We start from the raw sequence: 70,045 nt of genomic DNA on the forward strand, positions 1-70,045 counted from the left end.
GAGAAAACACAATTTTATGTAATGGTCTTTGATTTTAAGAAAAATAAAAATTAATAGCTTAGCTCTTGCTGGGATTTGCCTCAGGGACTGCCACGAGCACAAGCTACACAGCTCAGCACCCACTTGTCAGCTGATTCTTTGCAAAGCCATATGGCTCCTTGCAGGGATTTCTTTCAGCATTATGCATGGAAATGAAAACAGTGCCTTTGTAGATGTTAGGAATGTTGCTCGAGGCTCGTTTTGAAATGCTAATTCTAGACAGTACAGCAGTGCTAATTTTGCCAGCACTAACCTAATACAAAGCAGTTGTTCATGCACTTTCAACCCAATTAAGAAGAGAACCATAGGAGATACTGAAACACCAAACTGATCTGAGCTCTAAAGATGAGCTGTGCTATTGTGTGTGGCTTTCACATGGGAATTAATTTCACTGGATGGAAGGCAATGAGGGAAAGAATCATAGAATCATAGAATCAACCAGGTTAGAAGAGATCTCCAAGATCATCCAGTCCAACCTAGCACCCAGCCCTAACCAGTCAACTAGGCCATGGCACTAAGTGCCTCAGCCAGGCTTTGCTTGAACATCTCCAGGTACGTTCCAATGCCAATCACTCTCTCTGGCAAGAACTTCCTCCTAACATCCAGCCTGGCACAACTTGAGACTGTGTCCCCTTGTTCTGTTGCCTGGGAGAAGAGACCAATCCCACCTGGCTACAGCCTCCCTTCAGGTAGCTGTAGACAGCAATGAGGTCTGCCCTGAGCCTCCTCTTCTTTAGGCTCCACACCCCCAGCTCCCTCAGCCTCTCCTCACAGGGCTGTGCTCCAGATCTCTATCTGCCTGTCTTCTATCCAGCCACTCTGTCCTCAGCCTGTAGCACTGCTTGGGGTTGTTGTGGCCAAAGTGTAGAGCCCTGTACTTGGCCTTGTTAAATCCCATCCCATTGACCTCTGCCCACCCATCCAGCCTGGCAAAGCCCCTCTGCAGGGCTCTCCTACCCTCCAACAGATCCACACCTGCTCCTAGCTTGGTGTCATCTACAAACCTGCTGATGCTGAACTCAGTTCTCTCATCCAGATCATCAATAAAGATGTTGAACAGGACTGGGGCCAGCACTGGTCCCAGGGGTGGGGACACCACTAGTGCCAGCTTCCAACTGGATATGGCACCATTCACCACCACTTTCTGGGCCCAGCCCTCCAGCCAGTTCTTGACCCATATCAGAGTGCAGCTGTCCAAGCCACGAGCTGCCAGCTTGGCCAGGAGCTTGTTGTGGCAGGCAGTGTCAAAGGCTTTGCTGATGTCCAAGTAGACTTCATCCACAGCCTGCCCCACATTCACCAGGTGTGCACCCTGATCACAAAAGGAGAACACTGTTACCAAGCAAGATGTCACTGTTTTCACACATGGAATTAGAGACAGCAGAACCACCACAAAAGGTATGTATTCACTTACTGCAGTAGCCCTGTTTGAAAGGAGGAGTTCCTGGCAGAACCACCACAAAAGGTATGTATTCACTTACTGCAGTAGCTCTGTTTGAAAGGAGGAGTTCCTGGCTGGCCCAAAGAGTTCAGTGATGTCTCCCCTCATCACAGGAGCCAGCAGACAGCTGTGACACCAACCCACACACCTTCCTTCCAACACACACCCTAACTGGGGATTACTGGAATTACTCTGAGTATCTGACAACATTTTGAGATGCAAACAGATATTCTAACCCTCTCCTTTCTTTAGGATGTTCGGAGCAGGCACCTGCAAGGGCCGGATCTCTCCCAGTGGTTAATCTGCACTTCCAGGAGGGGCTGCACCCTCTTCTGAGCACCCCAGCCAGAAGCAGGTCAGGCACTGACAAAAGTGCACCCAAGGCAGCCACACCAGCTCTGCTGTGAGCAGAACCCAAAGCAGGACAAACCTTCCCATCTGTCTGTCACCAGAGCTGACTATGGGCAGCAGGTAACCACATGGCAGGGATGTGCCCTTAGAGCACAGCCAGAAAAAGTGCTAGATGCACCTGGGCATTAGTTTCACCACGCCATCCGAGCGAGGCAGAGGAGTGCTGTGCTGTAAGGCAGGTAACACCCCTTCCCTGGCTCACTGCCTCAGATCTCTCTCACTGTTCTCAGCCTCCATCAGTTTTTCCATGTGCTGAGAGGAAACGGACTCAGGTTGCACCAGGGGAAGTGTAGGCTGGACACGAGGAATAATTTCTTTCCCCAAAGGTTTGCCAAAGCCTGGCTTAGGCTGCCTAGGGCAGTGCTGGGATCCTCATCCCTGGAAGGGTTTCAAAGCCATTAAGCGTGTCCAGAGAAGGGCGATGAGGCTGGGGAGAGGCCTTGAGCACAGCCCTACGAGGAGAGGCTGAGGGAGCTGGGATTGGTTAGCCTGGAGAAGAGGAGGCTCAGGGGTGACCTTATTGATGTCTACAACTACCTGAGGGGTGGTTGTGGCCAGGAGGAGGTTGCTCTCTTCTCTCAGGTGGCCAGCACCAGAACAAGAGGACACAGCCTCAGGCTGCGCCAGGGGAGATTTAGGCTGGAGGTGAGGAGAAAGTTCTTCCCTGAGAGAGTCATTGGGCACTGGAATGGGCTGCCCGGGGAGGTGGTGGAGTCGCCGTCCCTGGGGCTGTTCAAGGCAGGATTGGACGTGGCACTTGGTGCCATGGTCTAGCCTTGAGCTCTGTGGTAAAGGGTTGGACTTGCTGACCTGTGAGGTCTCTTCCAACCTGTGTGAGATGTACTGAGGGTCTCGGTTTCATAGTGACCTGGCAGTGCTGACTATTGGACTCCGGGAGGTTAAAGGGTCTCTTCCAACCCAAACGGTCCTTGGGCCTACGCATTGCTTATACGTGGCGGGCTGTGGGTGTCCCCTCTGACCCGCGAAGGCTGTCGCCTCCCCACCCCGGTGTCACCCAGCCCGGGCTGCCCCGCGGCCGGACGCGGCTCCTTTAAGGCCTTTCCCGCCTTCCCCGGCCGCGCGGGCGTCGGGCACGCGTCACGCGTCACGTGGTGCGCGGGGCCCGACAGCGGCGTTGCGGAAGCTCCGCTCTTGGCCCAGCCGCCTGTGCCGGAGCCGAGCCCGGCCGCGGCCGGCCCGGCAGGCATGGACCAGCGGCTCGCCGAGCTGGTGGAGGAGCTCACCACCTCCGGGCAGCCGCGCCTGGAGCCGGGCAGGATGAAGGAGCTGAAGAAAATCTGCAGGTACGGTATCGCCGTCCCGCCCGCCCCGCTGTGGGAGCCGGGCCTGGCCTCCCTGGCAGCGGCGCGTCCCCCGGGCCCGGCTCTGTGGGAGCTGCCCTCCAGGGGCACTGCCGGGGCTGTGGCAGCTGGGACCGGCTCGCCCCTGGCAGCGGAGCAGCTGGTGTCAGATCCCATGGAGTCCGGGAAAGGTTTGGATTGGAAAGGACCCTAAAGATCATCTACTTCCAGCCCTCTGCTATAGGCAGGGACACCCCCGACTAGACCAGCTTGCTCAAGGCCCCATCCAGCCTGGCTTTGAACACCGCCAGCCTTGGAGCCCCCACGGTTTCTTTGGGCAACCTGTTTGAGTGCCACACTACCCTCACGGAGAAGAATTTCTTAATGTCTAAAACAGATATGTTTCTCTAAGTTGTACTTTTCTGTGCTAACTCTTCTTAAGTAACTTTACCACATAGTGAGGTTGGAGGATTTCTTTGGTCGTTGATGTCGTTGACATTGTGTTTTGCCTTCTCAGGTCTTCAGAAGAGCACCTCAGCCATGCCTATCACCTGCTGATGACACGGCTCAACGAGGAGCATGCTGAGATGCGCTTCTCAGCTTTCCAGATTGTGCAGGAGTTGTTCACCCGCTCCCACCAGTTCAGGACACTCATTATTTCCAACTTCCAAGAGTTGTTGGAGCTTACAGTGGGGATAGACCATGAGCAGCCTCTTCCACCTCCCAAGGAGGTGGCACAAAAACTGAGGCAAGCAGCCATTAAGTCGGTGCAAGAATGGCACGAGAAGTATGGAGAGGCCTACAAGAAGCTGTCTCTGGGGTATCACTTTCTCAAGCAGAATAAGAAGGTACTCTATGTTTTGACTGTGTATCTTTAGGTGATGGTCTCTGGGAAAGGTTTAAAGCATGGAAACCAATAGATACAAACGAAAAGCTGTTTGAGACAGCATCTTTTGGAGATCTGTTGAAAATGGTCTTTTGAAAAAAAGAAACTCCAATATTTTGTTCATTCTGCAGAGTTGTAAAACTTTTAAAATTTTAAATCAGAGCTGGGCTCAGCTGCTGCTTAAGGTGCAGAAAGGATTGCCTACCAATATGCTTTCATTTGTTTATTCTTACCTGAAGCCTTAGCCCTTTTTGGAAGGGCAAACTCCCCCATAGAATCAAAAATCATTCTGGTTTGAGAAGACCTTTAAGATTATCTAGTCCAACCATTTGCTGATTCTACCAACTCTGGTGCTAAAACATGTCTCTCAGCAGCTTTTCAACAGCTCCAGGGGTGGCTCTCCTTTAGAATGAGGATAACTGACTGTTCTTTCTCTGCTGGTTTGAAGTGGCCTAATTTTTGTGCTGAGCTGTCCACTTGCTTTTGGATCTCGCTTCTAGGCTTCAGGTCATGATATTTGGAACGTTTTTTTGCTTTAGTATCTCTGCAGGTGTGAACACTGCCATGGGGAGCACTATTTGAACATTTACACTGCAGTGATAATCTCAGGCTTTTGGGAGGCATGTTGATTCTGTTTCTCTGCAGAAAGGCAGATGTTTGGTGTTCTTTACAGCAAATCCAAGCCCTCTGTGACACCTGGTGTCTTTCTGTCCTGGTTCCACGCTAAGCTAATAGTGTACCCCACTTGTGTTCTTCATTGTGCTTTTTTCGTGTAGTTCTTGCATCTGTTCACAAAGGAAAATTGTCTTTGGATTCTCCTTTTGGTTTAATGATGAAAGCCACAGGAAAGTGACAAGGAGACCTGCAAGACTGGGAGGAAAGAGCTTGAACATGTAATGCAGTTTTGCCAGATGGAGTGTGGAACAAGACTGCTGAAACCTGGCCAGTCAGTGGCTGCTCCCCAGCTACAGCTGGGTGATCACTTCTTGCTCAGAGAAGCTGTTGAGGCTCCAAGCCTGGCAGTGTTCAAGGCTGGGCTGGTTTAGGCGTTGAGCAGCCTGGACTAGCAGGAGGCGTCTCTGCCCATGGCAGGAGGTTGGCACTGAGCTCCTTTAGTAACAGTGGACCTAACTGATGTTTTCATTCGACTTGGATACTTGCCCTGTGTAGTTTCTTCCTGCCTCTTCCCCTAACCCTGTATCCCTAGTGCTGTGACAAAAGTCTCCCAAAGCCTAGTTGATTCCTGCAGTATGGATGGGGAAATCTAAGCATTTTGTTTTCCTACCTTGTGATTCCTTTCTGAAAGCCATTGATTCTCAGCAGTCCCTTATTAGCAGAAGTGAAAACTCCGCTCAGAATTGCTGTAGTTATTGATTCCAGGAGGAGAGGAGATAAAAGGAAGGGCTGCTGAGCTTCTGGCTGATCGCTGCTGTTCAGGGATTTTTCACTACAGATAAGGATCTTGGGAAATAGATTTTCTATGTATTTCTTAGGAGGAACGATGCACTTTTTTTTTTTCTTCCTTTCCTCAGGTGGATTTTCAAGATGTGCATGCCAGGACTGTGGCTGAAAGGAGGAGGGAAGAGGAGAAGCAGAAACGACTAGATAACATCTACAAAGAAAAGGCCAAAAGAGCTGAAAAAGAAATGGAAGGTAAGTTGCTTTGTTTATTTGTGTGGAGGCACTGTTTGTTGCTAAAGCAACCATTTTAAGGTTATACAAAACAAATCCTAAGAGAGCAGCTATCCAAATAATAGCTGACCACGGATGGCAGGAATACTCTATTTGTTGGAGCTTGTCCCTCTGTCACTTAAAGAATAATAGGGGGAACAAGTGACAGTCTTGTGAACTCAAGTGGTATGAAGAGATTTAAAAAGAAAGTAAAACTTAACAAGTGAAGCTCTGGCATATAATTCAATGAAATATGAATGCATAACCTCAGGGAAGCCTGTTGTGAGACTTTTCAGAGCTGGTGGCTTAATGTCAGTGCCACTTCTCAGTATTGCTGGCTGATGGCCTTCACTCTGTTGTATATGCTATATGTATTATATATAGAGAGACAGGGAGAGGGGTGGTGGCTTTAAACTGGAAGAAGATGGATTGAGATGAGACATCAGGAAGAAATTGTTCCCCATGAAGGTAGTGAGGCACTGCTACAGATTGCCCAGAGAAGCTGTGGAGGCTCCAGGTCTCCACAGTGTTCATAGCCAGGTTGGATGGGACCTCGAGCAGCCAGCATTGAGCATACTGGAAATGTTTCCATGTATGAGAGAAGAATTTTAAAGGAATTCAACCTTATAGTCCCTGTTACCAGCACCAGGTGTTTATAGTTACCCCTACACCAGCTGCAACACTCATGGCTGTAGAATGAATACCTGGAACATCACTGTGAATATCATCACTCAGCCTGATTCTCCAAATTCTGTGAGGCACTGGTGTCATCTTTGCTAAATGAGATTTTAGAGAGGATAGGGAAGGGAGGAGCACTGACTCTAAATGTCTTGCTCAGGAAATTCTGAGTTTCCTGCTTAAGAACAGTGTTGTCCCTTGCATAAGGACAGTGGCTGCAGCGATCACTGATGCCTGGTTAAATGAATAACTCCTTTGGCAGTCCTGTTTGCTTTTTAAGTCTGTATCTCTACAATACTTAATATCCTACGCCATTGTGTCTTGATAGAAATGTCCCATGAGATTGTGAACATACTGACAGAGATGGAAAACTGTTTCCAGCTTCTGTTGCCAGATCCTTTCGACTTCACTGTGTATGACACAGGACTGGAACCCAGAAAACCAGCTAATGGAGACAGACCCAACTCTCAGTCCTTCCAGGTGGAAGCTGACCAGTCCTCTTTTGGAGGCATGGATGATGAGCAGCCATGCTGCAGCAAGGACCTTCCTGCTATTCCTCACTGTGTTAGAACTGATCAGCGCCAAGAGCTGGATGAGAAACATGAGAAGCCTGAGCCAAAGGAATTAGATGGAGGCAGCTGCTCTGAAGCTCAGTCCGGTGTTCATGCTCCCAGTGATGATGATTACCAGACTTTTGTCAGGAACCATGGTCTTGTGTCACATAAATACACACTAGACCTTGAAATCTCCACAGGTATCTGGCAAATGTTTTCACCTATAGCTGTAGACAGTCTTTTTCTGAAATGCCTTGTGATTGTGTTTGGGTCTGTTTTGATGACTTAAATGCTGAGGTTCCTGGACACCATTCTGATTTGGGATTCTTGGACAACACTTTAATTCATTTCAGTTCTTTTCTGGTTCATCATACAACCATTCTTAGATTTGAGTGTCCTTGTGTGTGATCATCAGAGCTATTAATTACTTTTGTGTTGTTTATTACAACCACATTACAACACTTCATAGTACCTGTGAGCTGAATCTCCTGTGTTCAAAAGGGAAAAAAAAAATCCCAATAAATCTATTTCCCCTGCAGAATTTTCTTATATGCTTCACTGCTTACCTTTTTCAAGATTCCAAGTCTTAACAACTGAGTGTTTCTTAAACTTCTTTTCACCCTTCCTTCTGACAGTTTGCCAGAAGCAGTAAGTGGTGTTGCTAGAAAGCCTTAAGAATTATGGTTCTAGCTTTTTTTATAGGACTTTGTTAGTGTGAGTTACCTCTAGAAAAACCAGGAGGGGTTGTGTTTTGGTGGCCCAAGCGAAGTTTCTGCCAATATTGTCCTAATGGTATTCCTTGTGCAAACAGCCAGTAAGGCAGGCAGCAGAACTGGAAATTTATCCCTGGGGCTTATAGGTGACCAAGGGATGAAAAGTACCATTTTAACTTGGATTAGGGGCGTTCTTGGCTGTTCTGGCCATTAAGTCCCTTTTGCCACTGGGGAAGAAATTATTTTCTTTTGAATATGTGGAAACTAATACAACAAAGTTCAGTTGAACCTAGGACAAGGTGTGAATATTAAGACTACACTTATGGTCTATTTGGGCGTTCCTGAGTAGTGATGGCATAACTCTGCCACCATTGGACTGAAAGTTCTTCATCTTTTCCTGGTTTTTAATGGAGAAACATTTTCAGGATCATAGCTGTCCCTGATGTGATCAAGTAGTTTTAGAGAGCCAAGTCTAATTGAGAGGTGTCCCTGCCCATGGCAGGGAGGTTGGAGTAGATGGTCTCTGAGGTCCCAGCCTAAGCCATTCTACGATTCTGCTTACTTTCTGTAGCTCCTGTAGTGAAAGGTACTATAAACATGCTGCACTAACTCTTTTTTTGCCCTCTTCTGAGCAGATATAAAAGTGCATGAGAATGAAGATAACACTGCCATAATAAACAATGTCATGGATGCTCACAAACTCCTCAGAAATAAGTTCTGGCCTTCTGTGCAGTCCTGGATTCAGGTGGGATAAAGAGAACTTTTTATTATAGATTTGTGGTTCAGTAGGGATTAGACAAACGGAGGTCGCAAGGACTGTGTGACTTTGGATGACTCTCAGCATTTGCTATTCAGGGGCCTGGTGCCTGGAATTTGGCCCCTAGGGGCACACTCTGAGATGTTTGCTCTTTGTCTTGAGTAGTTGCTGTTGGTGGATTTTGAAAAGGTGAGTCAGAAAGGTGCTTACAGCCCAGAGTCAGCCTGACCTGATCCCAAACAACATGGACAGTAGGTAGAGGGAGGGGTTCTGTCCTTCTACTCAGCTCTGCTGAGACCCCACCTGCAGTGCTGGGGTCAGTTCTGGTGACCCCAACACAAGAAGGACATGGAAGAGTTAAAGCCAGCCTGGAGGAGGCCACGAAGATGATCTAAGAGCTGAAGCACCTCTGCTGTGAGGCCAGGCTGAGAGAATTGAGTTTGCTCAGCCTGGAAAAAAGAAGGCTTTGGGAAGACCTTAGGGCAGCCTTCCAGGATTTGAAGTGGGCTAAAGGAAAGACAAGGAAGGACTCTTTATCAGAGAATGTAGTGAGAGAATGAGAGGTAAGAGTTTAAAACCGAAAGAGTAGATTTAGTTTAGACATGAGGAAGAAATTCCTCCCCACGAAGGTGGTGAGGCACTGAAACAGATTGCTTGGAGAAGTTGTGAAGGCTTCAAGCCTGGCAGTGCTCAAGGCCATGTTGGATGGGACCTTGAGCAAGCTGGTCTACTAGGAGGTGTCCCTGTCTATGACAGGAAGTTTGGAGTTGGATGATCTTGAAGGTCCCTTCCAACACAACCACTCTGTAGTTCTGTGAACTGTATAGTTCTGTTGACTTGTAGTCTAGGTAGGAAAAGAAGGGGTTTCACTAATTGTTCCTTGTAAATTGAAGTGATCTGTGACAGTATTATTTCATTAATGATAAGAGAAAACCAAGAATGCTTTTTGGTTTAGAAGACAGACTCAGGATGTTGATTTCTTGCTTTGCAGTTATTTACCAGAGCTGGGATAAATGACGATCGCCTAAGATGTGCCATTGATCTCAAGAATAAATTGGAGACTGCAATGAAGAAATACAACAAAATGAATATTTCCTCTAAAGAGAAAAGAAGAAAAGTGGTAAGTTTCTTCACATTCTGCATTGTTAGAGAGGATCATCAGTAATGCTGGTGGTAAATGCACTTCAGCTTAAGACTTAATCTTTTCAGTAGAAGTTTGACAAGTACATCACTAAGGTGTGCTTTGCTTGAGGGTGCTGCACTGAACCTCTGAGGAGTTTGCCAGGGGGGTGGTTATTAAGCAGCACTGTTGTTGTTTAGGATAGAGAAATGATTAATTGCAGACTTGGTTTATCCTTAGTTTTTCTATGTATGACACTGTTATGGCTCAGCTTCTCTTGTGCAGATTTCCCAGCAGTCACTGTGTCACTCACATTCTTTAACGACCTGCTGGTGTCTCAAAATTCTGGGGTACTTACTCTCTCTACTGAGTATGTCATATGATGGAGGAGATCTTAAGGGAATTAATGGTTAGATAAATCTTTACACTGTCAAGATATTTCACAAAGATCAGCTCCATATGACAGTTTTTGTGGAATAGGTAGAACTTGTGGAAAAAATGGAGGCTGAAAGATCTAATACTTTACTCAGATGCAAGGAGAAGTCTGTGGCTTAAATAGCTAAAAAGCAGAGATGGGTTATACTCGTTTTTGCTGGCAACCATCAAACAAAATAACTGTTGCTTGACATGAAAATAAGTGGAGTTTGGGTCAGTGTTCAAAGCAGAGTCTGGTTCATGGCTGGCTTGCACGAATTTAATGCAGACATTGTACTTTGGACTGAACTGTGGTAGCCTCATTTAGCTGTGACTGAGTGTTGCAGACTTGGCTTTCATTGTGCAAATGAGGCTTTACCAAGATTAATCTGGGTCATCATCTGAATACCTACTGACGTGCCACACCAGTCAAAAATGCCAACTCTGAATGAAAAGCACTGAAAGACTGCCTTGTCAGAGGGTTTTCTTCCTCCAGTGAAATATGGATGCTACCTTTATGCAACCAGCTATGAAGGAATCCAGACATCTGCTGTCATTCCTGCCATTTGCTTGACAGGATTTCATTTGCTGCAGCTCTGCATGGAATATTGGTTGCTATATTTCTTGCAAGATATAAAGGACATTCAGGCCTTGATTTTTTTTTTTCTCATGTGTGTGCTTAAAGTGGTATTGTTACCACTTCTGAAGGCTGATCAATACTATCTAAATAAGATTTGAATGCGAAGAGATTCCATCATTAGGAGGAGAGAGCTAAAAAAAGGAAAATGTGTAGCAGTGCTCACAAAGAATGCACTGAAAATGAAACAGTGCAGACTGAGGTGCTAATGGAAGCCCTGAAAACAATCTGTGATTATTCCTAGGGTTTTTCTCAAGTGGAAAATAGCTAAATTCAGTGTTAGTGCTGTGTTACTTTAAATTTACAACCTGAACATAGAGAGCTTTGTACTGCAGAAGAAAATGATGTAAATTATTTTTTATTCACTTGTCAAATGACTTTGTTGAAACATAAAACCACAGTAAAATGAGTGTCTAATAGGAAAAAAAAAACCAAACCAAACAGCATCTCTTAGGCTGTGATTATTAAATCTGCATCTGTCAAATATTTACATGTCAGCATGTGAAACACTGCACACAGCTCTTCTTCAGCTCAGCAGTGCTGCTTGGAGAGTAGTGTTGCTTCTGTCTGTACTCCTTGTGTCACCGGAGCTGTAGTTATCCTGAAATCCTAGTGTTACCCTGGAATCATGCTTTGTTTGGAGAAGACCTCTAAGGTCATGAAGTCTACCTCCAGCACATCAGAATTCAAGACATTTCTTCCTGAGCTGTGATTTTTTTCCAAAGGGATGAGAAATAGACAGAAGTGAAAGTCTGACTGTGTTGGCCAGAGGCAGATGACTGTGTGTGCTTACAGAGTTTGTTTGCTGTAGTTAAATGGTCACGTTGGATCTGAGTTGGTATTGGCTTATGATAGGAGATGCATTGGGAAAATATAAAGAAGCTTTGAAACCCATTTTTATGTGAACCTGTGTTTTAGCTAGGTCTGGGGAAAAGGAGAGAAACGGTAAAAGGGCTTTTATTTCCCCTTACCTGCATGCCAGGCGCAGTCCTTTGCTCTCCCTGGCTGCCTGCTCAGGACAGCCTCATGCCCAGTAGAGGGAGTGCACACTGCATGCTCCACGCCATCCAAAGCCAGCAGCATTCTAGCCTTCCAGGTTAAGACAGAGACACTTGGAGTTAACTCCTGACTCAGTTTGGGTGAATCATGATCTAATGCAGTTGTAACTGTTGTCTGAGATTGATCTTCAACAGTCCCTGTTTACAGAGATGACAGTATTTTGGAGGGTTAACTCGTTTGTAGCCAAAATGTTCCTTTTAAAATAATTTTTCCTGATTAGAAATAGTTTAATTCATTAAGGTCTTCTGATGTATTTACTTTTTGTCATTTGATGTCTAATTTCCAGCTGATTAGATGCAAATGATCTTGTATTTGTGAAAGTTATGAGAGGACGAGTGTGGATTGTGTTTTAAATCATTCACGCTGCCTTTGGCATTTCCATCAAGGATTATCTGTTAGAATCATAGAATCAACCAGGTTGGAAGAGACCTCCAAGGTCATCCAGTCCAACCTAAAGAACTGAAGTTCTTACATTAGTAGCAGAAATGTAGTTCATTAGCTATATTTTGTACACTGAGAGTTTATTTAGCTCTTATTTAATTACCCTTTTGGGAAGCTGTGAAAGGATTTACTACTTGGGCTGGCTAAAACCTGGACAAATAGGAATTAATAGACAGTGTGATGTGAGGAACATCCCCTTCAGAGTGGCTGTTTAACAGGCCCACTACTGTCTGAATTTTTAATTTCAAGTTATGTTAACAACCAAGGATATACAGGTTTTCATTAGCTGTCTTCATTACTTTTTACTTCACCTTTCCCTATCTGCTGTCAAATCTAAGCATGCACTTGGATCTTGATTTATTCATGTACTTAATTTTATCCATGTGAAACATCTGGTTGAATTCAATAATGCCATTAATAATTAGCTTTGGAGAAGGCTGTCCTTATGTTGCCCAGACCCCTAGTGTAATCTCCAAACCTTACTGAAAAGCTGAAGACTGTTACAAATTGTATTTACAAGTTAAATATTTTATGGTTATGATTTAGTCTTAAAATATTTTAATACTTACAAGGATTTAAATTTTAGTAAGTAATAAATGAAGCCAAGAGCTCTACCAATTACTTGGATGCAAGACTATTGCTGGTTATGGCTTTTTCCATATCTTCAACCACAGCTTGGCATTTTATCAATGCTAATGAGTTATTCCTACCTAATCATCTTGCATCTTTACAACCAGCTCTTTTTTAAGTCTGGCTTTTAGTTAAGTTAGTGCCTGTTTTAAACAAACAAAGTTGCACTTGAATTTTACATCAAAAGCAAAGGCTGCATTGTTTTCTTTCTGCTTCTTTCCATGGCTGTAGAGAATCCAGCCCAGCTAACTGCTTTCTGCAGCAGCTTCTTGTAGTCACATCCTCCTTTTTTTCCACTTTTCATTTTAGAGTGGTTGTTTCTGTGGAGTAAATAAGTGTCTTTAGTGTTCTTTCAGCGTACCTGAACCCACATCTGCTAACACACGCTCCAGGAACAAGAGGGACACCTCTGTGAGAGAATCATAGAATGTTGGGGTTGGAAGGGACCTTGAAAGATCATCTGGTCCAGCCCTCCTGCCAGAGAGGGATCACCCATGCAGGTCACGCAGGAACGCTTCCAGAAGAGTTTTGAGTGTCCCCAGAAAAGGAGACTTCATAGTCTCTGTGGGTAGCCTGCTCCAGTGTTCTGTCACCCTCACAGTGAAAAAGCTTTTCCTTATGTTCCTGTGGAATGTCCTCCACTCCAGCTTGCACATGTTGTGCATTGTTCTGTCACTGGACATCACTGAGCAGAGCCTGGCTCCATCCTTCTGACACTGTCCTTCACCTGAATGAGCTCACCTATCAGTCTTCTCTGAGCTAAAGAGACCAAGATCCCTCAACCTTTCCTCAAAAGGAAAATGTCCCATTCCCTTATAGACTCTTTTCCCCAGGTGATGCTTTTAAGCTGCACCCAAACAAAAAACCCTGGTTGTTAACAAAGTTACCCTTTGTCAACGAGAAGCATTTAATGTTAAGATGGGAACGGTAGCTTGATGTTGACTGTTAGTGTATTTTCTCAAGCCTAAGAGAAATATGGCAATATTGGGTAATTAAATCAGCATTATACCTAAAGATGCCCTTGATCAGATTGTCTACCTCCTGAGCATGGAATGTGTTCAGAATAAATAAAGTTTAATAACATTTGTATGGTTGAGGCAGTGGCCCTGGCAACAGTTTAGATTTATTTCTTTTCTTTTCCTAGCTAATATTTATTTTAAAAGCCAGTTCAACCATAACTGTGGGAGTACCCACAAAATATTAAATGTCATACAGATGCTTCTGCTCCCTCTTCCCTCCTCCCCCATCTTAACCATCACATGATAATTATTTCTGTCTGCAAAACATCTCTTTCATCATCACCTTTCAGCCAGAAGAGCTTTTCAGGTTTTTTAAGTCTTAGGAGGGTGTAGGACTGATATAAGCCAACACACTGTAGGATTAACCCTCAACACAGTACTCTGGTGTATAAGTGTCATGTTTTGGGGCTGATTTGTGGTTTTGGGTTTTTTGCTTTCCTAGAGCTGAGTGTAGCTGTTGTGCATTTTATGCTTGGCACTGACTGTACAGACTGCTGCTGTTACAGAGTTCAAAATATCTTGTCATGCAGATCCAGCCAGGAATTGTTGGGGTTGTCCCTGTGAGCAATAGTCCCTCTCTGATGCACAGTGCAATTTGGAGCTCTTCTAAAGCATAACAGGATGTCTCTATCACCAAGTTAACCCTTGTGTTAAGTATTCCAGTTTTTCAGGCTGGAGGGTCACCTCTCTTGATTCATCTCTGAGCAGTGTGTTCTCTGTGGGCAGCAGATGCAGATTTGCTTCCTGCTCTTTATCCACCTTACCTCACAAAGGGCAGGTCTGTATTAGCAGGTGGAGTTTTTATCCACGTTGCTCTTCTGTGCCACTTGTTGGTGTTGAACAGTGGAGCTGCTTCCGTATTTTAGCAGTGATTTTTATGGTTGACTTAAAGATGATACAAACATGAACAGAAATCCTGTCTCTGTTTCCCCTCCTCAGGGCTAGTTCTGGCTCTTTTCCATCCTCATGGTACTTTTTAGGGGAGCAATTTCTTACCACTTGTTCCACTTGTGAATGGTCTGCTTGCCCTGTGGCCATCACTCAGCACTACCATACAAAAAAGATGGGTAAATTGTTCAGCCTGGAGAAGAGAAGCCTCCAGGGAGACCTCCTTGTGGCCTTTCAATACTTAAAGGGGCTGACAAGAAGACTGGGGACAGACTTTTTGTCAAGGCCTGATGTGACAGGAAAAATGCTGATGGTTTGAAACTAAAAGAGAGATTCAGACTAGAGAAAAGGAAGACATTTTTTGGTACTTGGTGGTAAGATGCTGGCCCAGGTTGCTCAGAGAGGTGGTAGATGCCTCATCCTTGGGATCATTCCAGGTCAGCTTAGTTGGGGCTCTGTCCAATCTCCTCTAGTTGCAGATGTCCCTGCTGACTTCATGGTGGTTGGACTGAATGACCCTTAAAGGTCCTTTCCAAGCCAAAACATTCTGTGGTCCCAGTGTCTCCCTGGTACCAGCAACAGAAATCCTGTGGCAGCCAGAGCTGACCTGAGTGGAGCCTAACCAGAGAAGTTTTCTGTAACAGCATTAAGCTCAGCATTGTACTGTTGAGCTGGAGCCCTTTTAAGCAGTTTTGCTAACTTCTAGAAATGAGGAGATGTGGAAAGTGCATTCCTCAGTAGAAGCCAGCCTAGCCAAGTAGCCTCTATGCTGTTGAGCAAGTGCAGATGGAATGAATGGTGATACTTTTACTGGTGCCCATAAAATGTGATTTCCCTGGACCACAGATTTAATTTGCAGTCATCTAGATTTGAATTTATGCCCAAATCACAGAGCACAGGGGAGGGAGAGCAGGGAGAGCATGTGGGAGGTCCCTATAGATACAGCTGGTTTGGTAGTTGATGTTTTCCTTGCCTTGCATCCAGGAAAGCTGAAGTCTGTCAGAATGCCTGCGTTTGTTTCCACATGTTGTGCTGGATAAAGGGATAGGAAAGAGGAAGCCCAGAGAAGTTTAAGGTACACAGAGATATTAAGATACACTGCTTGACTATTCACTTTCTGCCACTGGCAGTGAAGAAATTATTTTTACCCAGGCAGTGTTTAGTTGCATAGAACACCTTCAAATTCCGCTGCAGGTGACCAAAGCCTCTTTTGCATTGCAGTTGAATAAGAAAAAAATTGCGTTTCCCAAAGATTGCCCCTTTAACTGGCTTCTTCAGCCATAAATATTTTGGTTCCCTAACCAAAATCTTCTCCCTCTAGAAAAATATTTAGCTGGCTCTGAGTTAGATGCACATGAGATATTGGCATGGTGGAATAATTTGCAAGATCTTCCCGTGAGGGTATTAGCATATAAATAGCAGATGCAATGACGACCATCACAGCTGAGTACATTTAATTTTTAGTTTATAAGATAGAATGGGTTTTTAAATGCATAGCCATCAAGCCTGCTGAAAGACAAATGAAGTTTAGAGTTCACTTCTCTGAGGATGCTTTACATCATTTTTTTTTAAGAAAAAGGGGGAAAGAGAGACACAGAAAACTGAAGAGAAGTGATTTCTTGGGTGAAAAGTAATTGAGATTGCAAACCAAGTTAATTAGACCATAGCAAAATTTATTTAATGGTCCCAGCTGTAGTTTGTGAGTGTTGTTGCAGTAAGTAGAGATGACTTCTTCGTGTGCTATCTTTTCTCTTCCTTCTTTTTCCAAACTAATTAGTAAAGGCTGTACATGGAGTCCTATAAATTTATGGCTTTGTGTGTTTCAGTCATTTTATTGCTTCAGTTATGATTGCAGAGGCTCAGGTTTTTAAATCCTCTTAACAGAGTGTAGCGAGCAGTCTGTATAAAACTGGGAAAAGGACCAAAAGCTTTCCTTACACTGAATCATTGAGTATTAGGGGTTGGAAGAGACCTCCAAAAATCATTGAGTTCACCCCTGCCGCCAGAGGAGGTCACAAAGGAACTCATGCCAGGTGGGTTTTGAAAGTCTCCAGAGAGGAAGACTTTCCATCTTTCCAAGCCCTGTGTAGTGTGTGGAGGGGTTTGGGAGGAGATTAATTATTAGTTGGGATAGATGAGCAAGACACTTGACTGGGGCTGTGCTTGCACTAAGCTACAACAGCTGGAGGCTGTGGGAGTGTTCTAAAAGGCAATTCCATTTCTGCTGCAATCCCGGTTTTGTTTTCAGTATTTTTACTAAGATGGAGACTGGTAAACAACCATCTGGTTTTTCCTTTTCTTTTTTTTTTTTTTTTTGAGTGAGGAGCCAGAGAATTGCACTTGCCCAGCTGTAAGAGTCAGCACTAAGCTCTAATGAGAACTGAGGAGTGACTGTTCTGACTGATTACAGTGAAAATAGTGCATGTGCATTTCCGATGGTTTTTCCTCTGTATTCTCATATATAAATAAGTTCAGCCCATGAGGGTGGGAATTATCTAGCTAAATCCTGTCTCTTCTCAGTGACATGCCTCCTCAGGAGTATTTCCACCTTAAAAATCCCCACAGGGTTTTTCAGAAGTGTGATTCACTTGGATAAATTCATAACTAAGTAAATGCCAGCACTATGGAGCAGGTTAACTGCAAGTGGAAGAACTTGTCTGTACCAGCGCTTGAGGAGCAGTGCTGGTGCGAGTAGCCCCCAAGGGGTGTTCGGTGGCCCATCTTGTAGTGACAGAAGGTAGCTCAGCCTTCCTCTCTGATAAGACTGCAGACTGCTTTAGTGACTTCCCTCGCATCACCTGATAATGAGAATGGATTTGAGGACAGGACCCTTTTTCCCACGTTCTTTGACAGGTTCTTGAGAAACAAGCAGTTGCGTGGCTACTTATCTCAGAGGTGTTTAATTCTGCACTCTACAAGGAAAGCTTTGCCTCGTAGAATTTATCACCTAGGCTTATACTTCCCTTCAGATACAGTAGGCTAGAAATGGCATATTGCTTGTTTTTATCATGCCCTAGTTTCTCTTGTCTGCAAGGACCTAACCACTCACCATTAAAGGAGTGTAAGTTACTAATTCTGCTGCTCAGTGTGTTGTCTTAACTATTTATTTCTTCTGATTTAACTGTGGAATTTTAGTTCTCTTTTTTTAACTGACTGAAAAAGTTTACCCATAGTGGAAACGTAGATGGGCAGTGGCTGAGCTTTCATCCTGCATCTGCAGAACTTGCTCTGGAGCTTTCTTTGTGTTTGAGAAGTGCAGTTAAACCAAAAGATTTGGAGAAGGTTGTCCTTGTGTTGTCCACAAGCTGCTTTCCTGGCTAATGATGTTGCCCATAGGCTCCCCTTCTTTCTGTAGAAAGGATGTGGAGCAAGGAGGGAGAAATGGGATAGTTCTTACAATGTGCCGCTGGGCTGATACAAATTGAGATAGAACTCCCCACTGCAGCCATCCAACTGTTTGAATGTCCACCAGTGATGACTCCTGAAATATTAAAGTAAAAAGATAACTTCCCTTATTAAAGGTGGTGTCAAAATAAAGCTTTTATGTTGAAGTGAAAAGGGGCCTTAATTCCCTACAGTTAGCTAAGCATGAATTTTTTTTTCTTCCACAGGAAATCTAAATTTAATAGAAGCCCCCAGGGAAATTCAAGGGTGTGAGCAATAAGCATAATATTTTATGAAAATGACCCCCATATTTAAAAGCTGGCATTATATGTTATGCATTGTAGCACCAAGTCCACATCTACCTTTTAGAAAATTAAAACACATAAATTCTGTTTAGTGTTTGATATGCACTGCACAGGCTGAAAGCCATCATGCCCCTAAAACCTTGGGTTGCTTTTCACCTTTCATAAATTCCTGGGTAGATTCTATACAAAAAATAATTTTCAGCTCCGTGGCTCATTGTTATTCAAACTTGATTGATTGTCATCATTTACCCTGTGAGCAAGTTAAGTGCTCCTGTCATTTCCAAAGAGTATAATTGGGACGTTTCACAGGTCAGCGGTGGTGACAGGTTTCCCTTTTGATTAGTGTTAGACTGATAACAAAAATTACAGTTTCCCATGATTAATGTTTTCTATAGTACTTGAATGCACAGTTCATGGATTGTACCTAAACAAAGTGCATTTGCATCTGATTATGCCTTTTCTCCATCAGGCTTTTCACATGCCTTCGAGTTCCAAACCATGCAGGTAATGCAGAAAGTTGCTTCTGGTGCAGTTTTCAAGTTGAGGATATATTAAACCCACCGAACTTTGGTATATTAATGGACAGAGAGCTCTGTGCCCCCAATGAAAGTGAACAAATCTGGAGAATTTTTAGTTAAAGATCATCTTCTTTAAAGCCCAGGGAGACCGTGGATGCTGCCACCCTGGAGGTGTTCAAGGCCAAGTTGGATGAGGCCTTGAGCAAGCTGGTCTAGTGAAGGTGTCCATGCCCGTGACAGAGGGGTTGCAACTAGATGACCTTCAAGGTCCCTTGCGACCCAAACCAATCTGTAATTCTTCTGAATTCACTCATGTTTTCTCAGATATGCTCTGCACCTCTGTGTGTTCTGCCTCCTGATAGTTTAGATATAATCTGGCAATTTCAGGAAATGAGCAGTGTGAACTGAGTTTCCTTCCTCAAACTATTTTGACATAATTTCTCAATTCCTCAAACCTAGATATCGGAGATTCTAAAGCAACCCTAGATAGTAGAAAGAAAAGCTACAAAACTAAATAGTAGAAAGAAATTCTTGACAGTGAGGGTGGTGAGACACTGGAATAGGTTCTCCAGGGAGGTTATGGATGCCTCCTTCCTGGAGATGTTCAAGGCCAGGTTGGATGAGGCCAAGGCCAGCAACCTGGGCTAGTGGAAGGTGTCCCTGCCCATAGCAGGGGGTTTGGAACTAGATGACCTGGAACGTGCCTTCCAACCCAAACCATCTGGTGATTCTGTGAATCTGTGTTGTGTTTGTTCCTGTCTTTGGCAGCAGGGTACTTTGCAGCATGATGATGCTGGGACTTGATTTTAAAATGAAGACTAATTGGGTGTTGGCTGAAGAGAGCACAGTAGTAAATCTGCTCTCTTTAGGCCAGTAAATATTGCTGTGTGGTTTTTTTTCTTGCACTGGAGCCGCAGCTTTCTTAGACATTCTCACAAGGGAAGATTTATGCTTTTAACTTTCCCCACCCATGATAAAGTATCAATATGGCTATTAACAGAAACTGGTGATCAGTTGGTGATTGAAGTCAGTTCAGTCTAGCCTGCAGAAAAGGGCTTGGGAGTGTTGATGGATCAGAAGTTGGACATGAGCCAGCAGTGGGCACTTGCAGCCCAGAAGACCAACAGCATTCTGGGCTTCATCAAAAGTGTGGTCAGCAGATGGAGAGAGGGCATTCTGCTGCTCTGCTCTGGTGAGACCTCACTTGGAGTGCTGTGTCCAGCTCTGGGGCCCCCAGCAAAAGAGAGACATGGACCTGCCAGAGTGGGTCCAGAGGAGGCCATGAAAACGATCAGAGGGCTGGAGCATCTCTACTATGGGGACAGGCTGGGAGGCTTGGGGCTGTTCAGCCTGGAGAAGAGAATGTTTCAGGGAGACCTTAGAGCAGCCTTCCAGTACCTGAAGGGGTCTACAGGAAGGCTGGGAAAGGACTGTTTAGAAGGGCCTATAGTGATAGGATGAGGGCCAGTGGTTTGAAACTGGATTTAGATTGGACATTAGGAGGAAGCTCCACAGTGAGAGTGGTGAAATACTGAAACAGGTTACCTGGACATACAGTTGAGGCCCCATCACTGGAGATATTCCACCTATGAAACCCTGCAGTAGTCAGGATCTGAGTGTTCTGACTTTGCAGTATCACAGTATCACCAAGGTTGGAAGAGACCTCATAGAACATCAAGTCCAACCCTTTACCACAGAGCTCAAGGCTAGACCATGGCACCAAGTGCCACGTCCAGTCCTGCCTTGAACAGCTCCAGGGACAGCGACTCCACCACTTCCCCGGGCAGCCCATTCCAGTGTCCAATGACTCTCTGAGTGAAGAACTTTCTCCTCACCTCCAGCCTAAATTTCCCCTGGTGCAGCCTGAGGCTGTGTCCTCTCGTTCTGGTGCTGGCCACCTGAGAGAAGAGAGCAACCTCCTCCTGGCCACAACCACCCTTCAGGTAGTTGTAGACATCAATAAGGTCACCCCTGAGCCTCCTCTTCTCCAGGCTAAACAATCCCAGCTCCCTCAGCCTCTCCTCGTAGGGCTGTGCTCGAGGCCTCTCCCCAGCCTCATCGCCCTTCTCTGGACACGCTCAAGCATCTCAGTGTCCCTCCTAAACTGGGGGGCCCAGAGCTGAACACAGTACTCAAGGTATGGTCTAACCAGTGCAGAGTACAGGGGCAGAATGACCTCCCTGCTCCTGCTGACCACACCATTCCTGATGCAGGCCAGGATGCCACTGGCTCTCTTGGCCACCTGGGCACACTGCTGGCTCATGTTCAGACAGGTATTAATCAGCACCCCCAGATCCCTCTCTGTCTGGCTGCTCTCCAGCCACTCCAACCCCAGCCTGTATCTCTGCATGGGGTTGTTGTGGCCAAAGTGCAGCACCCTGCACTTGGAGCTATTGAACGCCATCCCCTTGGCCTCTGCCCATCTGTCCAGGCGGTCAAGGTCCTGCTGCAGAGCCCTTCTGCCCTCCCACCCAGTCACATCTGCCCCCAGCTTACTGTCATCTGCAAACTTGCTGATGACTGACTCCATGCCCTCATCCAGGTCATCTATGAAGATGTTAAAGAGTATGGGGCCCAGCACTCATCCCTGAGGGGCACCACTAGTGACTGGCCGCCAGCTGGATGTGGCACCATTCACCACCACTCTCTGGGTCCGGCCCTCCAGCCAGTTCCTAACCCAGCACAGAGTGTTGCCATCCAAGCCATGGGCTGACAGCTTAGCCAGCAGTTTGCTGTGGGGGACAGTGTCAAAGGCCTTGCTGAAGTCCAGATAGACCACATCCACAGGCCTCCCCACATCCACCAAGCGGGTCACCTGATCATAGAAGGAGATCAGGTTAGAAAGGCAGGATCTGCCCTTCCTAAACCCATGCTGGCTGGACCTGAGCCCTTTGCCATCCCTCAGGTGCACTCTTATCACCCCCAAGAGAACCTGCTCCATCAGTTTCCCTGGCACTGAGGTCAGGCTGACAGGTCTGTAGTTCCCAGGTTCCTCCATCTGACCCTTCTTGTGGATGGGGACCACGTTGGCCATTTTCCAGTCTCCTGGGACCTCTCCGGTGAGCCAGGACTGCTGGAAAATGATGGAGAGTGGCTTGGCCAGCTCAGCTGCCAGCTCTCTCAGCACCCTGGGTTGGATCCCATCTGGTCCCATGGACTTGTGGGTGTCCAGATGACTCAGCAGGTCCTGAACTAATTCTTCATGAATTTCCAGGGGAACACACCGCTCCCCAATCCCATCCCCCAGTTCAAGAGGCCACTTGCCTCCTCCTTCCTCCTTGCTGTTGAAAACTGAGGTGAAGAAGGCATTCAGGACCTCAGCCTTTTCTTCATCATCAGTTACAGTGTTCCCCTCCTGGTCCAGTAAGCAGTGGAGGCTCTTCTTGCCCTTCCTTTTAGCATTGATAAATTTATAAAAGTGCTTTTTGTTACCTTTCACGGAAGTGGCAGCCTAAGCTCTAGCTGGGCCTTAGCCTCTCTAATTTTTCTCCTGCATAATCTGGCTATCTCCTTAAACACTTCAGGAGAAGCCTTCCCCTCCTTCCAGAGGTGATACACCCTCTTTTTTTCCCCCAATTCCTTCAGGAGCTCTTTGCTCATCCAGGCTGGTCGCCTTCCCCGCCGGCTCATCTTTCGGCACATGGGAACTGCCAGCTCCTGTGCCTTCAAAGCTCCTGTTTAAAGTAGGTCCAACCATCCTGGACCCCCTTGTTCTTAAGGACTGCTGCCCAGGGGACTTTGGAAATAAGTTTTTTAAGCAAATTAAAGCTTGCCCTCCGAAGTCCAAGGTGTGGGTTTTGTTGTAGTGCCTCCCTACCTCCCTGCATATTGAAAACTCCACTGACTTTGGTCAGTATTAGCTTGTAGGTGCATCAGCTTCTCCTGTTTGCCTGCTATGCTTTTGAGCTCTTAATCAGTTTGTGGTATTATTTAACATGGCACAGACTATTTGGATGTAGCTAAATGAGTAAAATCAACAAAAGGGGGAAAGAGAAAGCTGTAATTTGCTCATTAAGCCAAAATCTTGATGTTATTTTAAGATTTTAGTCTTATTTTATAGCTTCACACTTTCTCAGACTTCACCAACTGCAAGTGTTCTGATGGATAAAAGGAGCTTTAAAGAAGCCCTTAGGATAGGTTATAGCTTTACAGATGAAATGTTAAGCAAAGGCTTAAGGTCAGATAAAGATTAAATACATTATTAGGGAAATACTTTTGACACAGAGCAGTCTCAGTGGAGCTATCAGAATGTCTGCGAAATGTTGTCACTGGAAATCAAAAGCAGTTTTCACACTTGAAAAAAAAGGATTATAAACCCAAACTAACAAAAATCTCTCTGTAGATGAAAGCCAAGGATGAGGATGACGATGATGATGAGGATGAAGATGACTTTGTGGAGGTCCCTGAGAAGGAAGGTTATGAGCCCCACATTCCAGACCACCTGCGTAAGGAGTATGGTGAGTTTGCCCAGCTGTGCCAAGCTTTATCCCTGCATGTTCCTGCTGCACTGGGTAAATAAACAGCTGCTCTGTGAAGTAATGAAGTGAGCAGCAGTGTGGTAACCCCTGCGTGCTCCCAGGAAGTCATTGCAAAGATAGGGAGCAGCCAGTGACTCTAGACAAACAAACACCTTCCAGGAGGAGCAAGAGCAACACACACCAGGAGCTTACTTCACTCTACCATGCCCTCACTGCAGTTCAGATACAGAAGCAGCACTCTGCATGCTTACAAGTGTGTTAAACACATACTGGGAGGGAAGGGATTGCTGTAAATGAGCCTGAGTATCAGAAATGCTGGGAATGGGCTGTGGTGGGATGAAGTTTATGTTGTCTGTCCCAGCTACCTCAGTCTTGCAATAAGTACTGAGTACATTCTAATACTGCTAACAGGAGGACTTCCCAGAAAAGGAATACAAGGGAAGAGAGGAGTAGCAGCCTTTCAGACACCTGAGAAAAGCTTCTTACATACATGTGACTAATGAAAGAGTCCAAAATCATTGGGAGTGATAGTAAATGAGCAAATCAGTCATTAACATGCCTATGATTTCTCTTTGTGTGGCTTTTTTTTCCTTCCTTTGCCAGTATCACTTGTGCCCAAAGTAGTATTTTCTTAATTCTGGGCACTGGAACTTGGGTTTTGTATCTTTACCAGTAGCCTGATGAATCTTAACCTGTGAAAGTTCTGTTTATACTTGTCAGCTTCCACTGGGAATGAAATGTGCTCATCCCTTTCCCCTCTTCCTCATGGACACGTTTTTACAAGATAAAACATCTTACCACCCTTTGTATAACACTGACACAATCCTTTCTCTTGTTTGAATCCCTCCCCCTGGAAAAGGATAGAAGAACAATTGAAGGATGGTTTTAAAATCTCTGTAAAATGGATTGAGAAATTCCCATTTGTGTTTAAACTATCGCTGATAGGAAGGCACATTATAGTGAGGGAACCAATCAATCAGAAAACAAAGCCTCTCTCTCATTTTGTATACATGCAGGAGCTAATGATCACACCTGGCTGTGCTTTATCTGGTGGGTTTGTTAAGATTGGCATTTTAAAAGAAGTAAACCATTCTTGATGTTCCTGAAGTTGCTCAGCTTTTCTTGCTGCTATTCAAAGTTGTTGTCTAAGCTCCTAATTCAGGAAAGGGTCTGAGAAGAGTTCAGGATTCCTGAGGAGAGCTCAAGCTATCTTTTATGCACGTGCTTTCTTCTGCCTTTGTGAGCTTCAGTGCTTTCTTAGATCAATTAGTCAGTTACTAGTTCAAAATCTGTTTCAGAAGCTGATCTATAGCTGTTCCATAAATCAACTGACTTCTGTGTAATTGCTTCAGGCCAAATGAGAACTCTCTTTGCTCTGCTGGATTCTGTTCTGCATCTGTTTTCAGTAAGAAAAAGGAAAAAAAACCCTTTGGCATATCTGGAGAAGTGAATTATCCAATGAAAGTGTTCAGGAATCTCTTGATTGCAGGGAGTATGTGGTCGTCAAGAGTTGGCTGGGTTAGGCAGCCACCTCTCTAGTTCCATGTGATTCTTTGATCCATCTACAAGTGCAGCTATCATAGCAGTGGCTCTAGCTTCATCTTCATGTAATCCAGGTGGGGTTTGTGACATTTCTCTAAGTTTAGTTCGTGAGGACTCTGAACTAAGAAAATGGAAGCCAATGCAAGTGCAGTGCTCTAACTGGAACATTAAACCTTCAGTGTAAAGAAAAGAAGTATTATGCAGAAGGTGGCTCCAAGCTTGGAAATGTTCAGGGCCAGATGAGATCTTGAGCACTCTGGTCTAGTGGAAGGTGTCCCTGCCCGTGAAAGGGGATTGAAACTAGATGATCTTTAAAGACTCTTCTAACCTAAGCCATTCTGTGAATCTGTGAACAGTTTAAAGCTTTTTTCCAAGTTGTGTTCTTGCTTTTTCTCTACAAACCAGGAAAAGAGAACAACTTCTCAGGCTAACTTTTCATACTGAACAGGAAATCAAAGTTTAAAACATGAGTGTGGAAAAGGATTGAAAAGTGTCATTTAAATTATTAATTTGAAATCACTCTGTTCCCTTTCACTTCTCTTAGGAAAATGGAATTGTCCTCCCAACAAGGTAAATTTGAAGCTGAGAGGCTTCTGATGGTGCAGAGATGTGTTTGTGGTTCTCATGGGGTCTGAGCATCTTGTGAATAGTGAAAAGATCCTTAGAAACAGGGTAACCCTCCTGTGCATCAGTATCTATGTGCTGTTGCATTGTCTATGTCTGCATGTAGTTGATGATCTCCAAATTGATGCTGTATGATATCTGAGCTGAACCGAGCATGGGCACAGTTTGGATGGAAGGGAAATTAAACAAGTCAATCTGAATCTCCATGTGTAAGATGAAATGTAAATTTGCTAAAAGAATTTAGGTGATTAGATAAGTGAAGTGTGAAGATATAACCCATTAGGGGTGTCATGCCAAATTAGCATTACCAGACTTTTAACGACCTCCCATTTGTATAATCCTTATTTACACTTGCACCTGATGCCTACACCAGCCAAGAGCCCAGCCTTCCTCTTCTACCACAGAGCTATTTCAGACACTTGTGTTGCCAAGGAGAATGCTGGGATGTAAACCAGTGCTGTGAGAATCGTCTCCACAGAGTTGCTCTGCTTCTCAGCACTCTGCACCCATGTGGCTTATGTTGCTTACCCCTGGTATGGCTGATTTTGCTAATCTTAAAAATAGAGGCGTTCACTTAAAGCTCTAGGGAGAGAGAAGATCTTGTTTCAGAGGGAGATTTCCCCCGTGCAGCCTTTGCTGTCAGCTTGGTTCTGTGGTTAGGCCACACAGCACCTTGTGACTCTTGAGCATGCCAGAGGGAGGTGAGGAGGCTGCAATTGAACTGCTGGGTTTCCCTGACAGTCTCCTGGAGAGTGGCTGTGCTAATGCAGATCACACAGGTTCATAGAATCCCAGAATGGTTTGGGTTGGAAGGGCCCTTAGAGATCATGTAGTTCCAACCCCTTGCCAGAGGCAGGGACACCTTCCACTAGACCAGGTTACACACGTCTTCATCCAACCTGGCTGGAACACCTCCAGGGAGGGGGCATCCACAGTGTCCCTGGGCAATCTCAGCTTGACTGAGATTCAACAAATGGGAACCAGCAATGATTCTGATTTTCAGGGAGGTTGCAGTCCATGGCACTTGTTTATATTCTCTCTCTGTCTTTTCAATTAAAGTGAAGTGAATCTGAAGTAGCTAGATTTCTTCTAAATCCACACAGCTGAGGAAACCTGGTCTTGCTCTTTCTCTGAATTTGCACTGAGGGGCATTTATCTCCCCCTAATCCCACCGTTTCTGTCAGGACATAATCTCTTTCTCCAATTTACATTTTAATTACAAGGCCAGCTGAACTGGCTGGAATCAATAACGTCAGCCTGCGGCAGGCTGCCTCCAGCTGAAAGCCCAGCCTCTCTCTTTCCTCCCATCGATTTGTCCTCTCACCACAGCCTACTTCGGTGCTCCAGGCAAATGGGTGCCATTTGGTCAATTTAAACAACAACAACAACAACAAAAAGAAAGAAAAAATGGGAGGATTTGAACATTTTCATGATTCTTTCTGAAAGCTGTTGGTGGAACAGGCTGAGCCCAGCTACTGTGCTGGTGTTAGAGGAAATACACAGAGCAGCAGAATTCTTCAGAAGGGTTTTACTTTGGAAAGTGCACTTAATCCCTTCTATAGCTTAAAACACAACCCCAGCCTGGCAGTGGACTGTCTGTGGGGCACTCCTGGCTTTGTCTTGTTAGCAAAAGCTAATTCTCTGAACAAATGTGGTTTGCAGCAATCTGTGGCAGAAGTGCTGCTACTGGTGCTGCAGTGCATTTACCTTTAGCCATTTTCCTGTTAATGGTTTGAAATAAGAAATCAATGGGAGAATATTTTGCTCTTGTAACTCTTAAGAATTCCTGTATTGATCTCTTGGATGTGATTTTTATCTATCTAAATGTCACATTGTCCATTTATCTCCTGCCTTTTCTCTGTGCTGCTGACTGCTTGTCTCTGCTGTTCACATTGTGTCCCCCTCAGACAAAGTCAGGGTGGTGGATGAGCAGTTGTGCTTTCCATGGGCATCACAGGAGAAAGCTGGAATGTCACTGGGACTTCCTGAGAATTTTAAATGCATGTGCATATGTTCTCTGTAGAGAAACAAAAGTCAGACACATCCCTGCTCCCTCTTGGCTTCCAGTTTGTCAATAGTACACAAGCAAGTGCTCTTGAAACTGTTGCTTTAAACAGCGTTTTGCAGAATGATGTTCTTGTCCTTAAAAGAACCAACCAAACAAAAAAGGCAGTTTGAAATGCTATATTCAGCCTAAGCAGTTCTGTTACAGATCACAGAATGGTAGGGGTTGGAAGGGACCTCAGGAGATCGAGTCCAGCCTCCTGACATACTTCTCTCAGCTAACCTTGCTGATGCCCAAGAGCCTATTTGTAACTCTTTCCATCATAAAAGAAAGTTACTCTTCCAAATCCTCATAGTTCTACAGTGTGACTACAACAGAATCTCTTGGGTTAATTCTCTTTCAATGTGATTCCAAGCACCTGAGAAGAGCTTTTTCCTTCCTAGCCTGTGGCAGGAGCTGAGATGCAGTCCTATCCTGCCTTCTTTCCAGATACATAAGTCCAAGGATTCTCCTTTAATATCTCACTGAAGTGCTGTTTGAGAACCATATTTCTAGAGGCACCATTATCCCTCTTCAGTGGCAAGTCCACAGCCTCTCAAATCTCACAAGATCGTTTTGTTTGCTATTCAGCCTTGATACATCTCAGCTTAGTTTCATCCTATTACATTTAATTACTATTACTGATGATCCTGCTGCTAATTTTGAGACCCTAATAGATGGATCTAGAAGGGTATATATAGTTTATGTAGTGGCTGGATTTAGAAGGTTAGAGCTCAGCAACTTGATCTGTTGTCTGGGGTCAAGCAATGCCTTCTGTGTACTTAACACCCCACAGGTTACAGGTAATGTGTGGTACAAAGGAATCAAGGTCAGGATGAGTTACTGCAAGACATTATAAGGTGGGAAGAAGGGACCAGGGCAGGTTGCTCTGATTTTTGTTTGTTATATTTGTTTTCTCTGAAATGAAAATATTTTCTCAGAAATGAAAAGCATTTCTCTGAAAGAGCATCAAAGCAGTCAGTTGCCACTGGTCCTGCAGTTTCCCACTCAGAGGGCACATTGTACCATATCAGCTTTTCCATTTTCAGATGAGATCTTGTGATGCATTTCATGATTAGCAAAGCAAGAATACTTCTGGATACAGCTTCAGGGCTGGTTAGAAGTGGGCAAGAGACTTAAACTCCCAATTAAATACGGTTAAAAGATGTCAGGTAAACTCAGGTTGCCTCTCATAAAAAGGCTTAAGGTATTTGCTTAAAATTCCAGCCTGGTGAAACAGTTTTTGTGTTGATTTAGTTTTTTTTAGGGGGGGAAATGTGGCCTCACATTTCAATAACTTGATTTATAAAGAGGCTTTCTGCTGAGCCTGATGCAGCCTTGCTACCTTGGTGTGAGAGGTCATGTGCTTCTCTTTTATCTGTCGTGGACTGAAAGGTCCTCGGTGCCTCTGCCTGTTAATAGAGTTGCTCCTCTAGATCAGCAGGTAGAGGTATGTGCTGTCCAACTGCTCAGCCTGTCTGATTGCATCATTGCAGTCCCTGCTGGCTCATCTGGCTGCAGCAAGTAATTAAGTTGTCCCACCACTGAGCTACTGGTGTTGAGCATCACTGCCTGCTACCACGTTGCAGTGAGCTTGTCCTCAGATGTAGCTCAGGCACTTGCTGTCTCTAGAGCACACTCTGTAGGTGTGCTCATTGCTTTTGCCAGCACTGAGGCATTTTATCTTGTGTGGTTCAATGTCTGTGAAAGGAGAACATCCTCTAGATGATTCTTTTAGCAGATGCATTTAGGAGTCTAAACTCTTCTCAGTGGTGCTGCCCTTCACGAACCAGGAAGGAAGAAAAAAAACTGTTGGGCTTAATATTCTCAGCTCTGAAAGGTCAGTGTGGTAACTGGGAATTGTGAGAGAGCAAGGGTGTGCCTCACACAGCCTTGTTGGTGTCAGCAGAGGTGTTGCCCTGCCAGCCAGACTGAGTGATAGTGGTTCCTGTTCCAGTCAGTCATGTGCTGCACCGAACATCCTGCTCAGGAGTGGTCTCTTTTTGCCAGGCTTTAGGACTTTGGAAGTGGCTTCCCCAGGAAGGTGGTGAGCACATTGGAGCAGCTTGCCCAGAGAGGTGATGGAAGCTCCAAGCTGGGCAGGGCTCAAAGCCAGTATGGATGGGCCCTTCAGCAAGCTGGTCTAGTGGAAGGTGTCCCTGCCAATGGCTGGGAGTTGGAACTAAATAGTCTTGCAAGTCCCTCCCAACCCAAACCATTCTAGGATTCTCTGACTTCCTGCTGACATACCACAAAGACCTAATCTTAGCACATAGGAGTAAATGGATGTATGTTTTTCCTTTTGCTTCTACTGCTCTTAGGTGTCTTTTGGGGTTCTTAAGAAGTAGTGCAAAAGGTTCCCTTCTTCTTGATTTGATGCAGTTAGTTGCTTGATGTGTTTCTGTTCCAAAATAAGAAGTATTTCCCAGGCAGAGATGTCACTGTCCACAAGTGGGATTGGTGTCTCGTGCAAACCGCAAGCAGGAAGATGTAATCAGCATCATGAGCTGCTTGGTGCTACTGGGAAGCATTGAGGGTGGAGAAGTGCATTCTCCTAAACATGGAGTCTTTTTGCAGGGCTAGAGCCTCAGTCACCTCCAAAAGCACTGCTGGGGAAGACATCAAAAGGACCATCTCCTCTGAGCTGTCGTGCCCAGCTGAAGGGGAATGAAGATGAACTTGATCCAACCTGTGCAGCTGCCACACTGAAACTCATTAGAGACAAACTACCCAAGATACCACCTCCAAGTGCCAGGTTAGCTTGGGTTTGTAGAAGCCTCTTGCTCTTACCTGTATGTATGAGTCACAGAGGCACCCAGAAGAGTGCTCAGGAGCTAGGCAGATAGTTAGAACTGGCTTAGTTTCACTTTGTGGTTACAATTGTTTTGCTGGGACGTGCTTTCACTGGTTAGTATTTGGGATTTTGTTAGTAATTGCATGAGGATTTTAAGGAAACTTATACTACACACTTGGTTGAGTTCTGTAAATGTAGCTGTAGTCCTAGAGCTCAGATAATAGCAGCTTTTGTGTAAGAATCTAGTGAAGAAAGAGAAAAAGTCATAGTCATTGCTGTTCTCTGTTGACTTCTCATGTCTCTTCTCCAGTGAGTCTGCAACTGCTGAACCAGAAGCCCTGGAAGAGTCTGACAGTAAGAGAAGAAAACTAGAAGAAGAAAGAGCCAAAGCTCCCCTCATGCCTTTTGGATTAGATCTTCACTACTGGGGCCAGGATCAGCCTGGTGCTGGGACGATTCTCAAGTAATGCTCTTTCTCTTCTAAGTCAAATTAAACAAATAGAGAGATTTACATGTACCCAGAGGTCAGGCAGTGGGGTGACTGCTGTTTCTTTGGGTAATTGCTTTTCTTCTTCCCTTTGTGTTGTAGAACCCATAAACAAAACCAGAAATTCTATCTTTTAAATGTTATTTATTTTGAAAGGATGTGATGCTAATTAAATCTCTGATGCTTCAAAGCACTTTCCCCCCTCCTCTGCTCTTTTCATGTTTTGGTATTATTTGCAGCATGGCATCACTTTCTCCAGTTTAAATTGGTACCTCATTATGCAAAGTGCTGTGCAAGTGCACGGCAGACATTCCCTCTGCTGGACACTTGGCAGTCTGAACAACTGACAGACCAAGTAGAAGAAAGGCTGTGGAGGTTCTGGGGGCATTTATCCTGAATTTGCAGAGTGGTGACTGAGGAAATTGATCTGCTTGTTCAGAGCTGGGTAGTTACAAGATTTACATTTGCCTCTCTCGCTTTCTCTTCTGGGCTGGGAAGGTTTTGTCTGTCTTAGACAGGAAGCACTGTTGCCTGAAGAGGCAGCTTTAGCCCTGCTGGGGAGAGGAGATGGTGACTATACACCAGCACTTGTATCTAGCAGTCAGTGTTTCAGATCCCTTTTTTAGCACTAGTGTTTGTGTGTGACAGTTGGGATGCAGAGTCCTCCCTCTATGCATAGATTCAAGTCCACCAGAGCTTTAGTGGCAATGTGAGCTACCTCTGGCTTGAAAAGGCAGAAGTCCTTGACTGGATGGGCTGCAGAACAAACCCTCAGCAACCTTACTTTAACTCAAGTTGTTTCCATACCAGAAACCTTCATTCGTCATCATAGAATCATGAAATGGTTTGGGTTGGAAGGGTCCTCCAAAGGTCATCTAATGCAAACCCCCTGCAGTGAGCAGGGACATCCTTCACTAGATCAGGTTGCCCAGAGCTCTGTTGAGGCTGACCTTAACTATCTCCAAGGATGGGGCCCCTGGGTAACTGGTGTTCTACCACCCCATTGCAGAAAAGAGCAAGAGGAAAAACTTTACCCTTGCATCTGAGTGTATGAAGTGCCAAATTTCTTTTAAATCTGTGAAATCCAGGGAAATTTGGCACCTAATAGTGCTTTAACACAGTCAGCCCAGACTTTGGGTTCTATCTCTTGTCATGTGTCAGCTCTTCAGAGGCTCTCAGTGGTTAAGATTTTCAGCAGGGCATTTGTCTGTGATAATGCCCAGAAGGTAGTAAGGCTTTATTTTACATTGCAAATGAGTTATTCAAGTCCTAAGTGAAATCAGAAGCATATTTCACTGCCTGTCTGCCTGGTGCTGTACTGGTTTATTTTTATGCTTTCCAATAAAATAGAGGGCACACTTCTGAACCTCATAGCCTATAAGTATAGCTCTGCCAATCTAACTAAAGCTAATTTAAGTAACTCTGCACACACAATGCCATTGGCCCCTGGGTATAAAATATATTTATTGAAAAATTAAGGTAGTCATTGGCCAACTCCTTTAACTTTTCTATATGCACACATACTGCACACACACTCTCTCTGTAAGATGCCTAGGAGAAAAACAAGTCAAAGCCAAAAGCCATACAGCACATCTGGAATGTGTGGGGAATTTGAATTTTTAAAAACCTGAAGTGGAAAAGCCTTTTCCCTTCACCTGTTTAGCACTGCACTTAATTACAGCATTTACAATTAATCAATGTTTTGATAGTAAGGGTATAGCTGCCTGGAAAATGCTTTTCTAAAGCAGTTTTTAGCTAGGAAATGGTGAAACTGTCCCCTTTAGAAAGTGGACTTCATGCAAAATCTGAGATGAAGCTTTTTCCCTAGTTCTGCCTTCACTCACAACTCCTTGAACTAGTTTAGGAAGTCATTAAATGAGTTTATAAAGGTGTAGTAATTTTCTTTTTTGGAGGAGGGCTGTGTGCTACACAGTGGTGTACAGTAGAGGGACTGCTCTGCCAGCTTAACCAACTCTTCTGGGCAGTGTGGCCCTTAGAGCTTCATCTGCCCTCATCCTTGAACTGAACTGGCTGACTCTTGGAGTAAAGGAGTTGGTGCAGCACTTCTCATGACTCTGACTAGAAGATTTGAATCTAGATGTCTTCATTTTGCTTGTCAGAAGCAGCAAACATGCAGGCTGGATTTTTGGGTTTGGTTTTTTTTTTTTCTTTATTTCAATGATTTATTTCCTCTTTAATTTCATATTTGCTTAAATTTGAGATGAGATTGTTGGGTTTTTTTCACTTCACATGTGTTAATAAGTTAGATATCCAAGATTAAGCTGGTGATGCTTATTTCATGATTAGGAGATAGAAGCCTTTACCCTCAGATATGATGCAAACAGTCATTGCATCCTAAGATTAGCACTCAAATGAGTCAAGTAGGTAGTGTCTGGGGTTGTTTGTTGTTACAGACTCTTGGCAGCCTGGGATACCTAAAATGAATTTTTTTGAATCCTGTTGAGGAAATTTCAGAATATTTCATCACTCCAGGGTCCTTGCTCCCCTTTTCTCCTGCTCTCCAGGTCCACTGATATGGTATCAGTCTCCTTTATGTATTTTCATAGATATGCCTATAAATAGAGGTGGGATTTCTAATCTTCAAATAGATTTTCATAGCCTCGTTTCCTAGAGGAACACCCTAGAAGTTTCCCAGACTTGGGAATGCTGAGTAGGAGAACTTGGAAGATGAATCTGTCAGGCTCAGCTGATTGCTCTCTTCTTGGTCTCTCAATAGTCTGCTGCTAGATCCTGCTTCTCTGGCACTGCTGGATTACAGCTGCCCAGAATAAGATCAGACAGGCTTATATCAAGATGTTTCCTCTCTGATCTATCTCTTGTGTTTAATCATAGGAGTATTTTGTTATGAAGAATCTTAACTGCAGAATTACAGAGTTATTTGCTGAAGCTGGAGATTGGCTAAGTGGCTCTGAATGTCAGATCGTGAACTAGAGCTAAGACTTGTAATAGGTTAGCAGGTTAAACAAGAAATCAATATCAGACAGGCTTTGGTGCTGTTTTAAAAACATCTTCATCATACAGGAGTCAGAAGAAGTGGAATAGTGGATTCCTGGAGTTCGATTCTCTGCTAAAGCTTCCTTTCCTCCGCTACATCAGTGCGGCACAGGATGGTGCTGATGCCTTGATGTGCTTTCTTACAGCTTTCTGAATCATCTTCATCTCCTGTTTTCCCAGGTTCGCTTCTGAGCATCGATTTTGGGCACCCAGTGAAGTAGAGGAAGAGGTGGAAAACAAAGAAATAAGTGAAATGTTAAAAACCAGATATATAACCTTTGCTGGCAAGTTTGAGCCGGTGAAACACAAATGCCGAGCACCAATGCCCGATGGGAGCCTGTGTGCAAGACAGGATCGGATTAAGGTGGGCACCAAGCTGCACAGCTCCCCGGATATGTGCCCTGAGGAGCACATCTCCTTCAAACATGGCCATAAAATTTTATTTCACATTGTAAATGCAGCTCAGAGGAGTGGCAGAAAACTATCTGGTGAGGTGTGCTGTTAATATGTGCTTCGTAGCCCTTTTAATCAGGAAGCTGTAAATGTTGAAGGAACTCTCAAATATTCTTGGCACTCATCACAGACATTTACACTGCATTTATTGCTGTGATATATAAGTAAAGCAGACACATTTAGGTGGTTGCTGAGAAGTTTTCTTCATTTACAGGCATATTTGGTATTAAACTGATTTTAGAAACTTGGGTGTTTGAGAGAGAAAGATTTGATTTATACATTAGGCCTTTTCTGAGAGCTGAATCTCATGCAGCCTCAGATTGAGCCCTGTGGAGCAGGAATGCTTTGCTTAAGTCCTTTGTGCTAATATCCCTATTCTGCCTGTGTTATCTGAGATATTTAGATGCACTAAAACATTTTCAATAGGATTGTTAGAGGATAGAGATATAGCATAAACTTTAACATCAATACAGCAGTGGTGTCCTTGCTCCAAGCTTGACAGAATGTGTTAGAGGATGGAGATTGTTATAGGATTGTTAGAGGATAGAGATATAGCATAAACTTTAACATCAATACAGCAGTGGTGTCCTTGCTCCAAGCTTGACAGGATGTGCATCCTGCCCCCTGGAAATTAGCTGCTGGAGCTGATCTCTTTTGGATTCCAAATATTTTAAACATGTGATGACTATGGGAAACCTGATGCTTTCTAATAGGGAATGGGAATCAAATGGGGACAATCTCTGAAGGAAAGTCCAACTGGAATTCAGGACAAAATTTTCTCCATGAGAACAGTCAGACATTGGAATCATATCCCAGGGGAGGTGGTTGATTCATTTACATTGGCCATGTTTAAGACTCAGCTTGACAGGGTACTGGACCAGCTCATTTCAACTGCACCACCACCTAGAAAGGTTGCACGAGATGATCCTCGGGTTCCCTTCCAACCTGGCATTCTGTGAATCAAGTGTGGAGTTCTGTTGCCTGATTGCAGTGTCTGGCTTTAAGCTGTGTTCAATATCATGTAAACATTTTCATTAAGAAGTTTTGAGAGAGATTTTATTTTCCCCTTTCTTTCTGAAGTGCCCTTTCCATGGAAAGATAATTCCTCGGGACGAATCTGGGGTTCCTATCAACGCAGAGGACAAAGCCAGAGAAGAAAGGATGCGGTTGGAGAAGCAGGCAGCTCAGCCAGGTTTGTATCTGCAGAGCACCATAAAAAGGCATAAAAAATAAGGCAAGGGTGGAAGATAAGCTCTAAATGTAAGCATAATGTCTCTGTTATGTGTTTGTTTGTGTATATATTGTATACAGTATTTACAACAGCTACAATATAGTAGCTCTTTCTAGAGGGAGAGAGAAAATGTAGACAGAAGTTGGGCAGCAGTCTCGGTGTCCAGTTGGACAGCAAAGTGGCAGGCTACAGAAGGAAGGAAGTCCATTCTTTTGTTGATGAAGGCAGAGATTGAAATCCACAGGGTTGGATCATGTTCCTGCTTTACTCCTACCCACAGTCTCATATTTGAAGGTGTTTTTCGTCCTTGTCCAGTTGAAGTGAAGGAATGAGATGCCCTAAACTGGCATCCAGCCAACAGCATGGGCACAGCAAAACCAGGGCAGGGCTGTGGCTGTTGTGCCAACAAGGAAAGTTACCAATTTAGTCACAGAATCACAGAATTGTTTTAATTGGAAAAGATCATGGAGTCCAACCATCAACACCACCAACTAGCAAATTAAACTGGTAGGCGCTTTTGAGGCTCTGGTTTCAAAGTAGAAGTTGATACTGTGGTATAAAAATAACTTGCACTGAAAAATGTTGATGTATATTTCTTTTCCCTGTGAAATTGCCATTGCTGGAGGCTAGACATAGTATTTATTTTTATTACAGTGTCAGCTGGGTGCTGTTAGAGGCCTCTCACCTCTGGCCCAAGAAGATGTGTGTGCCAGTCCCAAGGCCATGCTGACACTGCTGCTGCATTATTGAGTGCTGCTGTTAGGCTGAGATGTCATGCACAGGTCCAGCCCCAGTGTCTGGGGAGCTGCTCAACAAGCTGTGGCACTTCATTTACTGGGCACAACCTCACAGCTTTCCAAAGCCACACGCACACCACATCTCACTAACTACTTCCAGCCACTGCTCTCTCTTTCTTTCTGGGCTAGATTTAGGTTGGACATTAGTAGGAAGTTCTTCACAATGAGAGTGGTGAAATACTAGGACAGGTTGCCCAGAGATGTGATTCCCTGGAGGCATTCAAGGTCAAACTTAATGGGCCTTGAGCAGCCTGATCTGGCTGGAGATGTCCCTGCTGACTGCAGGGCAGTTGGACAAGATCACCTTTGAGGGTCCCTTCCAACCCAGTGCATTCTGTGATTATTTGATAACATTTTCATTAACCTTTTGAAGTGATGTTTGGTTTGGACTAATGCTTTGGGAATGGTGAGTAGTTGGTTGGTCTGTGTGGGCTTTGTTTTGGCTTTTTCACAAAGAACTTGAAGCAAGGCTGAGATGTGCTGCCCTGGGAAATAGAAAAATGGGAACCCTTGTCCCCAGAATGGTTAAAAATTGGGGGAAATGGAGTGGGAGATGAGTGCGCTTTGGTCTCACATTTGAGAACATCATCTGCTGATGGTGACATCTTGAAAAACTTGGACAAAAACCTGAAAATCTGGGGATGAGTTTAGGGGTTAAACTGCACCTTTAAATTCACAGAATCCTTCTTAAGTGATTCAGAATCACAAAATTCCAGTTTGGAAGGGACCCCAGGGATCATCTGGTCCAACCTTTCTAAGTGATGGTGTAGTTGACATGAGCTGGCCCAGCACCCTGTCAAGCTGAGTCTGAAACCTGACCAAAATAGACAAATCCACCACTTCCCCTGGGAGATTCTTCCCACACCTGTCTGTTGGGTGTGGGTTTCTTTGTGGAGAGGAAAATCCTGCTGTTAAACTAAACAGGTTTGTGTAATAATGGCAGTGTTTTGCCATCACTGTTGTTGTTAAGGGGCAGTTTTCAGGTTGGTACAAAACGTTGAATTCTGGCTGGTCTCCACACAGTGATGCTTTGGCCTCTTGAGTCCCAAGACAAGGAACCAGGAGGGATTGCCCTGCCCTGCTAATCTGCCGCCTTCATCCTTTGCCAATAGTTTGCACACAGGAGCAAATTAAGTGCCTATTTTTTGTGTCAGCCCTGAAGAGTATCTGGTCTTTCAGCCCTTAGTGACTTGTTAACAAACAGGTATCAGGGCAGGCTGGCGCGGGCAGGCCGCTGGCCAGCCAGATGTGAAATAGCATCTCTTTACTAACTGCAGTATCGATCCCCGCCTACCCTGCCCAGCTGTGTCATTTTCTTTTCCCTGCTGCTAAACTCAGTAACAATGTCTGAAGAGCTTTAGGGGCCCATCAATGCTCAAAAAGGCTGCTCTTCCTTGGCATCCTATTGATTTTTCTCAAAGGCTTTTAAATTGCTCCTTCATTTTACTCAAATGCTCATTTCATCTCGACTGGACGCCGGCGTTTTTTTGCCTTGTGTTTAAACAATTGCTCCTTTCTCTGGGTTCCTAAACTGTGACGCCTTCTTATTACTGGGAGATAAACTGTTTAGACAGTCTTCCTTAATCTTGGAGCCTCTATCTGAATTGTGCTGGTCTGTATTCCCTCACTTCAAATTAAAAAAAAGAAAAGATCAAGTTTGTGAGCTCTTCTGATCTATCAAGTAAATGTGTCCTGCTTTCTCCCTCTCTTCTTCTCCTGCCACAGCTTCATTTCCCTCATGCTTTTTGGTGGGTTGGATTTTAATCAGTGCTTGCTTTCATGGCTCATAGTAGGTTAGATCTAACCTTTCCCTGGAAAATTGCTCTGGGGTTCCTGAACACCCTCTTCTTAAGTGAGGACAATTGCCTCTGACCTCCTGGAATGTTGTTAGCAATATCTGTCACACTCAGTGACCATTTTGGTGTGTAAATGGAGCTGCACAGTGGGTTAGGACTGGTTGGTTTTCTCTGTCTACATAGACAGGAAATAAAGGCAGTGGGCATTTAGTGTCACAGTTTCTGCAAGCAAAAAAGGTTGACTGATGGCTAGGAAACTACCTGACAAGTGACTCACAATTAGTGGCTGTTAAAACCATGGAGTCCAACCATCAACACCACCAACTAGCAAATTAAACTGATAAGCATTTTTGAGGCTCTGGTTTCAAAGTAGAAGTTGATACTGTGGTATAAAAATCACTTGCACCAAAAAATGTTGATGTATTTTTTTCCCTGATACTCCTGCCCACTTTGGACCATGTTACTCTTTTGAAACGATGCTTGCTGGATGTTTTTTTTCAACACATATGCACAAAGCCTTTGTAATTTAAGGGTAGATTTAGACTGGAGATTAGGAAGAAATTCTTTCCAATGAGGGTGGTGAGACACTGGAAAAGGTTGCCCAGGGATTGTGGATGCTCCCTCCCTGGAGATGTTCAAGTCCAGATTAGATGAAGTCTAGTGGAAGGTGTCCCTGCTTATGTCAGGGGCTTGTAACTAGATGATCTTGAAGATCCTTTCCACCCCAAACCATTCTATGAATCTAGGAATCATGCAATGCCTTTTTTATTACATTTCCCTGGAAGATACCTATTCTCCAGCCACATAGAATCAGAATGGCTTAGGTTGGAAAGGATCATCTACTCCAACCTCCTAGACTTGGCTGCTGAAGGCCTCAACATTGTCACTGTCTACCTCAAACTGTCATACCTTGTCCTGCTGGGCAAGACTCTACCTTCAAGTTGGAAGACCACAGCTGCCTCCAAGAGTTTGCAGCCTAAACTGTTCATACGCTTCCCCATGGTGTTATCTGACCATGGAGTAATCATCTCCAGACTTTTAGACTGAAACCATGGTTGGCTTCTGAAGTGCTGAGGTTTTGATAAAACTAAGTTGGATTTATTATGAGCTCTCATGCTGCTGCCAGGAGAAGAAACCTGATTTAGATAATTAAACTGAGGGAGCATGGGGTGAAGTGATCTCTGTTCCAAATGTAAATCTAGGCTAATGGCAGCAGGGTCATGTTGCCTTCCTCAAGAGTACTCTTTAGGTGTCTGGTACCTGTTCTTGTTTGGATGCACATACGGGTTTTGATGCAGAAAAGTTGCAATGTTGTCACCCCACTGCTTGAAATTTGACATATTCCTTTTGTTAAGGTTCATTTCTAAGGTTATTCAGGTTTTATTTCTAGAGATGAGTTTCTCAAATATGTTATTTCTAAACAATAACCTCCCCTGTGCCTTGAGAGGCTGCAGATTCTGCCTGGGACGGGCATTTCAAAGTGCATGCTTTGCTTTTAAACAGAGTGGCGAGATCCAGAGTTCCTGAGAGAAGTTGAAGCAGCTACAGGAGTGGATCTTGGCTCCTCTAAAAATAATGGAAAAGGAGAGAAAAAGAAAGGGAAGAAGAAAAAATACCCAAATCTGACTGACCTGAAGCAGCAGGCCAACACTTCTCGTTCCCGTCTGGAGAAGAAAGTCTTCAATAAGTAAGAGGCTTAAGTTTTCTATCTCCTCTTAACTGCTCTTTTCCCTTTGTTTCAGTGGCACTTCGTGTTTCCACATCATCATGCAGTCATTGAGCAACTCTCTTTGCTGCTTGCAAAGCAGGAAAGACTTCTCTGTCTCTGAAGGGTAAAAAACAGCAGGTACTGCTGACCAAGGCTATCTCTTTGGTAAATCAGCTGAAAATCATTCTCAGTTTCCCTGTGAAAGACAATATTTCATCCTTCTCAATTCTTTTTTTAATCCTTTAACTGCTCTAGTGGCTTCTCTGGATGGTGTTACTCAAGAGGCTGCTGCTTTATGTGTGCAGGCAGTACTGGATCCAAAAAGAAGACAAATATGTGTGGAGTGACACACCTCACAGTGTTGGACACGCTGTGTGGTGTGGGTGGGGTGCTGAGGGAGTTTTCCTTTTGGAAAGCCTGAGATGGGCTGTCCTGAGCAGAACTTCAGTTAATAAAAGCATCTGGCAAAACCCTGTTGCCACAGGCATCTAACAGCATCACCCCCGAGGCTCTGGTGTATGCTGCCTGGACTTCTTCTTGAGTGTGCTCACTTGCTAGCTGAGCCCAATGCCTTCCAGTCCAGTGTCCACACAGTGGTCACATCCTGTGGATCACTCACTGACATGATACCATTGCACTTCTCTCTCCCTTTATTGACTTGTGGAATTGTTTTGGTTGGAAGAGACCATCCAGTCCAACAGTCCACCCAACACCCCCCTATCCACTAAGCTATGTCCCAAAGTGCCATGCCCACACATGTCCTGTGACTTAATATTAGGGAGAAGTAATATGAGAGCTCATTCCACTGATTAAAAAAAGCATTTAGATCTTTCTGTTGTTCACTTAACCCCCCCTGGCTTCAGTAAATACCGAGGACTGGAGCCTCCTGCAGGTCCTGTTTCAGTCTAAAAGTCTGGAGATGATTACTCCATGTACCAGAGACATGCAGACACAGAATGCTTCCTCCTATGGTGCTATTGCTGCACATCTTCCTTTCCTCCTAGCTCATGTGCAGCCTTTATCTCTTGGTCTACGTGTAGCTGGAGGAGAAGCTGTTTGGATGGCACTGAGACATGTGAGACAAAGGTTTGTCTATGACTGATATGGACACTTTAAAGCAGCCATGCTAACTCAGGTGGAAGTGGGAGCCTACCCACACACCCACCGAGCTGAACAAGTTCTAGAAGTGGATAGGAGCTCCATGTCCACTCTGCTGTGCTGTTTCTGATAGCTGACCTTGGTTAGATGTGGCTGCAACACTGTTTTGCCCAGGCATGCTCTGAGCTCTATCACATGGGGAGCAGCTGCAGTGACAGAGAATTTCATGTCAGAAATGAAGTAGTTGAAGGAAAGTAAGGACTGCAAAGCTTGTGAAGTAAAAAAGCTGAATGATTACTCTAACATCATTACTGGTTGATTATTCCCTGCATGTACTAGTTGAGCTAAGCAGCAGCCAAGGCACAGAATTTATTCAAACGCACTTTTCCCTCCTCTGATGCATTAGTTGTAATGACAAAGCCAAACCCACATCACCTTTACCTGCAAAAGCAGCCTGTTTTCGATGAAATCCTCAAGTCCCTGATCTCAGAAGTCAGATGTGCACAGCTCAGAACTTCCCATCAGCCTCAACAAACCAAAGTTTCAGGCTGGCTGTGGTTTGCAGTGGTTTGTGCTAATGATGTTGAGCGTGTCTTAGTGCCAGGCATAAGCGATCAAACCTGTCATGTTTTTAATAGGTTTCATGCTTTGCAGGACTAAACAAGATGATAACCTTGGCTCCTTCTAACAACCCCAAATTACTTGAAATGTAAAGGTGATAAACCCAGGCCCTGCTCTGCCAATAAAGCTAAGTGAAATTGCACACAGATCATCAAGGTGGGATCTCATTTCATTTACAGTGTCACACAATCCACTGGTGCTAATGTAAAACCTACACGACATGAAAGTGTCAAGGCCACTCTGCACTGCTAAAGGCTCACTTTTCTCCTACCAATTAGGCAATATTTGAAGTGCAAAACCATGAGCACATTTTCCTTACTCTGGTAACTTTATTGGCAGAATTTTGCTGGAAGTATTCCTCTTCCAAGGTGCTTTTTCAGGATGTGGGTTTTGATTACGGTGGCTGCTGAGAAAATCTTTAATCTCACCATTTAGAAGTGTTATTAGGAAGTAGCCTCTGTTTTCAGGTGTTTTAAAATGGCTTTTCAAATAAGCTGTTAGAGAGCAGTTAGCTAAAACAGAGGTCAGCTTGCCTCCCAGAGCTGCAGAAGCAGAGCTGGGATGTTGTGTAGGGCCTGATCCCAAAGAAGCTGGTGCATGCTACCAGGAGCATGTCTGGCCTTCATGTTACTGCAGGGCCTGCAGCATCCTCAGAAGGAATGAAGGCAGGCTGTGACAACAGGGTCTAGCAGCACTAGGCTTGAAACCATCTGCTTTCTGTGATAGAACTTGCTGCCTGCATCTCTGATGTAGAAATCACACACATCAGCTGGTGTGGTGGCCTTAAATGGGATGTAGCTGCTCAAGGCCAGCTGGACACAGAGGTGCTGGAGTGTGTCCAGAGAAGGGCAACAAAGCTGGGGAAGGGTCTAGAGAAGAGTCTTGTGAGGAGCAGTTGAGGGAAACGGCGTTGCTCAGCCTGGAGAAAAAGAGGCTTAGAGGAGACCTCATTGCTCTCTACAGCTGCCTGAAGGTTCGAATGAGGTGGGGGTTGGTCTCTTCTCCCTAGTGTCAGGTGATAGAATGAGAGGAAATGACCTGAAATTCTGCCAGGGGAGGTTTAGTTTGGAGACTAGGAAAAATGTATTTGCTGCAAGAGTCAGGGATTGGAACAGGCTACCCAGGGAAGTGGTGGAGTCATCATCCCTGAAAGTGTTCAAGAAACGTGTGGCCATGGCACTCTGGGACATAGTTTGATGGCCATGGTAGTGTTGCTTGGACTGGCTGATCTTAGGGATCAAAACAATGCTATAATTCAAACCTCCATGCTGGCCATGTTCAGGTTTTCACAGGGATGTGTTAGCAGATAACTTTTTTTGCCTTAAGGAGATTCAGGGTGAGATCTGAACACACCTGCAAACAGCAGGCCCTGATGGATACTTTTTAGTTCTTTTTTTTCTCCTGAGAGCAGTTGGGTGCTTTTGAAAATCAAACCTGCACTGTGCGCCTCTCAGAAGCGGTGCTGGGAGGGATGGCACAGCCATTAAACTGAGAGGCTTTAATTTGTTTACTCCTGTTAATAAAACCATTGCTGAATTAAACTGTTTGTATTGCTGCAGCTAATTGAGTTAACAAGACAAATTTGTTCAGCCTCATCAGGGCAGTGTTCAGAAGCCTGGTAGTGATTAATCATAGCTCATTGTTGTTTTCCCCCCATCCCCCCCAACAATCATAAGCAGTCTATGAGGTTGTGGAGCATCAACACAACTGAGTTTATTCTTGTTTTGTTTCTTCCAGGGGTGCAATGAAGAGGGTGGTGAAAGCCATGAACCGAATGGACCAACGAAAGCATGAGAAGTTTGCCAACCAGTTCAACTATGCCCTGAACTGAGTTGTTCATCTTCCTGCAGCTGCCCAAATCTTTTGTCACAGGGCTTTTTATCTGCACTGTAATGATGGGATTTGGGGTGTTTTAACGGAGGTGATTTTTTTTAACTTAATTTATTTGATAAAGGACATTAATTGTGGCAAGGATGTGGTCGTATCGAACTGGATGCTTGTAACAAGCTGATACTGCTTTGAAACGTCTGTGAACTAGAGCATTTCTTATGACTTGTGCATATTCTGGATGAAATCCTCAGATTTGGGGGTTTTTCCTTCCTAAGGGACTCAGAATCAGAGAATGCCAAGTTGGAAGGGACCCCAAGGATCATCTGCTTCAATCTTTCTGATTAATAGGGTAGCTGAAGTGAGCTGGCCCAGCACCCTGTCAAGCTGAGTTTTAAAAGCGTCCAGTGTAGGGGAAATCCACTGCTTCTCTTGGCATATTATTCCAATGCCATTTATTACTCTTATGTATATGATAACTCATGTAATTTATTCCTCCTTTGCCAACATGCGTTTTTAACTTGCCTTCACTTCCATGCTGTCAGAACAAAGATGCCTAAAACATGGTTAGATTTTTACCAGAGATAACAACACACAGACTGTTGGCTTACTCTGCTCTTCCAGAGGGTGTCCCACATCAAGCAGCACCTCTAAAGACTTCTTGTATACACACTACAGAAAGATCCAAATCAACTGATGTCTTCAAGTAATGAATGGGGTAGAGTTTGATGTCAGCAAACTGAAATGTGGGAGCTGATTCAGACTTGGCAGCTGTGGCACCAGTGGAGAAGCTGAAGTGACAAAGGTCATCCCAGTCTGCTTTTTGTCTTCCTGAGGTGGAATCTCAGCTAACACCTGGAAAGCAGGTCATGAAATCTCATAGGAATACTCAGAATGTTCTGCAGTTTAAATGATACCAAAAAGCTGCACTAGAAGGTGAGAGTGTGAAGTTTAATGTAAAAGTTGTGGCAATGGGCTTCTGTGCTAGTGACCCACTTGGGGTTAAATCAGTTGGAATCACACCAGACCGGAGGCCGAAAGCTGAGGATCCAGAAGGAAGCACAAGCACCTAACCTCAGGCTCCAGCAGGTAGATCCAGTGTGGTTTGTGGTTGCTGGCTGGGTGCAGATCTCCTAGCCCTGTTTTGCTGACTGTAGTCCCAGCTTAACCAGAATGAACCAAGCATTGACCAGCCATGCTTTGCAGGGTTTGATGGGTGAAGGAAGCCCAGAGTATCAAGGAGGCCAGGGAGCTTGAAAATCAATTTCCAAGTGAGCTGCAGAAGCCTTCAGTCAAATAGTGAATACAAATGAGAATGGATTCTCTGCAGCACTGGCTTAGTCTCTCACCTCTTATAGGTGTTTCCTCATGCATCAAGGGACTATAAAAATTAAACAAGGAGAAAATTTAAACCCCTCAGTGTAGCTTCAGACCACCTCAGACAAAAGCTGATTTACAGTTCTGCCAAATACCTTTTGACTTGCACAAGTACTTCTTGGAAAGCAATTAATGCAGGATCTTGATAGTTTATCTTGCAAGAGCTCTGCAGTTGGGAAGATGTTTTCCTCTCCAGCAGAGACGTTTAGAAGATGAACTTCTAAACTACCAGAAATAACAGCCAGAATTTCAGAAGACCCCTACTGCCCTGCAAAGCAAAGCCACCTCTACTATCAGTCTAGCTGACTTGGCAGTGAAGGCTTGAGCTGAAAATGCAGACAAGGACAAATCAAGTTCATCACTAGGCCAGTTGAATCCAACTGCTGAACTGATTTTCTTCTTAAGGGTAAAGACACACACACAAAAAAAGTAATAACAAACCTCTAACACTTGAATGTAACGTAGATCGTCAATGCTAAGATCCCAAGACAGCCTAAATGAAACTTCTTGTGGAGGTCAACATGCAAAAGAGCCACAAAGGTCATTGTGCCACCATTGCAGAGATCCTCAAGCCTGCACAGCCTGAAGGATTTGTTACCAAATCTGGTTTCCCCCTCCCTGTAAAAAGAAGGGGGAGTTCATACTGTGCTGTCCCTCTTTGCTGTGGACAGGAGATGTCAGCACTAGAACATTCCCAGATGGCAGTGGGTGCAGTTTACCCCAGGGAGTTCCCCTTTGTGACTCTGTAGAATAAGCCCAAAGATCAAGGCTGGAAAGGAAGATGGCAGAAATTTGTGAGGAAAAAGCATCTTGGGAAGAGATGCTGTGCAGTTACATGAGCTCTGGACCTGAGTGGTCCACCAGTTAAGCCTGATCTCTTTGAGTGATCTGAGTGCTCCTCTGCTGTCTTCATCCCGAAGGTACATGTGCAGAAAGGCATTTCTCCAGAGTGCTCCTTCCCTGCAGAATCTGCTGAGTCAGGGTTTCCCAGGGGTGACTTGGGGGTGGCCAGCTCAGAGGCAGGTGTCTGGGATTTGGTCTGGGCCATCATTACATTTTTAAACCTCTTCTCTCTTTTCTCTGGGTCTGTGGCAAGGACTCTCGCAATATGCCCTGCTGGATGGGAGAGTTTGCTTCCTTTCTGCCTTGAAGCAAGGAAGAGTGTTGACTCCTCACAGGAGAACGTGTTGAACACATCCTCTGGAGCACTGCCTCTGTGCCAGCCTGGCCTTGGGCCAGCACCCACCTTCCTCTCTGCCTGTACTTGAGAAAGCCATGCTTGAGAAACCCCTGTTAATTACTGCCTCGTTTAATCAAATTGTTCCTCTGCAAGGGCAGGTCAACATGTAAACACACAACAGGACTTAATTCTGCCACCTAGGCATTCTCATTAGACCCGGTCAGACACAGTCCAGGGGGTCTGGGGAGCTCTCTCCCTTTCCTGGGTTTTCTGTAGCTCTGCTGGAGGAAGGTGTTTGTCCACAGACACAGAAGATCTTCATTAAAGGGACATCCTTTTAAGTTCAGAATAGATCAGTCTGTGTTGTAGATGCATACCACCTCCTTGTGCACTTTATTTACAGCGGTTTAAAAGTCAGTCTCAGCTCAGCAGCTTTCTAAACATCTCAGTCGCTAAACTGTGACATTTCCACTGGGACTTTTGTGTTCCTGTCCTCAGGGCTTCTCGGGAAAAACAAAACACAATGCAAGCATCCTTCACATGGTCTCTGCTGTGTGGTTTTGTCTTTGTAACTCACACAAGTGCTTTTGCAATGGTACTGGGCAGTACTTCTGCTTATTTTCAGGTGCCCAAACACCTTTGCTGGCTTGACCCTCAGAGTAGTGTTGAGGGGAGCAGCTGTAATGTGGGTGGAATATTCTGCATTCTTTAAAGGACATAGCAAGTCTGAGCTGAAGGGAGCTGTGCTGAGGCATCTCAGCAATCCTGTTGTAACTAGAGGTGTTTTAGAGGTAAAACAAGAGCTGAAAGCAAAGACCTCTTTCTGGTTACTCTTCCCTGAGGGAAATAAAAGCCTGGAAGGAAAAGAGGATGGTGTGTGTGTGAATGTAGTGCTCTTTGGAGATGGAATGAAGTGTTTGAAAGCAACAAGCATGGAGAGAGACCTTCTGCAAACTGGCCTAGTGAAGTTCTAGGTGCCCAGTACTATAGCCCAGTGGCTGTTGAAGTTTCCTGAGCCCCGAGGGTCTACATGCTGTGAGCTACACTGTCCTTCCTGTTGAGACCAGCACAGCCCCTACACCAGGGCTCAGGCAGAGAAGTCCACCTACATCCACTTCCCCTGCAATCAGATGGAGGGTTCAGAGTGGAGACACCAGTTAGGTATCTCCTAGCCTGGGTGGTTTCATGGCACCCTGGCCCAAGGTGGTGCAGCTAGGTCATGTCAGTGCAGTTGAACAGCTGGCAGAGAGAGGGATGGTGGTACAAGGAAGGATTGCAGAGAAAGATGGTGAAAGGCTGGTGAGAGAAGTTGGAGCCCATTTGGTGCTTTCAGGGCCCCTCTCATCATCCCTCTGAAGTGGGTGTAGTGATGGTCCTTCCTGATGCAGAGTCCTCTACAGAAATTAAAGGACTTAAGAAAGGTTTAGAAGCCCTGGAAGAGACTAAGGCCTCAGCAGCAGCCGAGATCAAGATGAGTCTGGACTCTCCCCATCCAGCAGCACCGATGATGAACTCGCATCTCTGCCAGGCAGCAGCAGGAAGGCAGAACGAGCCCTTCACATCAGGGTTATTGTTACTGTCACAGCCTTCATGCTACCCACCTGAGGGGGTTGTGCAGTGCAAGTGTGTGGCTGGAGAGGAAAAACACTCACAGAAATGCACCTGACAGAGGAGAGCATGCTTTATGTGAGCTCTTTATGTGAACCAGATATTTAAACCCTCTCTGTAAGACAAACTCACTGGCATCCTATTTCACCTACCTGTGTCCTCAGTGTCTACTCTGATCTGTGCCTTGATTTACCTCCCAAACTGGCAAATCTTCCTATGTCATTAAAAATTGGGTTTATTTACTCTTAAGAAGGGCTGTATGACAGCCAGATTTTCTTTCTTACTCTGTGAGACAGAACCTGAAGACCAGAGCTGCCCAGACGCTCTAAAATGATGTTCCTTTGACTCCCGAAATACATTTGTGTTTGAGCAGGACAATTTTGTCCACGTGATGCAGGAGCTGAGGGGTATTTGCCAATACAGAAGGCTACGAGCAGACATCAGGTGCAGGTTTGGGAAAAGAATTTAACTTCATGCAGGCAAAACTTTATTTTTAACACTATGCTTATGTAGTGTAAGAATAGAACAACATAACATGGCTGTGAGTTCAATCTGGAGTGGGAGATCTGCAATGAATGTGAATACCCCCTCAAAAATCAACTGAAATAAGGCAACTCCCTAAGATTTATATTCCCTGCTCAACTGGAAATAGCACAAAGAAATTTTGGAGGGTGATAATATAGAGCACAGGTTTCCAGTGATTTGTTAGGACATCAGTGGGTGCTCTGTGTGTGTGTAAGCAATGACACAAAATATTTTACAGTGTTTTTGGGTACCTCCCAGAGTGCCTTTTTTAATTTTCTTGTTATTTCCACTATTAGACATCTTAGTGCTGCTTTTTGAATGACCAGTTGAAACTTATTCAGCATAAGCTGAAAGATTTGAAGTAAAGTAGACACAGTTTCCATCCCTTTTTTTTACCTCAACCATATAGTGAATGCCAGCAAGATGCAATTAATATCTCAACCATTTCTCACTAATAGAGGTTTGCACTCTTGCATTTAATATTGGCATTATGGAAACAAAAAAACGTGCTGATGCCCCAGATCTTTGGTATGTGCCAAAGACAGTGCCTGAAAGTCCTGAACCAGACTCTGAACGTGCTGCTCAGCACCTCTGGGATGGGGATTGCTTTGCTAAAGGTCCTCTGGAATGCGTTCTGCGTTCTGAGTCCTCTCCTCCGCATGTTATGAATTAGTGAATAACAAAGTAATTAAAATAACCCCAAAACTCATGGAATGAAGCAGAGCAAACGCCTCCTGCTTGTGCCCTGATCACCTTCCCCGGGTCAGCAGATTCTGCTCGCACCGTGCCAGGGGCTCTGCTGAAAGCAAGCCGCATGGCTTCCAAACCCCCTGCGCAGCAGCACAGCGCCGTGTGTGCAGAGCAGCAGGTGCTGCGGGTAGGTGCTGGGCAGGGCCTTGCTGGGGGGGCAGTGTAAGGGGCTTGGAGGGGCTCTTTATGACTAACATGGTAACTCGAAATTGCCGCTCGGTGCCTTGCTTTGTTTTCTCAGAGAAGCAGTGCTGGTGGCAGGAGCAAGGATGATGTCAGGAGAGCATTCACCCAGAGGCGTTTCTCAGCAGTTGCCTTGTGCTACTCTCATCAAGGCACGTGTGTGACCGCACGCTCTGATCCCACAGCAGAATCGGCTGCAGAGCTGTGATGGTCCGGAGGGCACGGTTTGAGAGCCAGCTCTGTGGTGCCAGTACCCTAAATGGTCTCTGAACACAGTCCTGTGGTCTGTGGCCACAGCCCGTGGGTTCTGCACACGGGGGAGTTTTGCTCTTGACTTCTGTGAGAGCAGATCTCTGGATGAGGCATTTGCCCTGGAGCCCTGGATGCCCCCAGGTCCCTCTCCCCGCGGGGTTCGCCTGGGAGGGAAAAGGCGGGAAAGGCTGCTCCCTGCCCGGCCCTGCAGGCGCCGGGGCAGGCAGCAGAGGGCCCCCCGGCGCGAGGGCCGCCCGCGCAGCGCCCGCGCTGGGAAGGGGCTGGTGACGCACTCAGGCAGTGGGAGCTCGGCTCTCCGGCCGGGAAAGGTGCCGGGGTGCTTCCCGCCTTGGGGTTCTCCCCCGCCTGCATGGTTCCTGAGGGACGGGACCGTCCCTGCCTAGGACGGCTGCCCGTCTTAAGCACCCTTTGTGCAAGCATAATAGGCCTAAGGAGCTTCGGTGGCCTTTTGAAAGAGAGCTGACAAGCGTCCGGACCGCCCTTTCCCTCAGACGGCCTCACTCACCTGTGAGTAGCGAACTTATTGCTCAGCCTGATCGATACTGAGAAAGCTGTGTTTATAACTTAGCATTTCCCATCTCCTGGCTTCTAAAATAGTCAAATTTATCTATAGCATCTTTTGTAAGATGTTCTCAATTAACTGAGTCTGCTAATTAAACTAAATTAATTTCTGTATGTAGTTTGGGGGGTGACGTCTCAGGAAAATAGCAATAATTCTGTTTTTATCTATATTCCTGACTCGGACACGTTAATTCCCTGTCTTCAAGACAGTATTCAAGCAAGGATTAGCAACCACCTCCTAAACTCTGCTGAGAGAGAAACTTGCACTGCTGGAGAACGTGAGAACCGTGTTAAATGGAGCTGAGTGACTGGGAATCCCGGGGTGACTCCTGCACCCAGCAGCTCTGGGCAACAGCACTCACATGCACAGGTTTCACTGGTGGGATGCTGACTGATCTGGAGTAGGAAAATATCTGCTCCCAAGCTGTGAGCAGCTCCATTTTGGAGCTGAATGGTTTTCCACCTGGGGGGAATTTTCTGGAGCTCGTGGTGTACAGACAGGGCTCGAGTTATGCTTTTAATTAAGCTGGGTCGTGTCCCATTCTGAGCTCCAGGTGTCAGCAGCTCAGCTGCTGGTGACACTGCCTCAAACCTGGTCGGTAAGGCGTTAGTTTTGCAGTGTGGAAGGGTCTCCCAAGTATCCGCTCGCAGATTAGCTGGGAAACTAGCAAAATCTGTGGAGTTTTCTTGGGAAATTTACTTCAAAGCGTATGTTATAGTAAAAGTTCTTTCTTTTCACGCATAGAAATTAGTCTGGTCCCAGATTTGTGGCACCAAAAGAGAGGAGATGAGCTGCTGGGGCAGGGGTGCCGCATCCTGCCTTCCTTTTGCTCCCCAGAACCGCTCTGGAAAACGTTGGTTTCGTTAAAATGCCTCTGGGAAGGCAGCCGTCGGATTTCTGGGCTGAGAAAAGCGTTTTCAAAATAACAACAAACAAAACAAACCAAACCAACCAAAAAAAAAAAAAAAAAAAAAAAAAAAAAAAAAAAAAAAAGCCCAACCAACCAAGCCCCAAGCCCCAGACCAACCAATCCAAAAAACAGCCCCAAAACCCCAACAAAACCAAAGACCAAACCCACCGGGGTGATGTTTGAGATGGAGCAGGAAATGGGGTGGCAGCGTCCCTGGGGCACTGGCCGGGCGCTGCGGGGGCTGCTCAGAGCCGTTACCGGCTTTTTCTTTGACATGAAGGAAAAAAACATTGAAAATGGGAATCATAAAAGACCGACTTGGAACCCAGCCTAACAGTGATCGGCGGGGAAGCGAGTGAAAGAGGTGTGTGGTTTTGGGTTGCTGGCTTTGTTTGGTTTGGTTTGGTTTGTTTTTTTCTTCAAGCGGCGGAATCTGAGTGGGAAGGTGATTTAAATACTTTTACATAAACCCAAAATATCAGTTCTCGCCTGCGGAAACCCAGGGGAGAGCTCGGGCTCCCTGCGAGAAAAAAAAAAAAAATCTATTTGGAGTTTTAAATATCACAGATTAGGAACCGGCAAAGCTCCTCCAAGAAAAACAAACCAAGGGAGGAAGGGGGGATGCTCCCTGCTCCAGAGGGAACGAGGTTTATTTGGTGTGGGAAACACGCTTTAAGGTAAACGAAATGCAAAAGGGGATACAGAATTTCCCCACTACGTCTCACAGATTCTGGTGCGTTCCGAAGGGGAATCCTGCCCAAATTCCTGGGCACTCAGGGCACGGAAAGCCGCAGCCGCCCCTTGCCCTCCGTTTATCGGTGATTTAAAGTGTCCGGCACACAAAGTTGCTCCAGCCCGGCTCCGCCGCCCCCTCTCCCCGAATGTCCCTTAAAAAGTCGATTTCTCATTTTTTGAATACTCAAAAATATACAGGAATGAGCAACGGGGGAAAAAAAGGCCCCGCTGCCCCCCAGGCTCTGGTTTAGTTGGGTGACATCAGTGACAAATAGGCGTCGTCAGCGTGAGGTCACGGGAAGGAACTCTGCCGTATCGCGACTGGAGCGATAGTTCTGCTTTACCCTGAGAGTCAGATGGGTACGAAACCTTCTCTGAAAGTCTTTCACGAGTGGCCAGAGAGGAATAAAACCGAAGCCAAAATAATAATAATTATTATATTAATAATTATAGTAATTATAATAATAATAATAATTAAAATAATCAAACTCACATGGCAACGAGGGGTGGTGAAAATAAAAATACAGGTAACGACGATTTACATCTAACGTATGTACACGGGGGGGAGGTTTTCCTTCTCCTCCCCCCAGAAGCGCAGTCCGCGCATATTGCGTATAAAAAGGGATCGCGGCAAGGGCTAGAGGGCAGCGGGACGCCCTGGCAGCCCCTTTCCCGCTCGAGGTGGCTGCAGGGTCATGGTGCGACTCCATCTTTGGGGTTCGGAGGTGATAGGGGGGAGCCGCAGAGAGCCCGGGCTGCCGACCACCCCAAGGGGCGGGTGAGGGTCCAGAGGGCGAGAAGGAAGAAGGGGCTCCGGGCTTTATAGGTGCGGGGTGTAGAACGCCGGAGCGCCGTAAGTCTGCGAGCCCAGCACGAAGGGCGAGAGCACGGCTGGGCTGGGCAGGAAAGGCAGCTGCGCTGCACACACCAGCCCGCCTGCGGGGTGCCCAGCGTAGCTGCCGGGGCCGTGCATGGAGAGCGGGGTGCCCATGGGCGGCGAGTGGCTGAGTGGGCTGAGCCCCCCAGGCAGCGCCCCGCCGCCCAGGCCGGCCCCGGCCCCGCCGCCTCCGCCACCGCCACCGCCGCCAGTAGGAGCGCTGGTGTCGGCCCCCGGGTTCTGCTTCTTCCACTTGGTGCGGCGGTTCTGGAACCAGATCTTGACCTGGGTCTCGGTGAGGCTGAGGGACAGCGCCAGGTTGAGGCGCTCGCAGACCGACAGGTACCGCGTGGACTTGAATTTGTTCTCCAGCGCCACCAGCTGCTCGTACGTGAAGGCGGTGCGGGCCCGCCGCGGCTTTCCCGACTTCGAGTCGGAGCCCGTTCGCTTCCGCTTGGGCTTGGGCTGCTGCGGACCCTGCTGCGCGCCGCCGGAGCCCGCGGGAGCCTGCTGCTGCGGCTGCGGCGGCGGCGGCGGGGGTGGCGGCGGGGGAGCGACGCCGCCGGGTTCCGTGCCCTCGACGCGGAGCTGGCCCGGGTCTGCTTCGCCGGCTGCGGCCGAAGCGCCGCCGCTGTCCTCGCCGCACAGCTCCTCGTCGTCTGGCAGCTCGCTATCAGGGCTGCGGCTTGGCCGGCTGCTGCAATCCAGGTCGCACTCCTCGGCCTTGCACAGCTCCCCGTCCTCTGCGGGCAACCGACAGCCGCTGTTAGGCCCCCGCGGACCCGTTCCCCGCCCACTCCCCAGCCCCGTTTCCCTCTGCTGCGACCTGTCCCTGGGGCAGTGGGGAGATTCCGGCCCTGTCGTGGGAGGGCTTCACCCGCCCGGTGTCTCCGCTGCTGCTAGGCTCCTTGCGGGGCCTTGCACCCGCCATGGAGATGCGGCTACTCCGTGCTCCCCGTGGCTGCGTGGCTCATCTGAAATGGGCTGGGGGCAACAAGGCGAGGAGCTGTGATAGGGCTCGGAGCCGCCTCCGAGACCGTCCAGGGCCTGCAGCAGCGAAGGGGTTGCCCAGCCCGGGGATCTTGCAACGCTGCCCCTTCCGAGCTACCCCTTCCCTCGGCCACCGAGGGCGAGGGAAGCGCCCCCATTCCCACTGCCGCTGCCGCTCCCCCAAAACACTGAGGGGCCGGGAAGGCCTTTGGGAAGGGCTTGGGGAAGAGCTTAACGAAAATCTTTGGGAAGGTTTCTGGGAGGTCTCCTTGGTCCCCCGAACCGCGGGCAGGAGCTGGCAGGTGCGATGCTCCAGTTGCGGTCCCTGCCCGGGCAGCAGAGATGTGACATCGTTCTGAGCTGCTCTGGTGCTGGGCTTGGGGTTTGTTCCGGCTTTCTTAACCCTTTCCCCGGCAGTTCTGACCTCTTGTCACTTCCTGAGATGGAAGTATTAAAGTGGAGTAAATGCTTGTATTGATTAGTAGAGCAGATACAAACTTAATTAAACTCGTTTTGTGTAATGTACAAACTAGTTAACGGTCATTTAATTTATTTGGGTTTATATTACGCTCCAATTAACGGGTCTCCATCGGAGAATCGGGTAATTATCTGATATTTAAGGCTATCGGGCTCCTGCTGACGGTTCTGCAGTTATGAAGCCTGAAAGCGAATCTCGTTTTCCAGAGCCATTTCCTCGCGGCCCCGCTCCGCGGCTCCGGCTCCTCCTGGGGGGCGAAGGCCCAGAAATCCCATTCTTTTCAATCGATGCTTTCAGAAACACCCAAACTTCCCTCCACTCGCACCTGCAACGGGCATGCAGCTCCAGGAAACCCCTAAACAAAGACTCCGTTAACCTGGTTAACCGAAATCTGCAAATAAAAGCGAGTCTCTTATCTAACCTTTATCCCGGGCGGACTTGACTTATTTCTAATCCTCAGAAATGCTGAACGCACTCTCGCACCCCAAATTTTGTTCGTGTCCTAACGCCGGACACCCCGAAGCCCGTGGATACGATTTCGGGTGTTTGAAAAAGCATATTTTGTTAAGGAGCTGGTTTTGCCCGAGGTATGGCTGGTCAGGTATGGCTGGCACCCTGGGGGAGAGAGGGGTAGAGAAGTTTGCTGTGCAGGTCTCCACGCCGAAAATGTCCCCTCCTAGCCCGGGGTTCGTTCAAAGCCCTTTCCAGCTCTCTGTTCCACCTGACGTGCACAAAAAGAGGGGTTGGCTGCCGTGCAGACACCCGAACCTGACTGGTTTTACCCCAGCCCGACCCATCTCCTGCAGTAGAGCAACCTGTAGAATCTATTAGAAACCACAAGTGACTAATTTTGCAACAAGCCCGATCTATAGAAGCTTTCCTTGCGGATGCAGGGTGAGTCTAGGGGCTGAGCAACTCAAACTGTCGGGCACCGCGGAATTTGAAGCCTAATTTTAATAGTAAACTCCGGGAAATTACCTAAAAAATTCCAACTACAATTTTCTTTAAACAGAAAAATGCAGCTCGAATGAAAGCAACTAAAGAGATTGACGCTGGGGTTTGGACTTAGATTCTGGAGGGTGTTTGGTGTTAATTTAAGGCGGACTTTTAACCGTGATCGTTATTTATTTAACTGACCGAGTTTGGGGAGCACTGTGAGCAGCTCTGCTTTCGCTCCTGTCGCCTTTGCCCTTCCTGGCCGTTGGCACTTTGCTGGTCAGAGCCGTTTTTCGAACACTTCTCCTAAATCAAACCGTATTATTAATTACGACGGGGAAAGAGATTAATTAGATTTGACGATTCGGGGGCGGTCACAGGTTCATCCACGACTGAGGGGGCAGGAGCGGGAGTCAAATGTGGGAACTCTCGGGGAAAGTGATCGGAAACTGGTCGGCGAGAGAAGCAACCCAGCGGGGGTGGATCCCGGTACGCTGATGTTTGGAAGAGTGATGGAATTTCATTTCCACCCTTGCCTGGAGATAAAAGTGGGACATGAGCGACAAGATGACCTCCTCAGTCTGTCTGATCGCCCCGAAGTGTTCTGTGTGACAAAAGTCTCATGAGTTTAGCCCAATAATTTCCCCGGCTACTCGCTGCTTCTAAAAATCCGTGGATTTCTGTTAGAGCCCCGTTCCCGAGTTTACTTGTGGGGATTAAAATTATCTATTGCAAAATGCGAGGGCTGAATCAGCTTCCAGACCTCTTTCACTGCTTAATTTTAATACAATCAAAATGAGCGGTGCTATGTCGGAGTCAGAAAGCTCTGAGCTCTTTTCCTGCCCTGCACACCGAGAAATTCTTTTTCCCTACTGAAGAAGTTTCCGCCCACCACTCGCCGTTTCTTCTCTCCCCTCCCAGGACACAGAAGAGCTGCATTTCTTTTCCACAACTATCTTCTTTTCCCAGAAAACCTCCACTATCCCTAGAGCCGCCGTGTTTAGAGGTGAGAAAGTTGGAATATTTGGACCCAGAAAAGAAAAAGCAATCTAGAGCTTGGGTCGAATGCAATTCCCGATCAATAGCGAGCCCTAATAAGTGTAATAGGTTTTAATCGAGTAATTATCCGAATTTTGACCCTATAATTTAGATGTTAGGGAAGAGTTTGCAAGGTGCTTGAAAGAGATATGCACAATTCGATAATAGGATATCGATCCAGGCAGTCCTACATGCCACTCTGGGGCGATTTCCCCCATTATCCAGCCTCTTTACGCTGCTAAGCACATTTTACCTTAAATGTAATCGAAGGAATTTAATTGTTTTTCCAGAGATAACCAGCATTTTGTCACAATTAGTCTGATTTGTCTTAAAAAAGCCAAGGGGAGAGAGAAAATTGAATCTGTCGCCCAGAGCAAGGGGCGCAGGTTGCAAAGAGGGGGGAAGGGACGAGGAGAGTGGAGCTGGAGGCTGGGGAGAAGAGAGATGAAAGTCCCCGGTGCCTGGGTAGCGGCAGCCAAGATGGGCTTCCGTGGGGGCACCGAGAGAGGGGTTCGCCGGGCCCGGAGCTCCGTCCCTCTGAAGCCTCTGATCTAGGAGCCGCTTCTAAGTTTGCCTGAACCGGAGTTCGCACCCAGTGCTGTCACGTCTCAGGAGGAGGAAGATGAATATGGGATACCGCTCCAACTCCAGCTGGCTCGGCACCCCCGGGACTGATCCTGCTACTCCCGGGGATGCGCAGGCCGGACATCTCAGGCTGATATCCAGAGAGCATCTCCGGGGCAGGGCAATGGAGCCTGGCTGGAGCAGAGCATCTCTGGGGCTTCCGCCAGCCCCGATTTGACGCTCTCGTCCCCCCGCGCTGTCCCCCCAGCCTAGCACACCTTCCCATCTCTTCCCATCCAGCAGCAGCGACCGAGACAGCTTGCTCCTGCTAGGAGCCGGCTGCCTGCGGAGGAAGGATGCTCTTCAAGCCACAGAAGTCCCCAGGCTTAAAGCAGCCCCTCCATCTCGGCGGGGGGGGGGGGGGGCGGGGGTAGGGGGTGGGGGGGTCCGGTCCCCCACACCTACTTACTGATCAGGTCCGAGGACTTCTTGCAGGTGTCGAAATCCTCGTCAAGAGCCTTTGGCTCGGTCAGCTCCGTCGCTGAGTCCTCGGGTTTATCCTCCGCTCCCAGCGTGAACTCGGTGCCCACCGGTTTGTAGAGCAGCGTGCAGGGCCTCCTCTTGCTGTTGAATTTGTTAGGGTCCAGGATGTCCAACACGGAGAAGGAGGTGGTCCTGTGCACCATGGGCAGCGCAGCTACTGCCCCTTCTTGTCCGGGGGTGTTGCTAGGGTTGTCTCCTTGTCCCCTGTCCCTGTTGGCAGGGCAGAAGAGCGGCAGCTCTCCACGGCTGTCCATGTCGCCTCGCCCGCCGCAGCTCTGTCCCCCGCTGGCGGCTGCGGGGGCTGTCACCGCCGCGGCTGCGGCTGCCGGGATGGAGATGTCCCCCACCTTGTCTCTACTCACATTCATGACTCCTCGCAGAGACCCTCTTCGCTGCAACTTCTCCCCCCTCACCGCCACCCCACCTTACTTCTTTCTGCCCCCCCTCCTCTTCTTCCGGCGAAGTTGAGCTGGAAACTCCTCCCAGGGCCGCTCGGCTCAGGGCAAACCACTGCCTTCGGCTGTCCGGGACTGATGGGGTCCGTGCGGGGTCCAGTATAGGCGGCGCGGGGTCCAGTAGGGGTCTGGCGGGGTCCGGTCAGGAATCTCCGTGGGTGATAGAGTCAGAGGGTGATGCTCGGCTTAGAGCCTCCACTCAGCTTCTCGTTCTTCCTTCTCATCATCCCCGCCAGGCGCTTCTGTCTCCCGACCCCCCCGTCTTGCACACACACACACACAGACTAGGCTGTACCTTATTTATGCATTCATATTTAGCACTAGGTTGTAATTGGCTACAAATTAATCCCTTGCCCATAACAGTCTGTAATCTTCATCACCGAAGGAGAGACACGGTGCGAGTGTGTGCCGGGGGCGGGGGGGGGGGGGGGGGACGGCCGGCCCGGAGCGAATGAAGGATGGTGTGGCTGTGATATACTCGGCTGTCAGCCCTGTGCCAGCACACCTCCACTCATCTGGAAAGCATCTAAATAGCCTTATTTGGAGAAGTGGGAGGAGATGACGCTTTCTTTTAAATAATTGCGGGATCAATATAAAGAAGATATTATACACAGAAAATGGGGACCTCGGCTCAGCCACCCCTAATGGTGGAGTTAGGTGATCAAAAGGGGATTAGCTCTGTGTGTGTGTGTGGGCTCAGAGGTGCCAGCCCCCAGCACCTGTTTCTCTTCTCTGATGGTTTTATTAAATTACAACAAAAGGAGAAAATTATGGATGGAGGTCTAGCGGCTGGAGCGGGGTTTGTGTCTGTGGACACCCCCTTATCAGAAGCACTCCGGCTTCTCTCTCTCTCTCTCTCTTTTAGTTAATTATTTTAAATTAAATATCAAAAGTAAGTGCCAGGAAAGCGCTAGAAGAAAATTAATACGTTTAAGCAGCGCAAGACAAAACACAACGATCAATAGGTGCTGACTAACTGGGAGAGAAGGTTTGTTCCCTCCACAGCACTCAGCAGAACCAACTTCCACTGCCGAAAAAATGCCCTTATTAAAAGCGAGTTTAATTACAGAAAATTAAGATATAGGAATGAAAGTTATCTGCAAATTATAAACCTCGAATTTTACCCTCTTCTTAATTCCCTTCCCTCTCGTGTATGTGTCTGTGCTTTGATCGTATCAATTTCATCCTTGTTTTGGACGCTCCAGTCAGAACTCGGCTTGAATTAGCTGCCAGGAAAGGGGGAGAAAAAAAAAAAATAAAAGGAGGATGGGGGGTTGCTCTGGTGTAGGAAAATAGAGAAAGCATAAAAGGAAAATTAGATTTCTTTTTTGTCTTTGAGGCTGGTGACACATACAAGGACAGGTCCTTTGCAATTACCGCGGGCAATGATCCTTTAGAAAGCAGAAATTAAAAGTTGGGAGAAATAATGGGTAAAACAATCAGCTTGTAATTTTGGTGGGGTTTGGACATGATTAGTCCATCAGCGGGCTGGGCCCAGGGGAGTCCCGCGGGGCGGGGGCCCGCAGCAGCCCCCGCTCATATATTATACACCAGCCCTTAGATTTTAATCAGGCACCACAACAGTGTCCTTTCCCTTTTATGACTTTATTATGCTTTATCTTTAAATTATAAATCACTTCCCGGGTTGGAATGGTGTGTGTGATCTCTTGGGGGGGGGGGGGGGGGGGGGGGCGGGGAGCATTTCTTCTCCCCCTTCCCCTGACCTTATGGCTGGAGAAGTTCTCCCCTTGTTGACAAAACACACCCCGGCTCATGGCTACTGCTTTCTTCGCTCTTTCGTTTGTTTGTCAGCAGCTCCTCTTTTCTTCCTTCTCCGATCCCGTCTTTTCTTTGGGATAAATTATCCTCCCGTTCCCTCCGCCCGTGGATCTGGGGGTGAGGGGTGGGTTAGTGATGAGCAGAGATGATAGTTGCGGTGGATATCAACGATTTGGGTTTATGAGGTTTCCCCCCTTAATATCCCGCATTTGGACTTTTTTTTTTTTTTTTTTGGGGGGAGAAGGCGTTTTTGGGGGGCTCTGGCAGGGGTGATTTTTAATACCCTCAGTCATCATCTCTTAGGGAAAAAAATATCCCAGTTGTAATTAAACCGCCGTACCTGGTGCCCAGGCAAAGAGAGTCCCTACGAGAGCAGCGCCTAGAGCAGCTCGGCTGGCACCATTCCTGGGCTCTGTCGGTGTTTGGAGGACGAAACACTTCGTCCCAGGGCGCACCCCCGAACACAGGCGACTCTCGCTCCCGCCCACATACTCGTAGGCGCGAAGGGCATCGAGAGCGGCACCGCAGGCCCTTTCCCAGCGGGGCCGTGGGCATAATTTGGGATGGGGGGAGTCAGATGGCCAGGACCCCGATCCAACCTGCCCGGACCCCCACTTAGCCTGCCTGGCGCTTTTGTTTGTCGGCGGCTCTACGAGAGCGTTATAAAGATGTTCTATTGCTCCTAATCACAATTGATTGTCAATTAGAGCCTCATTTGCGCAATCTCCATCCATCTGCCATCTCTGGTTATCTGTTCGCCGCAAAGTTAGCAATGGTCACGGGCCCTGGATGAGCTGTGACATGCAATCTCTGTCCCCTCGCCGGCCGCCTCACCGACACCGGTTTGTTCCACTTTCCCTCCAGGTCGTAACAGCTCCCGGGGAACTGCTGACTTTCAGGGGGTGCGGGGCTGGCATCAACGCCTTGCAAACCCAGCGCCCCAGGTTTAGGGCCGGGATCTGCTTCACTTCGCTGGGAAAAAAAACCGGGAAACGTATCCTTCTCCAGAATAAATGGATCTCCTCGCGCTTTCCCAGGCGATCTCCGCTACACCTGCGGGGTCTCAGACACACATTCCAAAGCCCGAGGGCATCGGTGACCAGAACATCCCTCGGGAGCCGCCAGTCTCCCAGCCCTCCCGGGCGGTTCCCGCCGAGCACCGTCTGCCCCCAGGGAGTGCTGGGGGGAGGCTTCTGTGTCCCCCCCTCGCTTGGGTTATAGCGTTTAGGAAAAGGATGCGTAACTTCGGTTAGCAAAGGGAAAGTCTCTGCTCCCAGCCCCCACCGTACCCCGTCACCCTTCATTCTATAAGGGGACTAGGAGGCCCTGCCGCTTTCTAGCCCCTGGTAGCCCACTCAGCCGAGACTCCGGTGGTCCAGGGGCTGTCAGAGGCGGCCGGAGCCGCTGCGGCTCCAAGCGCTTTTCCACCTCTAACTTAGATGCTTTATGCCAAATTTCTAATTAATTTTCAGCAATCTCCGTGTGACCAAACGCTCCTTTCCCCCTTCGGTCTGCTTTTGGTGTTTGTTTTTTTTTTTTTTTTTTTCTGTCGGTTTATTTCATTTTACCGTTCACCATCCATCCCCCTTCCCATCCCTGGTGTATGTGCGTAGCTGCGGGTAATTAAGGACATTTATCGCCGCGGTAAAACAATTTGGCAGCCCTGGCTGCGGTGAGAAGGTCACTGCGGTGGCTGCGCCGGGTGCGGAGCCTCCGCGTCCCTCCGCGGAATCCCGCCGATGTGGGGCTTCCCGCGGCCGCCTCTGCATAGCTGGGGGTGGGGTGTGTGTTCGGGAGGTCCCTGGAGCTCTTCGCCTTTCCGCTTTTGTTTCCAAACGCAATTGGGCTCCTTAATTAATCTGCTCCTGCTCAGAGTGAGCTCCTCTTGGGTAGTGGCTGTCGCTATAATTAATTATTATTAATTATGATGATTATTTGGTGGCCCTGGCTTCTGTGGCCGCCAGCAGCCCCCGCCAGCCACTGTCTTCTGATTTTCGTGCCCTTGCAGAGCTGCGGCTGGGGACCTCGGGATGATCGGCTCTTCCTCGGACGTCTGAGATCCCCCGAGCCAAAATCTGCCAACTAATTAACTCTACCCACGAAGGCAAACAATTTAGGGGGAAAAAAAAAGAGCTTGTGAGCAGATCTCGCCCTCTATCAGTGCGGTGTCAGGTCCTCATCGCAGAAGATTTAAAAGCCCCGGGGACTCCAGGTTAGGATAGTAATGAGCTTAATTGAGGTTAATGCTTCCTGCACAGCTCCTTGATTATTAAATTAATATTATCACACACATGAATCATAATTAGAAGTTTAAATAATGCTCTAGGGGAATCCTCGGAGGATCTATTAAACAGTTCCCTTCCCTCCCAGCTCCCCGCCAGCCCGAGGGCAGCCCCGGGTTGGGGGGGGGGGGGGGATGTGTGATACTGGAGGGGGGAAAACGGGACACAAGGAGAGATGGCCCTGAGTGTCACCGGTGGATGGGGAGGGGGACAGAGGCACCCACGGCTCCCCGTGGCACTTCGAGCTTTAGCTCGGCGTGTCCTCGTTTACCCAGCCGCCCCCTGCCGCCTCCCAGTTTGGGAGCTGATGATCCAGTACCAGTTTGTGTCGAGCACCTGCAAAGTCCTTTGCTGTCAGTTGTCGCGGCTGGGTCCCCTCTGCGGGGGCTTCCTCACACACTTGACCGGTTCTGTTGCTGGAGATGTGTGGGAAGCAGCTTTGGGGTGTGCATGTGTGTGTCTGGCCTGGCTGGGGGGAGCAGAACCCCCACTTTTTAACCTCCTATTTTCCGACAGTACCGACAGCAGCAGCGACCCGCACACGCGTGTACTGCAGGGACAGGCGGGGAATTTACTTTATCTTATTTGAAAATTAATATTCCTAAGGAAATGCTGACGCGGGGTGGGGGGAGGGGGGCACGCACGACCCCTCGGCATCTCGGGGCTGTGCGTGAAAAGGGAGAAAAGCAAAGCAGAAGAGCCCTCAGATGGCCGCACGCCCGCCGCTCCCCCTTTCTCCTTCTATTTATTTTCCTCTCCCTTGCTGAAACATATTGAAGGGGGAGAAAAAGGAAACATTAAGATCAACTGTGAGCCTTGCCGACGGTTTAACGATTTCAAATGAGCTCTGACTCTGGTGAAAATCTGACAATTACCCATCAGGATGGCAGATGATGGTTAAAATTACCAGAAATCAATATTCTCACCGGGTGTCCCAGCCTGATAAGAGAGACCAAGACAATGTTGACTATTAAAGTCGACAGCTTGAGATATTACACTATTAGTTATGCTATTTTTAATAATCTATAATATTTGGGCTATAATTAATTAATTATACGGGTCAGATAATATCTGGGGCTGGAATGAGGTCTGAAGGGTCTATTAAGGTTGGTAATGAGAAAGGAGAAATCTAATCTAAGGACGAGGAGCCGTGAAGGAACAAATATACAACAGACTTCAGATGGAGTGAGAGGGAAGGAGAAGGGCTGTTGCAGACTCAGTGCACACACTTCTGCTCCTCTCATTGCCCAAGCAGAGGAGCTGCCCACCGCAGCATCTCCCCCCCGTCACTGAGGTGCTGCAGCACCTGGGGAGCCAGTGAAGGAAAAAAGGATTTGATCTGTGTTGAGGAATTAAAGCATTTTTAAAAAACCTCAATCAACCAACAAATCAGTAAATCACAGAGCAATAGAATTCTTTTGGCTGGAGTGCAACCATCTACCTAACACCAACATGGCCTTTAAACTATGTCCCATAGTGCCAGGTCCATGTTTCTTTTTCCTCCCTTGTGGACTCAGCAGCAGATTTTTCTTATTTTTGAGGTGTGGATTTATGCAGTCATGAAGTTCAGCTCTTCCTTCCAAGTCCTGCCTGTTCTCACAGGTGACATGAACTGTAGCTTCTGATCAGCCTCTGGGATTCTGTGCAGTGGTAGGAGAGCGAAGTCTGCATTCATGCAGACATGCACATGGGTGTGTGAGCTTAAATATTGCTATGAATACATAATACAGATAACAAGGTGCACACTTTTAAATGAGGCATGTACTCAAAGTACACACGTGGCAGAATGAAAGCTGCGCTGCACATAGGTAAATAAATATCTTTATCCATCTCTAGGTGTTTATGTGCATCACATCTACCAGCCACACCAAACAGCTTCCTTTCCTGCTCTGCAAATGAACTTCAAGCCAGCCCCTGTGAATTACAAGCTCTCCCCTTGCTCAGCGTTACTAACCAATATTCTAGGTGTGACACTTGGGGCTTTACCTATTTTACATCGATTACAACTACCGTTCCTCTGCCGCTGCGGTAATCCTTTTGCCAGGGCTGTGTTATTTATCATATTAGTTCTACCCTTATTAGTTACAGGAGGGTGTGTTGAACAACATCCTTTCATACAGAGGGATGAAAACCACATTTTCTAGTTATGCTGAGATTAGCCAGGGGTGTGAATCCCTTCTTCTCCCAAGTAACATCTTAATTCCATCATTCTCTCCTGGTCAGACTGTGCTCAGTGCTTGGTTTGTAAGAGTTCTTGTCCAGATCTGGAAATCACAGAAGTACTAAAAAAACGTGTGTGGTGGCAGGGATTCTTCTGGGAAAGTGTTGCAGTTCAGTAGGATTCAGTCCTTCCACAAAGCAGAATGTGCAGAAGATGCCACCAACATGCTGAGGTTTCTCTGCCATGTGTCTCCTTGGCACCCAATAAGGATATTTGCCTCCTCCTCCCTGGCCCTGATCATTGGTAAGGTGCTGAGGGGCTAACTGAAGGCCAGCCTGAGAGGTTGCTAGGTGGACATGGGAGACACAACTTCTACAAGCACTGCTCACAGCACCTCCTCAGATATGAATAACCCTCTGAGCAAATGAAGGTCATTCTCTCACCAGCCAAGGAGGAGGGGAGAAAAAGAAATTCTTTTTATATATGAAGAAAATCAACAAGAAGACCTAAATGCTTTGCTGCTCACACTTACACAAGAGGTTGACAAAACTTCCAGGACTTCCCAGTTGTGATGGGTTAGTGAAAAGTCACCTATTTGCCTTGTTCTGGCTTTTGATCTTTCCCAGCAGCACTTCCTTTTGCTGCTTTCTGAGATCTTCATCTTGACCATTCTGAAATGGTGACTACCAGTTACCACAAGGCCCCTTCATGGGACAGTTTCAAGACTCAGCTTGACAGAGTGCTGGGCCTTCTCATTTCAGTTACACTATCACCTAGAAAGGTAGGACCAGATGATCCCTGGGGTCCCTTCCAACCTGGTGTTCTGTGAGTCTGTGTAATTAATAGCTGAATATTCATCAAGTAGATTGACTGATTGCTACAAAAGATCCAGGCAATGCAGGCTGACATCTGCTTGCAGGGAAATCTGTGAGTCACTTGACACCTGAAAACTCTGCGGCCACTTTGACAGCATAAAAGGCTTTGGATCTCTATCAGCCAGGAATCTTAAAGGTGAAGGAAAATATCACATGGTGTGGTGACCTAGTGGCTGATAATCCTGCAGCGTTTGGAGGACCAGCCTTTTTGAGGTCAGTGGGACATCCATTTGTGAAGTTTTGGGAAAGCTAGGAAAAAGGTTTGCAGGTAAGGTATATAAATAACTGAGCTTCAAGTCCAAAGCAGCAAAGAATCCTGTCTTGACCCTACCAAAAAAAAAAAAAAAAAAAAAAAAAAAGTAGTTAAGAGGGTAATATTTACTGTCCTTTGTAGCAAGCTATCAATACTCAGAACATTAAAAACACCGTCAGTCAGTGCAGTAATTGCACTCAGAGAAATAACTAACAAAACTACAGCCTTTGCTATTTATAGCTGCAGTGTGCTGGGCTTTGCTTTGAAAGTATCTTCATTCTGTAAGCGATACCACTCTGCCAAACAGGGCTCTCCCAGACCTGGAGCCCCTGCTCAAGCTTCACATCTGTACATGAAAAGCAGCATTTACTCCTGTCTCTTTATCATCAGGTGATGGGAATTTAAGAACAGCTGTATTTGTAATGTTCCTTTGATAAGCACATCATAAATTGAGAGAGAAAAAGCCATAAATAGATATATAGGTTTGTCTCAAACAGGGGTTCTTTCTCATAAATGCTCTGAGAAATGAATGTGTTTCTCATAAATGTTTCTGGCTATTGGAATAAGTTGGCGCCTGTGCAATAAGGATAATCTGGAGCTGAACCAGGAACGGCACCAAAACTCCCAGCTGCCAGATCCCAGCTGGTCATAAACTTTGCTTGAAAAACAGACCAAAGTGGGCATGAAATGTAAATGCAGGTGGGAAAGAGTCTACAGGTTATGAGTCTTACCCTTTAATTTTGCCATCCTAAAGTTGTCCACTCTACATTACTTGTCCAGGCTGGTTAGTTATTACATAGAAGACAATGTTTCTGTGGGGCATTTCAATCCTGTCCTAGAGGTCTTAGAAAGCACACAGAAAATCATGCAGGTGAGAATCAGCACCATTCCTTCTGCCTTTCCAGGCAGGGAAACCAGTCTGGATTCCTTACTGTTCAAACACAGGAGTACACCTAATCATATTTCATGTGAAGCCTTGCTGAAATTGGTAGTTCTGGAATTTTCTTTTTGCCCTAAATCAGCTTTTAGTGCTGTCCTGGTCTTGCTGGGACTGAATCACATGGGCTGCAGGCCATCAGCAGTTGGGAGTCATCCAGGACAGCTGAACTGAATTAGCCCGGACAGATGAAATGAGTTAGTCTGGACAGCTGAACTGAGTTAGCCCCAGGTGTGCCCCACACAATCAGCATCAGGCTCAGTATAAAGAGGGACGTTTCCAGAAAAGAAAACCTTTTGACAGAGATCCTGCTTGTGCTGCTGCTCTTCGTGCTCCTGAGGATATTTGGTGTGCCTGCTATGCCTCTTTGGGCTGAGTGTCACAGAATATTAAGGGTTTGAAGGGAGCTTAACAGATTGCTGAGCTCAACCCTGTTGCCAGAGGACCTCTGGGGGACTGTACAGGAACATGCTGAGGTAGGTTTTGAGTGTTTATCTCGCTGGGTAGTTTGTTCCAGGGCTCTATCACTCTTATAGTAAAAAAGTTTTTTCCTTATGTTCACATGGAACCTCCTCTGCTCCGATTTGCACCCATTGCTTGTTGCCTCTGTTCTGTGCTCATGAAACTTGGGGGGGAGTGGGAATCCAGGTGTTAATGGGCACTGGCTCGGTTCTAGACACATCTTCATTTCGTTTTTAAGAGGATCAATTGCTTTCAAGCTGGGGACATCTGTCTCTTTGTTAGACTGCTCCAGCTATCAGCAGGGGTTTGCTTTGTGCCCCTGGATTGCCAAGCACAATCCATCGGGCTGATGTCAGGTCTGTTTCTCTGCATGATCCTTCTTCCAGCAGTCAATGATGAGGGCTTCTAAGGTATTGACCAGGGAGCTATTGGATGAGGCAGGGCCAGGTGCCCTCCTGACCTAAAATGCTGTAGCAAAAGTGGTGAAGATATGAAATCAATAACTTTATTGAAACAAATATCTGAGGTGACACTTTCTGTAGAAGGGTGAAATGAGGAGGGTTGCTGTGGAAATGGGTCAGAGACTACCTGGCTGATTCCTGCAAGAATCTGGGAGAGTGAATGTGAATTTACTTGTGAGAAGTAGAGAGCAACACTTAGTCCAGTGCCAGTGTGTGCTGGGCTCAATGTGACTGTGAGTCCAAACAAGGAATGTGCATGGAGGTCCAAGAGCCAGGATGTGCCTGCTGGAGTTCTGACTCCTCTAGCACTTTGCTTTTCCACTTGCCTTTGAAGGGACCTCTCAGCTGCATCAAGGGGCTACTGCTGAATGTTCACAGTGGCTGGGAGCTCTAAGGAGCATTGGCTGCTTTGGGGTGGCTTTCATAGTTGACTTCAGGGAGCTCATGTGTGTTCGGACTCTGGCAGCACCCTATCTGTGAACAAAAAGACCATGTGTGTGCAACAGTTTCTCTGTGGGCCAACAGAGTGTTCGTGTGTCCAGAGTACATGAAAAAGAGGGTGACCAGCAGGCTGAGGGAAGTTTTTCTCTCCCTCTGCCCTAGTGAAGGCATATCTGGAGTATTGTGTCCAATTCTAGGCTCTCCAGTTCAAGAAAGAGAAATAAAAACTACTGGAGAGAGTCCTTTGGAGGGTATGAAGATGCTACAGGGCCTTGGGGCACCTCTGTGTGGAGGGAAGGCTGAGACCCGTGGGGTTGTTGAGCCTGGAGAAGAGCAGCCTGAGAAGGAGCCTGATCAATGCTCAGCAAGAGCTAAAGAGTAGGGGGCAAGAGGATGGGGCCAGACTCTTCTCAGTGGTTCCCAGTGACAGGGTAAGGGGCAACAGGCACAGACTGGAACCCAGGAAGTTCCACCTGAACAGGAGGAGAAGCTTCTTTGGTGTGAGGGTGCTGGAGCCCTGGAGCAGGCTGTTCAGAGCAGCTGTGGTGTCTCCTTTGAAGGGATTCCAAACCCATGTGGACATTGTGGTGCTGGGCAACCTGTTATGGGTGCCCCTGCTTTAGCAGCGGAGTTGGACTAGATGATCTCCAGAGGTCTCTTTTGACTCCCACTGTGCTGGGATTCTGGGATATATGTCCTAGTCTGTCACTTGAAACTGCAGTGGTGAGCCCATCTCCATCACAGAGCACACACTGGATTGATTTTGTTAGCAGTTCAGATTTCACAGGTGCTTTAAACTCTCAGAGTCCTCATCATTACCACAGGCTCAGTGGTTATGCTGCTTCCACAGTTCCACTTTTCACCCCCAGTTGGTTTTTCCTTAATGCTTGAGTGAAACCTCAGCCCTTCAGGTGAATCCAAGCACTGCTCAAGGCAGAAATTGTTGTCAGCACCAGCTAATAAATAAAATCTCGTCGTTGTTTACAGTGGAACCACAAGAAAAAGACCTTAATGAAATAATTATTTTACTTTCTGGGGGGGAAAAAACCCAAACCAAACCCAAACCATTTTTGGTTTGATTGTGAAATGAAAAGGAAAGAGAGAGTGAAAGAAACCTCAATAAACAGCCATTTTATTACTGTTGCTGGAAATAAAATAAGGGTAAGGGAGACCTGGCCACTGTTTTATTGTGGCTGTGAATTCACTTCTTTCATTTAAGTGTCTGTCACATTAGTAGAAAAATACAGATTACTCTGCAACTTGTGCAGTGGTGGTGGCTATGCCCATCTCTCACTTTAACTTCCAGCTATCCCTTCCTTTCTGGAGCTGAAGGTGGCAGGCTGGTATAGGGAGGTCTATGCAACTTTGTTCTGCATGCTCTAGGTCAAGATTTGGCATCAGCACCTTGCTGTGGCTTTGCTCAGCTCCTGCTGATGCATTCTCAGTTTAATTGGAGGAAGGGAAAAGGATTTGCTCTAATAGATGTGGCTCACTTAGCACTGCCAGGTTATGCTAAACTTCATAACAAATGAAATTGTTCTCAATCACTTCTCACTACTGAGCATGTGTTTTGTGAGGGAACATGAATTAACTGTGCGGCCTCTTGGCATCAGTGTTGGGGTGTCAAGCATTTCCCCCCTCACTGTGGTGCTGGAATGATGGCTCATGAGTCATTCCCACTAGGTACATGAGAGTTTAACTGGGTTAATTGAGGATTGGAGCAACTTCAAGATGAGCTTGTGAAATATTTTGTTTACAATAAGTATGATGCTTACACTATAAAAAAGAATAATCTTATATAGACTGTGTTCTTGGGAGATGAACTTGCAAAAGGTCTTCTAGTGGTAAAAGAAGACACACAGGGATTGGGAAAGAAATGAACTCAAGGATGAAATTCCAACAGTCGGGTTCCTCTGAAGTGTGGTAAGACAGGATGAGAGGGAATGGATTAAAACTCAAAAGTGGGTGGATTTAGACTGGAAATTGGGAAGAAATTCTTTACAGTGAGGGTGGTGAGACACTGGAACAAGTTGCCCAGGGAGGTGTTCAAGGCCAGGTTGGATGAGGCCTTGGGCAACCTGATCTAGTCTAAGGTCTCTCTGCTCATGGCAGGGGAGGTTGGAACTAGATGAACTTGAAGGTCCCTTCCAACCCAAATCATTCCAGGATTCTATGAATCTATGAAATAGCAGAAGTTGTTGTAATGTGCAGCACATGCTGCTTGCCAGCCCATGGTAGTTACACTCTGTACCTCTTCCACTTAAATGCTTGTACCTTAACAGATGTTTTCTCAATTGAGAGGCCACTTCATGTAGCAGCAGGTGAACTGGGCATCAGCTGATGAGGATCTTGCTTGAATTGCTCTCTGCTCTTTCATTATTTTAGGAACCTGTAATATCCACCATTACTTTCTCTCCTGAGCCTGCCTCTGTTGCCATTTCTCCCTCTTTGGCAAATAAATATCTCGGTGTATCCAATACAATCAGCAGAGTGTAACCAGAGGGGATGAGCTCTTAGCACAGATAATTAAAGCCCAATGTTCTCCACTGCAACAATTACAAGTACTTGAGAAAGCAGTGGCAAGGTCGTTCTGGGAGCCTGCTGCCTTAACACAATAACCTACTTGTTTGGAGCCCGAAGTAGGAAGGAAGGATGCAACAACAAAATGTTTCCCTTGGATGTATGTCTCCTTAACCACAGAAATGTGGGGCAATAGCACATGTGGTGTGTTTGGCTGATTAAGATCAGTTTATCCTATCTGTCTCAGGTACCTCGAGTTGCATTGGGTTGGAAGGGACTCTCAAAAGTCATCTTGTCCAACCCCTCCTGCATTTAGCAGGGACATCCTCAATTAGAGCAGGCTTCCCAGGGCCACATCAATCTGACCTTGATTGCCTCCATGGATGGGATCTCAACCACATCTCTGGGCAACCTCTTCCAGTGTTCTTCTACTTTGATTACAAAGAACTTCCTCCTAATGTCTAACCTAAATCTACCTTGCTCCAATTCCAAGCTACTGCTCTTTATTC

At 46.6% G+C, this 70,045-nt stretch overlaps 2 protein-coding genes and 1 long non-coding RNA gene across 4 annotated transcripts; 1 reads left to right on the plus strand and 2 right to left on the minus strand.

Moving 5' to 3' along the window:
• Positions 1-3,018: 3,018 nt before the first annotated feature.
• On the plus strand, positions 3,019-43,578 carry UVSSA (UV stimulated scaffold protein A). Its single transcript, XM_064151541.1, has 13 exons — positions 3,019-3,195; positions 3,710-4,040; positions 5,611-5,731; positions 6,756-7,181; positions 8,330-8,439; positions 9,443-9,571; positions 23,209-23,323; positions 30,132-30,309; positions 30,659-30,811; positions 34,031-34,214; positions 35,384-35,495; positions 39,631-39,814; positions 43,292-43,578. Exons 1-13 carry the CDS (start codon positions 3,098-3,100, stop codon positions 43,383-43,385), a joined length of 2,235 nt encoding a protein of 744 aa, XP_064007611.1. The 5' UTR covers positions 3,019-3,097; the 3' UTR covers positions 43,386-43,578.
• An 8,707-nt stretch (positions 43,579-52,285) lies between these two features.
• NKX1-1 (NK1 homeobox 1) lies at positions 52,286-57,278 on the minus strand. The gene is made up of 3 exons (XM_064151845.1): positions 56,837-57,278; positions 52,920-53,104; positions 52,286-52,874 (listed from the first exon to the last, which is right to left on the minus strand). The coding sequence occupies exons 1-3, from the start codon at positions 57,276-57,278 to the stop codon at positions 52,305-52,307; spliced, it is 1,197 nt and encodes a 398-aa protein (XP_064007915.1). The 3' UTR covers positions 52,286-52,304.
• Positions 57,279-64,348: 7,070 nt separating this feature from the next.
• LOC135179774 (uncharacterized) lies at positions 64,349-65,814 on the minus strand. 2 transcript variants are annotated; one of them, XR_010304123.1, is made up of 3 exons: positions 65,648-65,814; positions 65,447-65,558; positions 64,349-64,789 (listed from the first exon to the last, which is right to left on the minus strand). It is a non-coding gene; the product is annotated as an uncharacterized LOC135179774 (long non-coding RNA). The 2 variants fall into 2 exon arrangements; XR_010304122.1 differs by having other exon boundaries at positions 65,447-65,814.
• Positions 65,815-70,045: the final 4,231 nt, after the last annotated feature.

The sequence above is a fragment of the Pogoniulus pusillus genome, chromosome 11 (genome assembly GCF_015220805.1).
Source record: "Pogoniulus pusillus isolate bPogPus1 chromosome 11, bPogPus1.pri, whole genome shotgun sequence".
NCBI lineage: Eukaryota > Metazoa > Chordata > Aves > Piciformes > Lybiidae > Pogoniulus > Pogoniulus pusillus.

Excerpts from the sequence above, each read along its gene's own strand:
- UVSSA (XM_064151541.1), top strand. The coding sequence starts at position 3,098 with ATGGACCAGCGGCTCGCCGAGCTGGTGGAGGAGCTCACCACCTCCGGG. Across the intron at positions 4,041-5,610 it reads TTCTCAAGCAGAATAAGAAG|GTGGATTTTCAAGATGTGCA; the intron begins GTACTCTATGTT and ends TCCTTTCCTCAG. Across the intron at positions 8,440-9,442 it reads CTGTGCAGTCCTGGATTCAG|TTATTTACCAGAGCTGGGAT; the intron begins GTGGGATAAAGA and ends CTTGCTTTGCAG.
- NKX1-1 (XM_064151845.1), bottom strand. The coding sequence starts at position 57,278 with ATGAATGTGAGTAGAGACAAGGTGGGGGACATCTCCATCCCGGCAGCC. Across the intron at positions 53,105-56,836 it reads GAAGTCCTCGGACCTGATCA|AGGACGGGGAGCTGTGCAAG; the intron begins GTAAGTAGGTGT and ends GGTTGCCCGCAG. Across the intron at positions 52,875-52,919 it reads AGGGCACGGAACCCGGCGGC|CAGCAGGCTCCCGCGGGCTC; the intron begins GTCGCTCCCCCG and ends CCGCAGCCGCAG.